The 72,089-nt window shown below is 28.8% G+C and overlaps 1 protein-coding gene across 1 annotated transcript; it reads right to left on the reverse strand.

Annotated features, from left to right (window-relative positions):
• Positions 1–1,905: 1,905 nt before the first annotated feature.
• Positions 1,906–29,759, reverse strand: LOC129956505 (uncharacterized). The gene is made up of 9 exons (XM_056068425.1): positions 29,468–29,759; positions 26,612–26,722; positions 26,333–26,487; positions 20,700–20,852; positions 19,182–19,249; positions 16,359–16,556; positions 13,911–13,980; positions 5,300–5,377; positions 1,906–2,899 (listed from the first exon to the last, which is right to left on the reverse strand). Exons 1-9 carry the CDS (start codon positions 29,757–29,759, stop codon positions 2,813–2,815), a joined length of 1,212 nt encoding a protein of 403 aa, XP_055924400.1. The 3' UTR covers positions 1,906–2,812.
• Positions 29,760–72,089: the final 42,330 nt, after the last annotated feature.

Raw genomic sequence — 72,089 nt, forward strand, 5'->3', positions numbered from 1 at the left:
AAATATGAAAATATAAAGCATTTTGCACATTCAACAGAGCTTAAATAAATATTTTTTCAAACATGAATAAAAATCCATTTTTGTTTTAACATTGGAAGGCCAAAATTTTGTTAGCTCATCATTTCAAAATGAAGAGATCTACACTAATGAAATTTGGTTTCCAGGATGATATAGCTTTGATACTTGATAAAAAAAATGGTTGTTGTCAATGGAAATGTTGAATTTTGTTCTTATTTTATTTAGATGAAAATTTTAATTTTTTTTTTTTTTTTTTTATGATTGTACGATAAACGATGCCAGAATAAAACTGGATGGTTCGTTTTTTTCTCTTACTTTCTTTATTATTAGTTTTTATACTAAAATGGGTCTACTTTCAATACAAACGAATCACCCAAACTTAGCCTTCCACGGTTCCTTCAAAGATGTTTTTAAAATTCATTAATACATATTATCTAAGGAGCCTTATACATGTTCATTATGCCTAATGGTAGGCGTCGGACTGGGTTGCAAATGTGACTATTTTAACGAAAAAGTGAATAAAAATTCAATTCCAACAGCATGCTCATTAAGCAGAATTACACATATATAAAATTATAATCAATCGTTCAGGAATTCATATATGTGTTCAGGTTTCATAATTTACTTATCTTATAGGGCGGCTTAAGGTAATAGATTACTTGAAAAATTATGTAGCAAATAAAATAAGAAAATAAAATTTCAAGCCAAATGAATAATGAAAGATTTTTAAATATTAAAATGTTATGTACATTCCAAAACATAACTAAGGTGTCACTTGACAGTACAGAAAAGGCTGTACCATGGACGTGATGAATAATTTATTCATATTTCTACGCATCATAGTATCACTCGTCTAGTCAATCACAAAAAGCATTAAAAAGAGAGAGAGAGAGAAAAAAAAAAAAAACCTTTAGGTATGTCTTATCTTTGTTGCAATGTCTCATTTTCAAAAAAAAAAATCTATTGTATTAATATTTTTTCATGTTATAGTTAAATCATAATATGCGTATTATTCGTTAAAAAGAAGTATATTTCAATATGTTAGAAAAACATTTTTAAGGTGGTATAAAAATAATTTTTGTTCACTGATAAATCTGATGTGACAGCAGAGAAACATAAAAAGATTCTACACCCATATCATAACCCTTTAAAGGCAGACGATTTATTTATTAAATAGGGCAGTTATTATTTCTAGCTGCTAAGAAGCATGTATATCAAAGTTTGTTCGATTCCCTCAAGGGTTGAGAAATATACAAGATTTAAACAAAAACACATTCCATTTTATATGCAAATTACTATTTAATACACATGTATATATTAACACAATATATAATAAAATTACATAACTTACTATTGATATACATGTACATATTTACATACAATATATAATGAAATTACATAATAACTTACTATTGATATACATGTACATATTTACATACAATATTCACATATTTGGACACAATATACACAATCAATATTCATATGGAAAAGTGTGTTTAAATCTTAAATTGGAAAAAAGACTGAATTTGTAAAATGAGTTTCCAACTGCATTAAACGATCCTATTTATTATGATCCAAACGCACCTCAGGGTTCGATTTTTAAAATTTAAATGGACAAAACTGTTTATGTATGTTAGTTAAGTTTTAGTATGATTTTTCACATCTAATTATTGCCTATACTATTACTTCCATTGAGTGAGGAGAAAAATAGTAAACTATCAAAGAGAACAAACAGTTGTTCCAACTAAATTTGTTTTGCGACTAAAATTCAATAAATTCTGTAAAATTTTTAAAAGTTTTTGAAATTTATTATTTTTAAGTTAAAATTAAAAATTCCTACTTTGGACATTTTGCTTCCATTTATACTATTTAATACATATGCCCATATTTACACAATATACAATTATATATATCATTTTTACAAAATTGAAACGCAGACTTCAAAGATCTCATTTCAAAAGAAGGAAATTAAAAGCGATTGACTAGGAGAAATTTAATGCAATCTACACTCACGTTCATAAATTAAGGATAATGCAAGTTCAGGAAAAGAAAGTCAGAAGCAAAACAAATGTGACTTATTTGTAAAGCCTATTTATTAAACAAAAGATAAAGAGCAAAAAAGATGCTATATGTTTGATATCATTAATAAAAATTGCGATTTTTTGCTCCTTGGAGCAAATTACAAAAAACCTATTTACAAAAACCAATATTTCATGGTTGGTATGATGGTTAAAACATAGTATATCTCCCAGACGATACAATACAGTCCTACAACGCCTACGCATGGTGAGTATCAAATTATCGATCTGATCTTGGGGATTATTACACCATTCATCAAGCAATGCTCTCCGAAGTAAGAGGTGGTTGACGGGCTGCAACGCGTCGGCCAAGCATGTCCCACACATGCTCTACTGGATTCAAGTCCGGTGGGAATGCTGGCCAGTCCATACGGGTGATATCCTCCGATCAAAGGCATTCGTTTACGATGTCTGGAAGGCGAGGACGGGCGTTGTCATCCATAAACACGAATTTTGAGCCCATGGCGCCCCGAAACAACCCGTAGTCCTTTTTTTTTATGTATTTTAGAGTTCGATTTCCGCGTGACTCTGAATTATCCTTAATTTATGGACATGAGTGCATGTAAAAAATAGAGATATATGATAAAATTTTGATTTTAAACAGCACCGGGTTAGCAGCTAATACAATTATACAGAACAGAATTTTATACATTATAGTTATTTCATATATACGTACATATTTACAAGTACACATAAACACATATTTACACAGATATTTACAAAATTTGAAAGCCAGGTAAAACAGCTATACCAGAGCCAATTGGCCCATTCTTGGAACACATATCCTTCAGAAACTGAAAAACGTGTAAAAAATATAAATATTATGATAAAATACTTAAATCAAAAGTTTCATTTAAAGAACTTACAATGAAAAGAATATAGACACGCTAAAATATTAGGAACACGTTGCTACGTCATATTAATATCATATTGGACATTTTGATGGATTTGATGACAGATATTTTAGGTATAGATTATAAAATGTATTGAAGCTATTGGAAGAAGGTTATAAAATGCCGGCTCTTAATTCCCTATGACTAATCGACAGTTTTTTGTTTTTTTTTAAATCTATGCACACATTTTTCTTACTTTTTCTAAAAATTTTAGAATTATGATACGGTAGCAAATGGAGTCATTGAAGCAAATGAAAATCGAAACCAGGCGAAGATAATACATCCAATATCGAATATTCACTGCAATATCTAGAACGTTAAAAAGTAAAAACATTTATGTCCAACAGATGGCGCGTGGTATTTGTGTATTGCATTACCGGGAGTTATTATCCATTCTACAATTTGAGATGTAACGCTAAAGATCAAATACATCAATCGTAGTTGTCTAAGAATACACTAATTTGAAGAAATCTATGCTACACGAGAACAACGAATTCGTGACTCTGTTCAAGTAGTCCACCGAGAAAAAATGCTTTCAAAATTTAGGTGAACTTTTTTTTTTCAATAATTGTTTGATATTGAAATAAGTAAAGTAATTCATAATATACATATTAAGAACAAAAAGAGGATTCTTAAAGCTGCATTAAAGAGGTACTGAAATAAAACTGCACCTTCAATACATGATACAAATAAAACTGTACCATGAATATATGACGCAGATTCCACCGCCTCGTAATTATTTGATTCTAAAACCAACAATTTATGAAATAACGAAGTTACTATTTTATCCAATGTTTGAAACATACAAACCAGAAGAGATACTTTTATAAAAGAGAAAGAAACCATAAAAGATTCACAGACGAAACGACATTAAACATTATTCAAAAACTCATTCTAAACATTCTTTCATATGTGTCTCGAACTACAAAATATTATTAAACTACGACGTAATATTACGGACACTAGACGTATCAACATTTAATGGTGAAATTAAGAACTGAATCATGTTTAATTATATGTTCGTCGCAAGTGTAACTGAAGATAAATCCTTTTCAAACACTATGAAATTACAGTATTGTAAAGACAGTCGTAGGAACGAAGCTTTGAGAGTCACAATGCAATCCGAAAGCACATAGATCCAAAGCTCAATATATTTTTTCGTTAATTTGATCAATGACTCAATTATTTGAATTTCAACTACAAAAACACTTAAGATTCATTCTCTTCCAATTCTCCTAAACATTCAATTTCTTTTTTGTTGAACCTCCTTTTACTAAATTTGCTTTCAATCCCTGCAACAACTCCCACACAGACAGTCTTGCAAATCTCACTCATGAGCATATCCAGACACATTTCGCAATAAAAAAAAAAAAAAAAGCTTCCTATCAATCACATACGAGAACAGACAGATGTACAGATTCATCCAAAATCGGTTCACTCCTGCCATCCACAAATCGAACAAATTCAAGTACACTCCGTTTGCTCTCTGAGAACCAGTTATCCTTTCAGACAGACCTTGCAATATAAATTACTACATTTTCTGCATACTCAATTGAAACTACCATTTGTAGAGGACATTTCAGTCAAAACCATTTTCTCTTCGCATTTAAGAAAACATGAATTTATAATCAAACTTTCATTCATGCGAAATTTAATTCATTTTAGATCCACTTTTCAATTTTAAAAAAAATCTGGGTTTGGCTGTGGGTTCAAATTTAGCATGAGAATACGTGTCACACCCTTTTAGAAGAACCTGAGAACAAGATCCAGAAAAGAGACACGAACGTTTTCTGTAACGTTTCAGAGGTGTAAAGGAGCGAAAAATTCAAATATATCGTTTATATAGAGTTGCAGCGAAGTTTCATTTTACTTTTATTTGGTATGACTGAGGAGTTAACGCTCAGAAACAGGAATTTTTGGAGAATTTTAGTATTGCAATAAAAAAAAAACTGTCAACACGTAATTAAATAAAAATTAAAATTAATTGGATTGCCAAACTTGGCGAATGATCACCATCGAAAATACCAATTTGGCTATTGCGAATTATTCTTTAATCCAAACGCTGTGAATTTCGATTTATTTAATGAACTGGAATATATTTTCTGGAACAGTGGTAAGTGAGAGTGGATTGAGATCAACGAAAACGGCGATTTTTCCTGCAGCGAATATTTTAGCTCGGGATTGTTTAATTAACTTAAAATCAATATTAACGTTTTTAGATTTCGGACATTGACAATGCTTCTTTACAATTAAGGCTAGCTGAAAGAGATGCAGAACTTTTTTTTTCAAAGGATATAGAAAAATACTTATCAGGTTTATAGATTCAGCTGTGTTTTCTTCGAAGTAAGATCTAGTGCATTTCCCCTTTTGGCAACCAATAAAACACACCTGAAAAGATCCTATGATAAGTATCCGACTATGACAGAATGTTTAGATCGATCATTTTATGCTGATGACTTTATTCTTGACACAGGTAGCTTGTAAGACGCCCTCGAAGTTTCCACGCAAATTGTATCCATAATAGAATACCATTAAATGCGGTAATGTAGTGTTCAGTACGTAGCCTACCAATCAACAAAAATACAAAAACTTACCATCAGTGAGCAACAGAAAAGAGTTTTGATCCACTTCATCTACTTATTTCCTTTATTATTTGTGTGAAGTGTATCTGTGAGCGGGTATTTCCCTCTACGTAACAATCGGGATGCCTTAATAAAAGGCTTACGGCGTCATGTAATCGTGAAACGTTGCAACGTCACAATGACTCATTTAGCGACACAAGTCCGAATTACAAACCTCTAGTCCAACACAATACCGCCTTGCCTTGTCTCGAAAATCATAATGCATTCATTGCTACCCGGTTAACAAGCAAACCGAAAACAATAACCAACCTTTAAAAGTCTTCAACAATGTTCTTCTGGAAAATAAAACCACATATTAGAAAGTGGAACACATTTATATTTAAACGAGCGATCCAAGTTCAACGTTTATGCGATACAAGCGCCTGGGGTTACTTCTCAGAAACAAAACCCAACTGATTTCCTAAAAAGGGTTGTTGCAAATGCTGAGATTATAATAAATAGCGACATTCGTGGAATGAGATACCAGTTTTTCCAAAGAAGTTGACTTCCTAATAAATATAGGTAATGAAGATATTTCAATTTCATTACTACATTAAGTATATTTAATGAAAATAAACTATTTCACTACTAAATAAATTATTTAAATGAACTAAAATAACTGACTAATTTCCACTTACCTTTATAATATTTAATCATACTTTAACTGATATATCTAAAATTAATAATGATAATATAATTAATTCATATTATATTATGAATTTTATGTTTATTCATAAATGTCAAATACTGATATGCTTACAGTAATCTTTACATCAAAGATCTGCAACAAGCCAAAATTTAGTTCAGTTCAGTTGGTGCATCAAGATGAATGAAAAAAAATTAAGAAACTCAGAAAGAGCGCCATTGCCCACCGCAATAATTTATGTGGAGAATCTATAAACTGTTTTAAATCTTCAAACTATTTAAATTAAAATACTTAAACTGTTTTATAGATGATAGCAATTTAAGTGCTAGGACTGTTTATTTTAAATAGGGGTGAGTCTAGATAAAAAGAATCCAATAGATCTCCTTGTTATTAATCATTGTAAGGAATTGCTGTTTCAAATATTTACAGATAAGTTTTAATGTTTTATTATAAAATATATTAAATGTAAGGTTTGGATCATAAATGGCAGAAATGCATACCAAAAAGACATTCTTCAATGCTCTTTTTTTAGATAGTCAAATAAGAAATTACCCAAAGAATAATTGATACTCCCCCCCCTTTTCTTTTTGTAATGTTGGACTAGATTTTTGCAGCCCCCCCTTCCCACCCATTTACTATAAAATTCAGAAATCAACAAATGGAAATACTAATTTAACTTTGAAAATTTTGAAACTTTAATAAAGTATTTTCTCACTCATATATATATATATATATAATTATTGAGCATCATTTCCTTAACATTAAGACTTTCTATTAATAAGGGGTGGGGTGGAAAGCAGAATATAAACAACAAATATAGGTATCATAGTATTTAAAACCTTACAGTAAAGTAGTAAATAGTTTTTTTCAAAAATAAATTACAATTAGGTGTACTTGTGTTAATTAAAGATGAAAACATATCCAGAGAAATGGGGATAAATGGGAGAGTATTGAGAATAATTTTCAGTAAGGATTTTAAAAAACGATAATGTTGTTTACCTACTAGTAACCAATTTTATTATTATTAGTAACCAATATTTTTCCCATAACAATTTTTTTTGTATGCGAAATACATCATTGGAATGTGAAACTGGAATTATGCAATTCTTTTATTTATTCCATAAACATCATCATGTCTTTACAACAATTTTTCTTCATTATTTCACGGATATACGTTGAAACCTTTTAATGTTTTACAATTGACAGTATTAAAAATTTAAAAAATACTGTTGTCCATTAGGAGGCATGCATGACCTGTGAACTCCATAATTATTTTTTTTTACTACTTCAAGATTTAACAATCAGGGTCAATTAAATGGGTTATAATTAAGGGAATATTCTATTTTGTAGTAACTATACCACCTGAGAACTAACAATTTTATGAAATTCTAAGCTTAATTGGACCTTTTGTTTATTCATTTTATAAGGAATATTGTCCATTAAAAGGAATAAGATTTGAAAAACGATGGAATTTCGAGGATAAGATTTAAAAATTCAAATTAAAAATATAAAAATTGCTAGTTATAAAGTATAAATTTATGAACACAGAATTTTTGTGTCATTAAGAAAATAAAGAACTAAGAAACTTTCATATTTAAAATAGATATAAAATCAGAATATACATATGTTAAATAACAAAAAAAAAAACAAAAGAAATCAGTTAAAAAATATTAAATTAGGAAAAAAAAAAAACCCACTAAAAGCTCTACTTCTGTAAAAATACTTACATAGCATTCTTCATTGACTACACTTAATTCTATTTTATTTCTTTTTTTTTACCTAGTTTTTTACTTACCTAAAACAGTAGCAAATTCAAAAGAAAAATGAATAAAAATATGCATTTGCAATAAAAAAACAGCAAAAATTTATGTACATAAACTAAAACAAACAAACAAAAAAAAATCTGAAAAGCACTACTACACTTTTTCAATAAGGGAAAGAACATTGATAATGTATTTCAACCACAATCACTGTAGTTAATTATTAATATTTATCATATGAAAATTCATTATCTCTGAACATATCAATGGTTGCTATTTTTGAGAGACATTGCAAAATTCAATAATTTAATAACTACAGCAAATAAAATAACTATAATAAATTACTAAAATAATAACAATAGAATTAAAAAATATTTTGACAGAGCCCCTGTCCTCAAAAATTTGATATTACTATTTGAGAACATATAATGAACTAGTTAGAATGCCCTGTTTATTTTGAATTATGAATTAAAATGACATTTTTATTTAATGCAATAAGATGGAATTTCTCAAAGTTGGACATGACTAAATTAATGCAATTAATTTGATGGATAAACGCTTTTAGCCGGTGGCTCCCAATTGAAATAGATTTAAACTATTAGCTTTTTGGTTCCAGAACTACAGAAAGGAAATGCTCTGACTGCAAACAAATCAAATATATATATATATATATATATAAATAAAAAAAATTGTATATATATATATATATTAAAAAAAATTGTATAAATATATATATTAAAAAAAATTGTATAAATATATATATTAAAAAAAATTGTATAAATATATATATTAAAAAAAATTGTATAAATATATATATTAAAAAAAATTGTATAAATATATATATTAAAAAAAATTGTATAAATATATATATTAAAAAAAATTGTATAAATATATATATTAAAAAAAATTGTATAAATATATATATTAAAAAAAATTGTATAAATATATATATATTAAAAAAAATTGTATAAATATATATATATTAAAAAAAATTGTATAAATATATATATATTAAAAAAAATTGTATAAATATATATATATTAAAAAAAATTGTATAAATATATATTAAAAAAATTGTATAAATATATATTAAAAAAATTGTATAAATATATATTAAAAAAATTGTATAAATATATATTAAAAAAATTGTATAAATATATATTAAAAAAATTGTATAAATATATATTAAAAAAATTGTATAAATATATATTAAAAAAATTGTATAAATATATATTAAAAAATTGTATAAATATATATTAAAAAATTGTATTGTAAAAAAAATATTAAATATTAAAAAAATGCATGAACCTCCATCTCCATCATTTAATTTTGAAACTTTAACCAAATATTTCCTCATATCTAAAAAAAATTTAATTTCAGTTGTTAAGCATCACTTCCTTAATATTAGAAAATAGGCTTTCTATTAATAAGGGGTAGGGGTGGAAAGCATAATATGAACAACAAATATAGGTATAATGGCATTTAGAAACCTTACAGTAATGTAGTAAATAGTTTTTTTTTTTTTTTTTCAAAAATAAATTACAAAAGGTGTATTTGTGTTAATTAAAGATGAAAACATATCCAGAGTAATATGGATAAATGGGAGAATATTGAGAATAATTTTCAGTAAGGATTTTTAAAAAATGGTTTTTTACCTACTAGTTACTAATTTTATTATTATTAGTTACCCATATTTTTCCCATAATTTTTTTTGCATGTAAAATATATCATTGGAATGTGCAATTGGAATTATGCAATTTTTTATTTATTCCATTAGTGTCATCATGCCTTTACAATAATAATTTTTATTATTTCATGGATATACGTTGAAACCTTTTAATGTTTTAAGATTGACAGTATTAAAAATTTTAAAAATACTGTTGTCCATTAGGTGGCATGCATGACTTGTGACTCCACAATTACTCTTTTTACAACTACAAGATTTAACAGTCAGGGTCAATTAAATGGGTTATAATTAAGGGAATATTCTATTTTGTAGTAATTATACCACCCGAGAACTATCCATTTTATGAAATTCAAAATTAATTGGACCTTTTGTTTATCCATTTTATAAGGAATATTGTCCATTAAAAGGAATAATATTTGAAAAACGATAGAATTTGGGGGATAAAATTGAAAAATTCAACACATTAAAAACATAAAATTTGCCAGTTATGAAGTATAAATTTATGAACACAGAATTTTTGTGTCATTAAGAAAATAAAGAATTAAGAAACTCTCATATTTAAAATAGATATAAAATCAGAATATACATGTGTTAAATAACAAAAAACAATAACAAATCAGTTAAAATATCAAATTAGGAAAAAAAAAAACCCACCAGAAGCTCTACCTGTAAAAATACTTACTAGAATTCTTCATTGACTACACCTAATTCTATTTTATTTCTTTTTTTTACCTACTTTTTTACTTACCTAAAACAGTAGCAAATGCAAAAGAAAAATGAATAAAAATATGCATTTGCAATAAAAAAACAGCAAAAATCTATGTACATATAAACTAAAAAACAAAAAAAAAAAAAAATCAAAAGCACAACTACACTTTTTTAATAAGGGAAAGAACATTGATAATGTATTTCAGCCATAATCCCTGTATTTATTTATTAATATTTGTCATATGAAAATTCATTATCTCTAAACACATCAGTGGTTGCTATTTATGAGAGACATTGCAAAATTCAATAAAAATATAATTAAATAACTACAGCAAATAAAATAACTATAATAAATAACTAAAATAATAACTACAATAGAATAATTAAAAATATATTGACAGTGCCCCCGTCCTCAAAAATGTGATATCACTATTTGAGAACATAATGAACTAGTTAGAATGCCCCGTTTATTTTAAATTATGAATTAAAATGACATTTTTATTTAATGCGATAAGATGGAATTTATCACAGATGGACACGACTAAATTAATGCAATTAATTTGATGGATAAAAGCTTTTAGCTGATGGTTCCTAATTGAAATGGATTTAAACTATTAGCTCTTTGGTTCCAGATCTACATAAACCAAATGATCTGACTGCAAACAAATCAGATAAAAAATATATTAAAAAAATTGGTGGAAGGAATAAAATTTGTAGAATCGATTCTATAAATGTCATTATTTTAAGAAGAATAAAAGAAAACTGGATAATAAAATGCTATATGGAATAACAGTGAACTAATGATAATTTTTGAGGATAGATTTTCTAAAGTCTTAGAAGTTCTTTTCTGTCAGTATTTGAATATTTGAAAAATAAGACACCTTTTATTAATTCAAAAATTATTTTAATTATTTACATATTGTACTTCAAATAATAAATAAAATATTTTAATCAATTCATTTTAATGAATATTTTAAATAAAACAATTCTCATTGTAAAATTAAACTAAAATTGAAATGTTGAATAATGTAATTTTTCATTCAAAATATTTTAATTTTGGACATTTCCTTATATTTTAATTTTATAAATTTGACCTTACGTACAATTTAATGTGAAATACACTATTTGAGACCTAACAGAATAATTTGAATTAAAGTGTCTGTAAAATCGATAATGATAATGAAAAATATCTGAAAGAAATTATAATGCATTAAATACATTATATGCATTATTATATATTTACATTTTAAAAATAAGTTTCACGTTTATGTACTATGCAATAGCCAATATATTTAATGGAAATGCCATATCATTTTTTTTAAAGTGACTGTATATTAAAAGAACAGGGAGGAGGGGGGGGATACTGTTTGTAGCAACTTGAAAAAAACACAAAACTAAATTTTCACAACAATTGAAGGTAGACGTTTTAAATGTTATATTTGCTTTCTTTACTAAAATATTTCATATATCCTCTAAGCTATAATAAGACTGAGAAAAAAAGATCGAAGTGAAATATATAATCTCACAAAACTTGTTTCATTTCTATTTTAATTTATATTTCTCTTAAATGAACAATATACAGATTATGTAATTAACTTGAAGTTGGAAAGGCATTTGATCCACTTGGCAGCTCTATTTTGAAAATGAGATGCCTTAAGAAAGTTGCAAAACTGAATAAAAAAATTCTTAGAATAGGTAATGTTTAATAGAGAATAACTCTACGATACAAAGGAACACGCATATTTAATTCATCAGTGGAGTATCCTAGTATAGTCTTTCCAGTACTTTCTTTCCCCCGCAGAATATCCCTGAACTTGAAATCTCTAGGATCAGTTGAATGGATATAAGGGGGGGGGGGGTTAAGATTATATTCAGTAAACAAAAATACACAATACAACAATGAAAAAAGTATTTGGTATGGGAATACGATTTAAAGCATTTTGATAAAGTTAATATTGCTTGAAGAAGACTTGACTGAAGGAGACAAAAACTATTCTGGGCTTGGGTATAATAAAATAAAATCTTCATTATCTTGCAGAAACTATACAAGATTTCTAGTTTTCATTTCATACATTTTGTTTGTCGCATTGATTCACCAAATTTGTTCAAGGTCATGAATGGGTTTGCTAAGATGAAAAGATAGTGAAAGGACAGCTAATGGAATAATGAAATGGATCATCCCCTCCTCTATAGCAACGGTGATATGATTCTTCAATGTAGAATTGTTTGAAAAGAAAAGGGGAAAAAAAAAAAAAAAAAAAAGGAATGGTCCATGGCAGTTACAAAGATTATATCTTCTGTTCCATGATATTGGGTTAAGGGAGATTTTGGGTATAATTTTAAAGTATTTCTACCAGTTGAGCCAACAATCCTGTTCTTGGCATCATTGTAAGTATGAATTATATTCCATTCTAATTGAACAAAAGATTGGTTAAGTAGAATCGTTTGTATATTCTCAAATTAATCTATTTTAAAACTAGATTTAAATCCATTCTTTCACAAGCACAGAAAATGTTTTCTGTCACAAAAAGTAATTGCAGTCTATACTCTTTGGTTTTTATCTTCACTAATTATATTCTTTTAGTAAATTATCTTGTAAAAAGAAAAATCAGTAATTGCGCATTTCCAAATGGAATATGATATCAATAACTGTGTTTACGTGTAAATTACGAAAATCTTTCTCCACCAGGCTGAAAAAAAAATCTATAAGATAAATATACTGATATTATTAAAAGTAAAGAATTTCTTGGTAGACTATCTGTAATTATAGAAATCATAACAAATACACAATTATCTGAAGTCTACTTCTCAAAGAAGAGGAGCTTTGTTATATTGAGTTTAGTATTTCACAATCAAGAGTCCAGAAAATGTTACTTTGCTAACCAAAAAGGGGGGGGGGGATGAGGTGTATATAACTAGACTGTTCATATACTTGATATTGGGAAGAATGCAGCTTAGCAAGGTGAGACCTTTTCTAAGATAAAAAATGTCATTCAGATGCAGTATTTAGCTAAAAATCAAAGCTACATTCAACATCTCCATGTCAAGTCTAGGATATATTGGCTTGTTAAGAAGGAGGAGGTACCACACAATCAGAAATCTATTAAAATATTTTGGTCACATGTGAAGTAGTAGAGAACATGCCTAGATACACAAGACAGGCATCCTAGAATGTTGTGAATACGTAATTTGCAAAACACATACATAATCAAATTATGATAGATTATAAAACGGAAGGTGTTTATGCAAGAAATGCATAGTGGCCACATTATAAATAAGGATACAAAACAAAATATCAATTTTGTAAATATTAAGACATGCAAATATATATTCAGTATTATCTCACACTAAGCTCCATACAACAATTGAAATTAATCAAAGTATTTAAAATTGTAAAGATGAAAATAAGAGCCCAATGATTATTTAGTATAGTCAAATATAAATTTAAAAAAAATTGCAATAAAATAATAATAATAAAATAAAAAATTTCATAACATACATTTCTTGGTGCATTATTTCCATGAGAATGCAAATAAACCATTACGAAGCCAGGATTATCATCTGAAAAACTAAGAAAGAAAAATTGTGTGCATTAGATAATTAATGGGGGGGGGGAGGGTAATTTTAGGATTTACATCAAGTGCTTAGTTCAATAAAATTTAAAATATGCAATGACACACAACCCGTTAAAAGAATGCTTCATTAACTATACAGAAGTAAATAAGAGAAAATTTACAGATCATTTTATAAGTTGTAAGTCCAGAAGTAAAATAATAATAAGTTATGTTATATCAAATATGAATAGAAAAATCTTAAGTCAATGCTCAAATAACATTTTAACACAGTATGTATATTGTCTCAAGATTATGATTAAATTATATTAAGAAATATTACGAGACAGAAAATAAATGTCACAAAAAAATATTTTGAAACAATTTTTAGCAATATGGTATTTTTTTGTACTCTTCTTTTTCTTCATTATTATCCCTGCAATTAATACATTTCTTTCATAGAGCATTCAAGCTTTAACGATCTATTAATATATACACGGTTAGTGGAATGAGGGATCAAGATTTATTTATATTCACAAAGAACTATTTTTAGCATATACATATTGTTTTATATATTTGAACATATCGAATATAACAATTTAACTCAAAAATCAATTTATATATTTATTGATAATGATTATGAATAAAAATTCGCTTATGTTAAATGTCCACTTTGTGGTAGACCAAGTGTTAAAATTACAACTATCAGATGAAAAATCATAGCTGAGAATTACTACATTTATATTATGGATAACTTGGAAAATCAATAATGCTTATTTTTTAACATTTCATTAATAGAAAAAGTACTAATATGCCACCGGCTACATAATTATACCTCAAATGACAATATTAGCAAAATATAAGTAAATTAGGTACTTTTCCATTAGCCGTGCACAGATGAAAACTTTTGAAGTGTGCCGCAGTACAGCATTGGGGGAGATACCCTTTCACTAATGAGCAGCTCTTTACCGTCCAACAAGATCATAACTCCCAGAACAATAGGATTTGAACTGAAGACGTTCAAAGCATCTCGGTAATTGTTGCACATATCCAACATCCAAAATCGATCATGGACTAGAGCTGAATTTGCACAAATGGCAAAACAACTCTGGTTTTTATGAATGAGGAAGCTAAAATAAATCGAAAAGTGTACCACAGGAACATTCTAGAAGCCGTTTTTCTGTAGGCCAAAGAAGCAGTTCGGCAATGAAAGATACCGCAGCTGCTCACAAGGCCAAAAAGGAACAAGAGTAGTGCAAGTGCATTTTCCCGAATGTGGTATCATTTAGAGAGGGGGCACTATATTCGCCGAATCTCGATTCCATGGATTACAATGCATAGTCCATTTTGGAGTCGAGGGCTTGCACGAAATCGCACAAAAGTCTGGAATCGCTAAATTAATCACTTCTTTAGGAATGGGATAGATTAAAACTAGAAGACTTGCGGCCCATTGTTGAAAATTTCATTACGTTATTTGAGCCTCCATATCGCTGCAAATGGTAGCCATTTCGGAAGAGATAATTTATTAGTAAAAGTCTACTTGTATTTTTTATATTTTGTTATAAAATTGCATTAAAAACTGTTCGGATTTTTCTGCCGCACCCTGTAAACTACACAGACGGGGGGGGGGGGGGTAAAGAGGCAAATAAGTTTGATTTATATTAAACAATCATCCTTCCTTTGATTTGCTTTTAACAATGAAAGAATAATCAGGATCAAACATCATATGGAACAATGAAAACAGCAGGAATTTCTAAGCAAGTAATGCAATCTATTGGTGAAAATTACGAAAAAATAAAAAATACCAAGTAATAATTTGCTCAATTATTACCATGGTATCATTAGAAAGATTTTTAAAAAATTTGAAACAGCAAAAATTATTTTTGTGCAATACCGAAAATTATCGTGGTAAACATTAAAACCCTTAATCAAAATTGTAATTAAAATTCGTACCTTTGTAATAAAAAATCGTACCTTTAAGAAATTTATCGCAATTTCATCAATAATTATTTTTATTACCAATCATATTTCCACCCTTCAAGGTATACGAGCCAAATTTGAGAGGGTGCATGTCAAAAAAGTCTTGTCATAGAGTACCAGCACACACTTTCATCTTTTATTATTAGCAGAGATAGGGATTAGTACCATTGTAAGTGGTAAGGAATTACTTACATTATACCATAATGGACATTTTTATTAATATTCATTGATGCTCATAGATTGAATTTTATATTCGGGGAGAGAATGGGGGTGGGAGAGATTACAAAGGTGAAACATTAGCGCATCAGATAATTAAATACGATTCAATGACAGTTCTAAAAATTTGTATTAGTAAATATATAGAAAACAAAACAAAAAAAAATTAAAGATAATAGAAATCTCATCATAATACTTACTTATAATTATTATTTTTCAAAAAGTTTATTACAGCAGGACGAATTTTTGGTCCATCCAGGCTGTGATGTCCTTGACCAGTGATGATTTTACAACGTTTAGAATTCTGTTTTGCATCAAGGAATTTTGATACTGCTGTTACAGCTTCGCCAGTAAACAATCCATGTAGGTCTAGATCATTGCAATCTAGACCTTTATTGCTAATGAAATAATAATTAATGAAAAGTCTAGTAAGCTAGTTTGGAAAGATTTCAAGGTATAGTTGGAGCAGATTTCACCATGAAATCTTTCAGCTTATGCATATATTATGATAAACATTTTATAAAAAATAAAATTCTATCATGATGCATGAAATCAATGCTGACTTAATTTAGGTTATTTCTGCATCAATTCTAAATTGCCAATGGTAGTTTTACATAATTGTCATATTGTAATAATTATAATTGTCAATTATCATCTAATGATTTACTAGAAAACCTTCAGAATAGAAAACAAATTGTACTAATGATAATGAAAATTTTCAACTAAAAATAGCAAATGTAAATCAAATCAAAAGAAAACTTATACAATTAATATCTCAGGATAAGAACTGCAAAAATTATTAAAGATAATTTTAATAATTGTTCCAAGTTAGTCTAGATTTTATATGTAAATTAGAATAAGAGAATATATGAATTCCAAAAGATTCTTGATTACAAGGCACACTAGAGGCTCTATCATTTAAGCTTATTCACAAAAAATATAAAAAAATCCAGTTCTTGTTTGTTTAAAGAACTTTCAGAATATTGGTATTTTAAGTCCCCCGAACACCTCATATTTAAGAAACCATGTGACTTTATATATTAAAAGAACTGGCAGAATGTTAGCAGAAGAAAATAGAAATTAATAAATAATTATAATTGTCAAATAGTTGGACAATGATTACCATAAAAAGCAGTCCTTAAAAATTTACTCGTGAACGAGCTATTTATACTGGCAATTGGTGAGAAGTGAAAAATATTGGCGAGTTTACCAAAAAATAAATTCCCAATTTCATTTAATATCTTTCTTATAGACAAAATTTGAATATATTTTTATTACATTTCTTTAATGCATAAATATATTAGTGGTATTTAAATAATATAAGAGCTTGAATTATATTACATGTAATTCCTAATTAATTTTAAACAAGCCAAACATAAAAATACATTTTCGGAAAACACTTTTTTTTTCTTTCTAATAACAATAATTGCTTCTATTTAATATTCTATGAATCAAGCAAAATGCAAGGTTTGCACTTGATAAATAAGAATAACACGGAATTCAGCACTAAAAATTAATGTGTGTAATAATGTAAATAACTTAAAAACTACACTATGTATCTGAAGCATTATATCAGCTTATTTAAATTAAACATTTTTTTTTAAAATTTTAAATGCCGATTTAATAATTTGCAATTTTAACGAAATGATTTTGTCTGCATGAAATGAGAAATATAAAATCAAAATTAATCAGAACATGAATCTTTTTTTTTTATTTAAAAAATGAATCATTTTTATAAATCTTTATGTGAACAAACAATTCCTTTTGAAATATCAGTAATGGAAGAGATTATTTCCTCGATTTTAAATTTTTTCAAAGAGAGACAAAATGCAAAATTTAAGAACACAGTAATAAATCAACATATGCAAAGTCAAATTTATGCATTTGAGCCCTTCCACCCCCTTTAGAAAAATTGTTGTCTACCATCTTAAATATTAAGTCAACTAAGAATTTCTTCACTGGTCTTGCAGAATGACAGTCAATCGATCTTACATGGTCAATTGCATTTGCTGCAAAATTCATTACACAGATTATGATATTACTAAAGTTAAGATAAAATTATACCATTTCTAAATCCTTAAAAAATATTCATTCAAATAAAACAAGATCGATCTTGCACCTAGCAAGGGGGAAAAAAAGATATTTATAATGTAATTATTATGGGAATGAGAATTTAGAAATAAGCTAAGAATTTAAAGTTACTGAAATCCACCGTACGAATAATCATAACGGAAAGAATTCTCAATGCAGAGAAAAACGCCCTATCTTTGAATTCATTCATAATTTGTAGACATTAGACATCAAGAAATTATCATAGAGATGGAAGTAATGCTGAAAATACAGTGCGATAATCAACCGACGATTGCCCAGTCATTTAGAAGCCCTTGTTCTATCGGACAAAGTAGCTTTAAGGTTTCAATGACACGCCTGACAGCAATGGTTAATGCGAGTGCAACTGCTAATTGCAAACTAAAACCTCTTTCAATTTATCACTACTAAAGCTGAAAAGGCTCTAAAAAATATATCTAACATTGGATTAACAGTTATCAAGAAAATATATTACAAAAGTTGGGCAACTTCCATTTTTGAAGACCGATTTGGTTACTACTTCATGACAAATTTAATGTTACTACAGATCCAAACAGATTCTATTTAAAATGTTTCTTAACGAAAATGTATCTAGTCATCCTCATTACACTCAAGAGGAAGAATTTGGATTTTACTACCAATTTAAGCAGCAGATAAAGATTTTTGAAAACATTTTGGTTTTTTTATATGCTGCAAGAATTGATGTAAAATATTTGAAATTAATGGGGGGAAAATAAAGAATAATATTTAATAAAATAATTTTTTCTGGACAAGTTTTTTAATATAGAATAAGCAAGTGTTACTTATTATTTAATCTTGTAAACTTTGAAAAATTTTCTATTTTTAAAATACTCTGAAATATGTGACAACAAAATAGGAATTTTAAAGTACAAATTAAATTAATAATGTTAAGGTATAGGAAAAAACATGCTTACTTATGCCGCAAAATCAAATCAGATGCAACTTTGTTTGCAGCATCCATCTTCAATCGATGTTCACAAGCCTATAAAGAAAGCATTCAAAATCAAATTGTATTCATGAAGAATAAATGTAGAATATGCCCCCTCCTTGTGAAAAAAAAAAAAAAAAAGCCTATATGAATCTTATTTAACAGATAAAATACCTGAAATTATTTTTTTTTTAAAATACGTAACTTATTCTCAGACAAAACATCAAAATATATCCATTGTCAATATTTTTTTATGTACTTAGCAAAGAGGTAAAATATTAGTAAAATATGAAAAACAACTATTTTAAATTTACATTAAAAGCAGAAGTATGAAAAAATGTATAGCTAATATTATTTGAAAATCCTTAATTTATGATATAATACTGAAATGAAATAACAAAACTTGTTTAATAAAAATTATATATTAGGCATCTAATAATGAATTATTATTAAATATCTATTTTATAAATGCATTTTTTTTTGTCATACTTGCTTTCATAAGGATTTATCTAAATAATGGAAACTATACAAGTGTTTGTTAGAAAATCGAACATTCTTTTTATGAATTCCCTTAGAAAGTATTCTATCCGGACACGAGATGGGGCAAGACATGCCTGTGTCTTCTGCCTTTTTACCATAACCTAAAGAAAAAAAACTGCTACATTTCGAAACATGAATATTATCTATCTAGTCTATTTGTGAAACTAAGCATCAACCATATTTCGTCAGTAAGACTAAATAAAGGTAATTTGATTGAAAAAATTACTGACATCCCTAATTAAAGATAATCCGAAAGTTCCTCATACTAACTGTAGAAAAAGCAAATCAAATTTGTAGCCCATAAAGAGCATTTGAGTAGCTCAAAATAAATACTATGTAGAAAAAAATTAATCGATTGTCTATACACTGATTTTTAATATTTCTAAACACAACTAATTATTAAAAATCAGCCATAATATTACTAATTACAAATTACTAGTCATGCTATATTGATGCATTACTGTAACCACCAAGAACTGCTAATATTTTAGCAATCCTTTAAGGAAAAGGATAGGTGATAAAAGATTAGAAGAAACAAAGAAAAGAATCTTACTATCATTATTTTGTGATCTTTCAACTATTTTAATAATAGAAGTTTATTTCGAAGATCCTGCCTTTCTTTTTTTTTTTTTTTAGCACAAAATTAGTATCAATAATTGATACTGTTTACATACTTGGCTCAAACAAATATTAATGTTTGACATAAATGATATGACAGAATATGAAAGCATTGTTTGATTAATTGTTCTTAAGTTATGAAAGGGAAATTAAATTGCTAATTAAACACTTAAAGAAATGATACACAGAAAATGTTCTTAGAAAAACACATTTTTAGAAAACAAAAATTAGCATATGGAAAAATGTAGAATATTCTTTCTGATGTAATTGAGTCTTGATTAAAATAAAACCTTTTTACAACAATAACAAAGATCACAATGTTAAAAAAAAAGATTTCTGAACTTACATCAGCAGCATACGCATCAGCAGCAATATCTATTTTCATATCACGGAACTTCTGTAAATTATCTTTGCACAGACGTTCCAGTTCGTAATGCTCTGCTGCTTTTTGTCGAAATATTTGAGCTTCTGGAGTTATTCGGTCCCAATCACCGATTGCCTTATGAAAATAAGTAAATAATTACACTAACAGATTTAAAATATTATAAATAAATGACACACAGGATAATTTTATTATCTATCAAAAATATCAGTAAATATCAATAATTTGTCAATTTGTAAGTTTTGGCAAATATAATATTATGAAATATAGGGCGATTATAGGGAAAGAAAAAAACTATCCCAATATACGAGACCGTAACTATCAGACTGTTCAAAGGAACAGAATTTTTTTTTTTTACCTAAAAGGTATTTTGAGGCATGTACTCAAGAATCATGAAGAACAGTTAAACTCTAACGGTTACTGTTACAAAACTTCAAATGTTTCAAATGAGTAACACCAACTTTTTTTTTTTTTTTTTTGGAATGTGCTCTATAGCAAAGACATAGTAATGGAACGTTATCTGTAGCATGAAAATCACTAGTGCTAGATAAAGAAAAGAGAAAATAACCAAGAGCAGCAGAAAAACAAGGAAAAAAACCCATTTTATTATACATTTTCTATTTAACTTATTTCAACCACAATGACACGAAATTTTTCTAAATCCGTATGCACTGTAATTGCAAAAATGGTTTAGCAATATTTAACTCTTTCATTTTTATTTAGAGAAATTAAATTACAAAAAAGAAGCCATTAAAAGCATCTTTTCAAAATGATTATAACATGTATATGCAATATAGTATTTTAATCTAATTTTGAGGCCATTTGAAAGATTGTATATAAATATTATACTCGTGGAAACAATTATAAAATTAATAGTGATATAAAAAGCCTTATTTAAAATAATTTTTTTACAATACACTGTATTGAATGAACAATTATGAAATAAAGGAAATAGAGTGTTTGCAATTGTATGTTACACTGCTCTTCTTAAATACGTTTTGATTTAATTCCTTAAAGTGCCAATTCGAAATCATGTTTTGAAAAATGAAATAAAACAATGAAATATGGTCAAAATTTATATTTTTTTAATCAAATACAATAATTTCATTTTATGACAAATAGATAGAGCAATGAAATAACTTTGTAAGGAAATTGCATAGACTCATTAAAAACCTGAAAAATAAAACTGCAAGTTTATTTGCCATTTGATGAATAAATTTTACAACTGAACAAACTTTTGATGCAGATCAAAATTTCAAAGTTTCGAAACAGAACCAAATTATATCTTAAGTTTTTCTCTCTCTCTTTTTTTCATTTATTTTCTTAATCAAGTGTGGGCTTTTACATTCTCAAAAATATATAAAGTTTGATAAATTATACCGCTAAAAACACTCTTGTCTCAAAATTAATTATTCAATAAATTTTTTTATTTTTTTATTTATACTAAAGATGATTTTTTGTGGCATATCAGTTCACCCATCATTTGATGATTACCTACATTCTGCTGCTCATCAATATTAAAGGAACATTTGAAGCTGATCTAACTTCTGATATATCGAATTTTAACGATACTACGATGCTATCGAGAACAATTCTGATAATATATACTTAAAGTTGCCATTTAAATTTGGGGGGAAAAAATTCCCGGCGTTTTCTCAATGAAATATAAGAGCAAATGTGTGAACAGCATTCTTGCGCGAGTAAAAATGGAATAACAATACTCCAAAGTTTAATGAACAGGAAAAGAAAAGCCCTTCAATAAATGTGGATTTAATGAAGATTCAATTTTTAAAATAATACAATTTTTGGACATACGTTCAAATATTTTTTTTCTATAAAATTCTTTCGAAGTATAAAATATTACTGAAAAGCCACTTTTTCAGTTTCTATAGTTTTATGTAATTAAGTAACTTGAAATCATTCCAACTCGATATTTTTTAGCTGCCTCAGCTGTTTTTAGAACCATCAAGCTCTATCAAAAATAAGCATCCTAATAATTTTGCTTCTTCGATCATACTTCTGTTGACAATATTTTCATTACTGAATAACAAGAATACTGTAAAAATCCGTAACAAATAATGTATGACATTTCCGTGAAACGTAAAGTATTTTTTTGGGGGGGGAGCTATTTTACTCTCGGTGAACGTAAGCGAAAATATTTCCGATATATCACAGAAGATATTAAATAGTGAAGGTGATGCAACAAGTTTTAATGCCCATAAATGATTGTTCTTGAACCAAAAAATTCGAAATCAGCTAAATTTCGGACATCAAATTGGACGCTTTCAGAATCTGCATATCATTTTCTGTATTCATTTTCGATACAAAATCTAATATCAATTATGATTTTTTTTTTTTTTGAACTACCACGAAATTATGTATGCTTTCCTCTTTTAGCCAGACTAGCATCTGCCTATTTTCGCACATTACTTAAGCTTTTATCTTCTTAAAAAGTAGTAAGCAATAAACGGATTTTCGAAGTTTCTTTAACCCATTTAGCAATATCAGGATTTATATTTTTTATCCTTCCAATCTATATTAAATGTAGATTTTAAAAACGCTCACTTTTTTTTTTAAATTCTCTTGTCTAGTCTGAATAAGATCACAATTTCTCAAATAATAAACCATTCACGAAATTAACGCGCGAGTTACTCCGCAAACTGAATGTTGCTATTCCCAACAAGGAAATTTATTCTCTCACTCAGTTATAACAGTCTCACGCATTCTCAATAGCTGCAATCCAGGAATCTCATAGAAAGAGAAAAATTGTCTCCGAGATCGAAATTAGATTGATCTATACAGCAAAAAAGAACGAGTAGAAAAGGTGAATTTCCGCGATTACTCAGTTGCTTCGTTTTTGGTGCTATGGCTACAATCTTTTATTCTTGCAATATTCAAATAATAGCCTTTTTTTAGACGAAAAGAAGAAGTAACTAACAAACTTAAAATTTCTTGGAATTTCCCCGTTTATAGAAAATTTCCCTTCGTTTTTCTTTTTTTAGAGTATTTTAAATTCCCTGTATTTTTCCGGTGCCGTGGCAACCCTGCAATCGATTTGGATTTTGGCAATATTTACTACTCTGGAAGCACTTCAACAGAAGGCGATATATAGTATTCTATTGATAGATGTTATTTCAGCCTATATACGAGTAGAATATATTTTTGATCGGAAGGAGGTTTTTCTTTCACTTTTTAATTCGTACGTTGTTTTTTCCATTACTGCTTTTGATAGTTTAAAAAATATGCAGTATTTTGATTATTTTTTTTTAAATCTTTAAAATATACTTCGATACTAAACGAACATTCGTACTGTCGATTCTATTCGGAAATATCGCTTTGGAAGAACTTCGGTAAAATGTATTACGTTCATTGATAGAATTGATTGATAGAATTTTATTATTCGGATTTACTTCCTGATTGAATGTGATGGAATGTTTATATTGTTATCTTCCATCTTATATCTTTCTAATGCATTTTCTAAAGTACAATTTTTTGTAATTTAAATATACTTCTAAAAATATTATTTCATAATATATTTATTAAATTTTACTCTACATTTACGATAAAGATTCTTAGTGATAGATAAGTTAATCTGTCATCTGATTGTTATTTTTTTGATTGAGCAATTGAATTTGTTCGAGCATTCAAGATCATAGAGATGATAATTTGTATAAACTTGGAAATATTTTCATTTCAGTAGCATAGCATTGGAATTACTTCTATGCTGATAAAATATGCAATGCTAATGAGAATATATATTAGTAGAAAGATAAAAGCTTTTCTAAAAATAATTTTCAAATTATATGATTAAATAATATGTTGCATGTCTTTTACACTTTTAATTTAAAAATATTTATTCTTTAATAAATATATTTTATTAAACAAAGATTTAATCGCCTCAAAATTGAAAGCCTTATCTAAAACTTAACATACTGCAAATATTCTTTCATAAATTCACTCACTCCTTGATATTTTATATCCATTCACATTCTGAAATTATTTTTAATTTCCTTTTAATATCTGAAAATTTCAGTTATGGTCAAGTTTCTTTAATTGTAATAATTTTATCTACAAATTGAGTAAAATTCTAGTTACATATTTAACTTAAGTCTGCTAGTAATACATACTTTTTAAATAAAACTTCATATTATTCATATACCAAATTAATTTTTCATGACATTAGATTTCCAATTTATCAAAACTATTGAATTTAGTGTCTGAAAAGCAAATAATATGTGTGTTGGGAAAGGGACTGAAATTTTATAAATTGTCTTTAAGGAAGGTAAAATTTTAAAAATGACTACATTATTGAAAAATAAAATTGCATTATATATTGTGAAATGCAGACATAGTTACAAAAAAATGTTATTGCAACATTTGTTTTAATGACATTTTAATTATTTTATTGGGGGAAAAATGTAAATAAATGTATCAAAATGAAAATTAACAAAGTAACTGAAAATTCCTTTTTATAGGAGAAGTTCTGATAAAGCAGTGCGTATGTTAATAGATGTTATTCATAGATTACTTTTGAAGTAGATAAATAAATTCACGATATATTAAAAAATATAAATTTTTCTTGGCTTATATATTGTGATGATTAAGTTTGATTATCACCCAGCCTTGCTTTTCATCCTGAATTTATTTTTTCACTCTCCGTTGTTGATTATCAAGATAAAGATTTGGCTTAATTTTTCTTACCGACTACCTTTAAGACATAGTTCTAGCAAAATTTCATATATACTTACAGTTTAGGTTTAACTTCAAAATCAAGCAATACTGAAAAAATTTCAGCTCATCCATTTTTAAGCACAATCATCCTTTTTTTTTATGATATAATTATAAGTATAAAGATACAAAAAAAAAATATAGCATAAAGAACAATCCAAGGCTTTTAAACAATACGAGTTGGATGACTATCAAAACTGAACAGAAATATTTTGACATTTTTTTTTTTTTATAACTGACAGTATCATTAAGACCAAATTGTCAATCAATAATTCCAGTAAACAAACTGGTCACCAAATACTGCTAGTGAAAGATGTAGGCAACAAGATTTTATATGTGAAAATTTTCATATAAAAGTTCTGTAAAGTTAGATCACAAATATTTAAAAAGAAAAAAAGAAAAAAATTCATCTAAAACAACCCAAGGCATATATTAGCTAGTTTTAAATAAATGTGCTTAAAATATCTAAAATATCCTACAGACCTTTTAACAATGCATTTGCTTAAGAACAAATTGCGATTCATGTGAATGCTAGCAATAAATATATTTGCTTTCTTGCACTTGAGAAATTACATAGCAATCAAGAGATAATTTGATATGTGATAAGTATTCCTTTTGAATCATTAATATTTCAAATTTTATTCACAAACATTAATTCTTAAGAGGTTTTAGTAGGTTGTATTAATTTTTTTATTGACAAAGACATTAAAAAGTTTTAACCCAAACAATTACAAATACTTTAGCTAATAAAAGAAATATTACTGTAAATCCATTATAAATACTTACAAAGGATAATTATTTAAATAATTTTTTATATATTTATCACATTATGCTAAGTAATATTTAATGTATACTTGCAAAATTTTTACCTTGTCTTTTTTAGAAAGTTCAGCTGATGCTTCTTTTTTCATTATTTTAGACAAACTTATAGGTTCTTCTATATCTCCAATGGCATCAGAATTTTCTTGATCCATCTTCTTTTCACCAGATGAATTATTTAGTACGAGCTTTCTTTTAGAGCCCGCTATTAAAAAACAAAAGAAATTTTTTTATAGTTTGAAAGAATTCGTACTTAAAATAAAATACAGAATGAGAGAACACGTATCTTTATTTGATTAACTATATTAATACAATTTTAATTTTCTTACCTTTTTTTAAATCTACTTGTTTTTCAGTGTGTATGCAGCTTCCTAAAATATCATAAATTGATTTAGCTGCTGCTAGATTTATTTCAATTTTTGGTCCAGTCGATAAATTATCTAAAAGAAAAATTTGGAACAAATTTTACTATGATTCATCAATAAGTAAGTTGACAAAACAGCACATGGTAACACAGCAGGAATAAAGTAAGATATAAATAGAGTTTTATATAGAAAATTTACATAAAGTAGAAGATGCCAAAAGAAGAGCTTCCACTTAATATAAAGGGCATCAAATTTTTAATTTTCAAAATATATTCTTCAAAAGAAAAAACATGCATTATTTTTGTTTTCTCCTTTAATAACATATTAACTGCCTCCAGCAACCAGTTGGTTCAACAGAATATTGCTATGTTTAAGTTCCATTAAATTTCAATGAAGTTTATCTAATCCTCTCCCCCTCCCTCAAGAACATAGTTATTTTAAATCAGAAATCGTGAAAGACATTAAACCTGTAATAGAATCCCTTTAATCAAGTAGAATGAGTTTCACTTAATATCAAAAATCAAGTTGAACTGGACGCATGTATATATAAACTGTTCTGTATTGTAACATATCTTCTCCCCCCCCTCATCTTCTCTTATTTTGCAACTGGTATTTCCTAAGTGTTTACTTCAGAAGCTATGATAATTTAACTACTCAATAACATGATTTAAAAAAATATAAGGAATTAAGATCATTTACTGTTTATGTTTACTGTAAGATCCTTTACTTATACCACTGATTTCATAGATAACTGCTTAAAATCAAAGATTAAATAAAGTGTTTTTATTACATTTCAAAGCAAAAGCATAGTTTCATACTAACAAAGAAATAATTATTTTACATAATAAGTTACACAATTGCAGAAATAGACAAATTCCTAAATTTTAGTGATTCAACATGTTAATTCATGTGCAAATTGTTCCTTGAACTAAAAATTTAGAATGAAATTCATTCAACATATATAAATTTAATATTTTCATACCTTAATAATGGGGAAGGAGAAGGAAAATATAATTTATAGAATGAAAAAAATCATTCTGGATTTCATTACAACAATGTAAAGTATGAATGCAAATTATATTAATAGGGTTGCCACTCGAATCTTGAAGGGAAAAAATCCCAGCGTTTTTACTGCATGCATATTCAAGATACTGGGAAAGGTGCGAATAACTCGTGTGCTAAATATAATGCATGGTTTTAAGGAATGGAAATGCAAGAAAAGGAAGCCATATTTAACATTACTCAAAATACCATATTAAAAGAATGTTTATATTTATATATAGAAAAAAAATCTATTCATTACCAAGAATTTTACAGCATAAAATCTATATATTAAGGGGAAAGGGGGATATAATACCTCTTTCATGTCTTTTTAAGACAAATGTGATACAAGTTATAATGCCCATAAAAATTCAGCATTAAATTGTTCTTGAATTAAAATTTCAAAGTCAATTACTTTTCGCACATAAACGATGTTTTCGGATTTTACAAGTCATCTTTTTCCATATTTGTTTTAGATATTAAGTCCAACATCAATGATGACTTTTTTGAACTGGCATCCAGTCTTGTTTGCTTACCTCTTTTGGGAAACAAAGTGCCTATTTTCCCTAATTTCTTAGATTTATTATTTTCTTACAAAATGAGCAGTACACAACAAGTACATTTTGCTGAACTTCTGGAACCCATTTAGTAAAATCAGAATCAATTTCTTTTTTATACATCTAATTCATATTAAATATGGATTTTTAGCAGCTCATTGTCTTAAAAGAAATTCTTATCTACTTTGAATAAGCTTATAGTTTCTTAAATAATAAACCATTCAATAAAATTGCATATGATACTTAAATCACCGCACTGCTTCCACAGATGGAATGGTCCCACCAAAGAAATGCATTCTATTCTTTCATGCCGTTACAGAAGTCTCGTGCATTTTTACTAGCCACAAATTCCGAAATCTTGCGGGAAAAAGAACAACTGTCTCACACATTGAAACTGGATTGATCTATACCGAAAAAAAGGGAGAGTAAGTAGAAAAGGGATGAGTTTCCAGATAACACAATCGGGAATATCATTGCTCCGGTTTCGAAGTCTATGACCGATTTTTTATTCTTGCAATCTTTACACATTGGCATTTGTCAAATGGGAAAAAATAACAAAAAATTTTAAACCCCCCTTTTTTTGTGATCTTTAAAGTTTCTGCATTTTCCCTGTTCTCATGGTGGCATGGCAACACTGATTAAATATTTTTAGAGATTATTAAAATCAGAGCAAAGAACTAGTCAAAACCTAATTTGGTATAGTAAAAAGTTGATTTTCTGAATTTTAAAAATGCAATTATTTTAATGTTTCAATATTTTCTGAAGTTAATAATGAAAAGAACTAAATTTCATTGAGAATAAACATTAGCAAAATTTGGCTTTGAATCAATTTTTAAGATTTAATTATATAAAGAATGCTATAGATATATTATCAAACACTTTAAAAATCACTTTATAGGACCATGCAAATCATTTACTCTTAGTGTACAAAAATGATTATCAGAAAAAAAGTTATCCAAAGTTCATATATATTTTTTAAAATTATAAAACACTTTTTATTACGAGAAAAGATCAATGTAGTAGAATTTAAAATAATGGGGAAATTGATATAAAGCAATACATCCAAATATATGTGCTCAATCTTTTTACTAAAATAATAAGCAGAAATGCATTCAGAAGCATTAAGGAGAGTATTACATAATCTCTGCCATTTTAAAAAATAAAACTGCATAAATACAATAAAGATAATTTTTTTTTTTTTTTTTTAATTTAGCATCCTTACCATTAGGCATCAATGGACCAAATACGTCCTCCAGCTGCTTAACGAAATCTTTTGGGACAGAGAGCAATAAAGATCCTGGTCTTGCAGGATTGTCACTCCCACTTCCACTAGATGCTGAAATGCTTTCAAAAGTCTTTTTATTTGCAGATTCTTCTACAATCTTGGTAGTTTTAAAAATAACACCATTTTTGGCATTATATGAAGAATCGACAGATGACGCAGCATTAGAATCATTATTTAAATTTTTTTTCTTGGCTTTTAGCATTTCAACTTCACGTTGCAGTGCTTCCATACAGCGAGGCTCTAACAAAAATGAAATCAAAATAAGTTTTAACAAAAATATATAGCACATAATTACGAATCTTAAAATCAAGATACATAAACCTTTGTTCAAGCAACATTTAGCATTTAAAAAAACCCAGCAAAATTGAAATTACAAACTGGCAAAAGAGTAAGTTTTAACAAAAAGGAAATGATAAATAATAAGCCCCCTTTTCAAATCTTTAACATAACACACAATGCATAGATTTTCAAAGCATATATAATCTTTCGATTCTATATTTACAATGCTTTTACAGCAATTATTATAATTTTTAATTTATCAGACGTTTTAAAGGACAGAATTCACATATTTTGACTAAGAAGCTCATTAGCTTGTTAAACAATATGCCTAAAAAATGAAAAAAAGAAAAGTTCATGGCCATTTTTTTTTACATGATTATACAAAAGAAAGTAATTTCCTTCCTTTCTGTGCATGTCTATATTCACAAAGAAAATTCATCTTTCGCGTATTCAAATATTACGAGTTAAATTAACTTAACAGCCTAAGCACATTTTGTGCATAATTTTTCATTTTATTCATAAGCAATATTTTATGGTTTTGGGGGGATCACATTAAAGAGTTGCAATAAAATTTGAATCTGGTTAAATATTGCCTATACATTTACTTCATTTCTTGAAATGTTAACATGCAAATTTTGTATTATTAAATGACAGATGAATTATTACAATTTTTTTAAATCTTTGTAAAAATATATGAAATTAATCCTTATTCGATGTATTTTCAATAAATATATGAAGCCAATATGTATATAATACATCGGAACTGAGAAAAGATTCTTAATATTAAAAAAACAAAAATAATATCCAAGCTGAATGCAAGGTTACATCAAATAATTATTTTAAACCAGAGATAACAAAAGGCAAATTCTAAATTATAGAAAACAGTAGAAGGAAACAACATTCTAATTCAGCATACAATGATTCTGTTCAACAAGCAAAAAGATAACTCACTGGAAGAAAGTTTAATAAATGTTTTCATTTCAAATAATAAATCCAATAAAAGTTAAGTGAATTTACAACAAAAATTTAAATAACCAAGAAAAGTCAATGTATCAGATATTTTGATCTACTTATTAAATTAATAGATTCATACATACTTATTAATTATATTAATATAAGTATACTTAAGTTTAAGTTTTTATTTACTGATAATATTATTAAGCTTTCAAGATAACTCATTATTTGATTTTCAAATCAGGATAACCATCATTTGTGTTATTTTATTTTCCCTGACATTTCCAAGTTTGATATTTTTTCTTCTCTTTGGATGAATCTAATATCCTTAGAATGATGTTTTGTTTATTACACAACATGTTCTGATCTGTATATGAAAATCTATTCTACTGTTTTAACTAAAATAAACATAAAATAAAATTAAATACTCAGATTTTTTTTTTTAATTTTTATTTTAAATAAGCTTTAGTTATGTAAACACTTTACTTCCCCCCCCCATTATATTAACCAGATGCAGACAGATTTTTAGCCAACCAGTCAATCTCAGAACGGTTTATTAAATTTACTCATGGAAGATGCAATAAATATATATATATACAATTTATAAGTCTATCTTAAGCAACTGATTTCAAATTATAAAGAAATTTAGAATTAAGAAATTCCTTTCCGTTTGTGATCTTTATCCCTTCACTTAAATTGTTTTATATAGTTTTATTTTTAAAATATTTTTTTAATTTAGTATACAATAAACAGGCAATGAAACTTGTCTATTTAAAACTAAAAAAAAAAAAAAATGTTTTTAAAAATCAAAATATTTAAAGTCATCATGAACAAAGAAAAAAAAAATCAACTCGGAAATAATAAAAACAGCAATTATATCATGTATTTAAAAAGAGAAAAATGAACTCATTTTAGTATTGTTCTTTCACCGTACCTCTAAGTTTTAATGCGTTATATAAAGATCTCTAGTAAATGGATAAAGTTATTTCAATGAAATAACGTAAATAAGACTTAATATTTTCAGTTGAGATGAATCAAAATGAAAATTAAATTTGGAAACTCCACAATCAAATTCCCTTGCCTAAAAGACTTAATCAAATACCTAAAGTATATGAAGAATAAATATACTAAAAACGATTAAGTGGGATGAAGTTATTTACGAGAGTGAATGGATAACACGGGTCATGTCAAAATATATTTGAGCAGTAATATGCAAATGGATTGATATGGAAGCAAGCCAAATGGATTGGTATTTCAAATAAGTATTTGCAGACCAACAATTCTTTCAAGCAAGATGATTTCTTGAAAAATTATATCAAAATATTTAATACATGGTAGTTTAAATTTTAACCTACTTTATGAAGAAAATAAATTTTCCCTTAAATTAAAATTAAATTTCAATTAAAAATATTTTTTTACCTACAAAGATTTAAAGACTAAACTATCATGCATTATACTTTTATATGAACGTTCAGGAAACAAATCTTCCTGCCCGAAAGATTTATTGCCAAAGATTGCACACAAATAGGCTCTTCACAAAATGAATATTCTTTATTAGCATATAATTGATACTAAAGTTCATTAATGGTAAGAAATATACTAGAACCTCCAACTATTTTGCTTAATTATTATGGTTAAATCAAACAAAAAGTAAAATCCTGAAATGTCCCAGATTTTATGCATCATGGACTTCCTCATTTTACAGTAAAAATGCAAAAATAAACAGATCGGAAAAATAAATTTTCTATTTTCATGGAAAAAAAAAATCTAGCATTACTTTCACTGTTACAAAAGTATATATTTAAATGTCTTACCATCTGAAAAATATTTTGCATATATCTTAAATATGACAGCCTCTGGCAACTTATGTTTGTATAAGTTGAGAAACAATTCTAATGTCTCTACTTTAGGATTTGAAGGAATCACCATAGTGGTCTAAAAAAAGAAAAATATTGAAAATACATTATTTAAAAAATCTAATTAGCACAAGTTATTATACAATATATCTATGATATTCCGAATGTTGAAATATCATGGAGGTATATAAACAGTATTATTAGAGACCTTGTGCTGATTGGGACAAAATAAGGAAATATAAATTAAAATGAATTTTAAATCAAAGACAAACTTTATAATTAAAAACTTTCGTAAAAAAATAGCATATTGAAAATGAATATTTTTATAGCTATTTTCGGCTTTTCAACTTAGATTCCATACAAAATAAAAGAGGGGGGAAAAAAAGGTGCTATTTTTTTTAAAAATTCATATCAATGTGCTTTTAATCGTTATACATTTTAAGTAAACTATTTTGATATATCAAAAATATATTACAGATCTTCTTACAGATACATAATACAACAGATTAAGATTTCTAAATTTACACAAAATAAAAAATTGCAGAAAATATATGAACTATAATGAAAGAACTATCAGACATGTAATAAAGCTTCAGAAAATAACAAAACATTTTTAATAGGATCTTTTAATCATAATAAATTAATACCTCATTTTATGTAAATGGTATTGAAGAAAATAAGATTTTTTACAGAGAATGACAATTGAAGGAATTCAAATGAAAAGATTATTTCCCATTTCCCACATGCAATCTTTTATTTTACTAGGCCTTTTTTTAATTAATTTTTTTTACTTCATATTCATTATTTAAAGCTTTTTATAATTAATACTTTGACACTGATGTATGAAGAAAGAAAAACTTCCGATACAGCAGTTAAATCGTCAATAAGTAAAAGATAATAAAAAACAAATGACGGTATTAATATATCAATTTATACCACTTACCAAAAGAATTAAAATTTCATCTATATAAGCTAAAAGCAAAGATGTGTTGATGTTATATACAAATATAACATTTTTAGGGTTACCTTACTTATCTAGATCAACTCTGCTCATAAGAGAACATTAAATAAATTTTTTTTTTATCATCACTGAATTTCAGAAAAAGATATTGAATACAGTATTTGAACTAATTTTTACAATACAATGACTTAAAAACTTCATATTGATCCAACACTTTTGGGAGTAAAGCCTACAATAGAAAGCCTTGTAAAATGTTATTAAGAAGTGACCTTTGGTACCTCAAAAGGTTATATCTAAATAAGAATGGAAAACACAATCCCATTCAAAAGTACTTCATTAGAGACATCAGCAAATTCTAAGCATTCTCATTAAAAGCATGAATATTATGAAGTTTTATATTAAGAAGGAAAAAGAATTTAAGAATATGCATAACTGATCACTGAAAAATACAAAGGAAGCTGCAAACATCAACAACATTCAAGAATCTTATTAAAAAAATAAAAATTTCAAGTGAAAATTTATAATAAAAGAATTTATTAAGTTGTTAATACTTTTGAGTTAGTACATGTGCACATCCAAATTTTTACAATTCCAAAAAAACAGTATTGATACACCTTATAGGGGGGGGAAATCCAAAATTTAAAATTCAATCTTTATTAAACCAGATTTCCATTATTTGAGATGATTTCGATTCTAATCAACTTGCATAATTAAAATTCAACTTTACAGCTTCTAAATGAACTATATAATTGAAGTAATTGCTTATATAGATCCACTTTATTCCTAATGAGAGTTTACTGAAAAGTGAAGTTTTAAAAAGTGAATCGCATGCCCATTTCCTAATTCATTCTCCACATGGTTAAATTTGATACAAATCTGCAGCTAAACTAAAAGAAATGTGTTAAAAGGACATCCTTCATTTGTTAATTATTAATTCAATTTCTATACATTCCACATTAAACACTCATCCATAAAATTAGAATGTTATAGAAGTACATAACACGTCCTTTACAATGCCCAACAGATACTTAAAATATGATTTTATAATAGACAATAATCCTAAATAGTATTTTGGATAATGTTCTTTCTGAGAAAACATCGTGACTAATTCACATGTTAAAACAATAATTGGAAAACTTTTTTCCGATGTTACATAAAAGAGGCTTATGTGAAAAAAATCTGACAATACTTGATAATAAAAAAAAAAGAAAACTTAGTGAAAAACTACCTTACCTTCTGTGAAATGATGGATTAAATTAATAATAACCAAGATAATTTGTAAACTTTATAAAAAAAATATCCACAGGTACAAATAGCATACAAGTAACGAGCAGTAAATCATGCACTCAAGCACACCTTCCAACAAACTCACGTGGTTAATGATTATTTTGACTGATCGGGCTTGAAATTGGCGGCGTGGATTTGCAGTTGCAGTTGCAGTTAACGATTGTAATCGATTAAGCAGGAACTGTTAAGAGCAAAATGTTTTGAAATAAATAATTTTAAAAAAGTAGAATTTCACAATTCCATTCAATTAATTCACTTTCTATAGTTTGCGTTTTTAATGTCATGGCCATTCCGAAAGGATTAATTTTGGTGAAAGCGAGAATAAATTAAAAGGATACAAGAAATCACGTGTGTTCCGTATTCAATCGTCTAATTTGTAGAGATGCATAATCCACGATTTATTGAATAACAAATAATTTTGCTATTGTTATTTTTAAATATTTATTCCAAATATCTGTTATCTCAATCATATTATTAAATTTAAAAAGTATTACTTAATATTATATATAAAATTTATTAATTGTAATTAATATTTAATTTACTAATTTAAGTAACGTGTGATTGAATTAATTTATCTATTTCAGCTTACTTGATTTACAATTTGATTTTTTTCAAAACTATTTAATTTCTTTATTGGAATAAACCATTTTCTGAAAAAGTTGAATTAAATATATGTCATTTCTTTAAATTGTTACTTTAGTCCTATATTCTACCAATAGATGACGCCAAAAGTAAGCGGAATATATGCAAAGTCAAGTCACAATCAATAAAAAAGGATTTGTATAGAATACTGCATCATCAAATGCGGAAAATCAAGAAAGTCATATTGGAAAGTCAAGATTACTCTCAAGAAGTGGAGCGGCGATTTCACACTTTTCAGTGAAGTCACCGCTCCGATAAATTTCACGATACGATAATTCCAATAACCGGTCTGTTCACTTTTCAATCCATTCACAGATTTCTCGTATTATATTTTGTTCGAGAGCTTCCATTGGATAGATCGTATCGATTGTTACATTCCTGTGAAGTCACCGCTCTGGTTAATTTCAGTGATATCGTATCGATTGTTATTTTCTATCGTGATTCAAAACCTGTAATCGAAATATCAGCAGTATGATCGTGCAGTGATTGTAGAGCCACCTTTCATTGATGTCATTCTAAAGCGCTACCTATCTACTTTCCTCAATACAATTCATGTTAATACTTCGCCCGACTAGCGTCTCAATCGCAACGTCTATCCCTATGGGATGGGCGAATCCATCCCAAACCATACTTTCGACAGGTAGGGACGTTTGACCGAGAGGGGCAGCAGGGATAAATGTTGTCTTTTAAATGTTGAGTTGTAGCTCAACGCTTATCCCGGTTCATTTGAATCGTTTTCCGAGTAAGGTCTCGACATATTAGCTTAAAACATATTTTTCAGTGATCTTTCATCTTATTTAATTGATATTTAATACAAATAGTTGTTTTTACAGTAAGCACTTTATAAAATTATTTTTCTAAATTTATGTAAAAGTTGTTTTACTTATTTTTTTTTAAAAAATAAAGGTGATCTAGATCATTAAGTTTTGATTATATGTCTTCTATTCACAAAACGTGTTATTTAAATTCAATGTTATTTCATTCCTGTTAGTTTATTACCTTTACAAGAATTTAACATGCATTTAGTTAAAACTACAAAGCACAAGAGTAATATAATGACAAAAAAAATCAACAAGTATGAAAATGAAATGGTTAATGATTTGTTTTATTTCCATATTACATACTATGAAACTTAAATATCAATATCACATTAACTCTTCATTCACAATGTAATTTTATACATTTCTAAAAATTATATATGATCCGTTTACGAAATGCAACACAAGAACAAATTTGTAAACTGCAAAACAACATTTTCAAAGATAAGAAATAGTGATTTAAAAACAGACATTAATAGAGGGGAAAACTATATCCACATTCACATGCTAAAGTAATGACAACGTATTCCCTCGTGATCAACGAAAAACGATTCAACTGAAGCGGGATAAGCGTTGAGCTACAACTCAACATTTGAAAGTCAACGTTTATCCCTGCTGCCCCTCTCGGGCAAACGTACCTACCTGTGAAAAGTACGGTTCATGATGGATTCGCCTATCCCATAGGGATTACGTTGCGATTGAGACGCTAGTCTTCGCCCGGGAAAATCTCCGTTCTATGTATACGTGCGCTAAGCAGTCATGTTCCGATGGTTGTAAGTGAAATAAGAGTTAATTTCCTAATAGCGATAAAATGCTTTATACAACACTCTACATGAACAACATCACAATCGTATCAAGGATTGGAATCACACCCCTCTTTGAAAAGTATCGATGACTGGTATTTGTGACTTTATGATATTGGTTACGTAATAACCGCTCGTAAAATATTCGTTATCCCGACTAATTTGGAATACATAGTCGAATTCTTTTCATATGGAAAATTGCGATATGTTCAACATCTTGCATAGTTTTTATAATTTTGACTAAAATACGTAATCAACTGTTAGTCTACTACACAATAGTTAAGAAAAGTCTCACCTCTTCACCTCTCTCTCCTGCCTTTAAAGTTATCGTGCATTGTATTAAAAGTTGTTCCATTTATATAAAGGGTTATAATTTTTTTTAACTACATTCTCTATTCTGGACAAGCTTTACTACACTTTTTCAGCATCTCTGTTCTTCGCTCATGAAAGAAATGTTAATTTGTTGATGTCATCGATTGAGAAGTCGGGTAGATTAGTTCTTTCTTTAGTTAGGGTATTTCTCTTTAATAAGTGTATTATATTACTAGGAATATTTTTATAGAAAGGGAGTGAAAATATTATGCACCGGCATCTTGTTGACACTTTTACAAGAGTTGTTGATTGCACCATCTGGCTCGTCACCCTTTTTCAGAATTTTTAGTACAAAAGCGCCGCTAAAGCAAATATATAATATTTTCTCCCTTGCCCGATTCAGCAAAGATAAATATAAATATCAAAATATCATCTTTGAAACATCTAGTAAACACACTAAAAGCGAAAAGTTGCAGTCTTGTTGACTGATTTTTTAAAAATTATTTTGTTGTGTTATTTTACCTCGAACCCAAAAAGCTGTTGTAAAGTAAAATTGCTGGTTAAGAATACGAAACCGGTCGAGTAAATCGTCGTTATTACCAGTCTATAATTTTATTTTTTATGTAAAGCACGAAGTGAAGTACGTTGAAGAAGTTTTCTGCGGAATATTCCAGGAAAGTACATCTTTCTTTGTAACCCCGTACTTCAGCTCTGCTTCTTAGTCTGTTAAAGATGGAGAGGCGAACGAGGGATACTTCTTCCCGCGGAAGAAGGAATGATCAAGAGTGTTCCGCTGAAATATGCTGGGAGATTTGGGCTGCTGGGAAAACTCGCTGATAATATCTCATCAACTAGTGAAAAAGAAAGAATGAGAAATCTCAAATTGGGTTTATTAAATCACAACATAAATGAAATATAAACGTGGAAATTATACGTAGGCATTAATTGTGCCACACATGCACTGTAGATGTATTGTAATGAATAAAATCGGACTAATAATAATGAATACTTAGAGTCTTGCATATTGGCTCACTTTTAAATTTACATGCAATATTGTTGCAAATAGACTAACTATCTCAAGCAACGCATAAAAATAATAGAAACCTATTGTTTGCCATTCAAATCTTATTTATAAGTATCCTATTCTATTCTCTATTTAAAAAAAATTTAAAAATTGCATTTTAGTATTATTGAACCTCAAAGTGCGTTGAAGGATTACTTTACATTCTTATTTATGCAGCATGTGTTGGTAAATAAACACTCATTTTGCTTTCAATTTCGAATGTAATCCTCACAGATTGTAACAAGAAGCAATTAAGTTAAAAAGTGACAATGGATCGTATATCCAAATATATGGCAAGTATCATTCCCTTTTTTTCAGTTTCTCAAACTATCCCACTGAAAATTAAATGGGGGAATATGAACATTTATTCTGAAAACAAAATTGTAGAGCTAATTTTATAAGTTATATACACTCAGCTATTCATTTGTTTTCCCATTAGACAAAATTTCTTATTTCATAAGCACATTCGCCTGAGAAAAGAAGGAGCACATTAATTCTTCATTCAGAGTTGAATAACAAAATTATGGATCAATTCTGCTTCACACGTTCGTTTCTATGAATCATGCCTGTGATACGACCCACTATCTAACATAATTACCTTTTTACTACGTTCATTGGCAAACTGAAAATTGCAATTTCGTTTGGGGAGAAACTCGCATCACGAAATATCGAGTGATTGGCAATTAACTTGTTAAGGCTGTCAATAGAAATATTTCTTATATTATCACTAATTCTCATTGGCATGTCAAGATGAAAGAACAATGCCATACATTTGAAAATATAGCCGAAGAAAGACCAATTTTTTTAAAAGAACATTGATACAAGTACTTTAATTGCTACATTATTGTTAATAAGACCGACCAAAATGGCATATTTGTCTCCTATAAAAATGATACTCTCGTTTTCGCGTGGTCGATTCTTTAAAAAATTCAGTAAGACAACGAGAATGACGGAGGAATTTTTTCTAACGCTGAACTGATAGGTTTGATATGAGGGGAAAAAAAAAAAAAAGACTACACTATTTTAGCAATCACAGTTTGGGGAAGTCCGATAGAAACCATTTTCTATTAAAGAATTACTATTTGACGGCTGGTACTTGGGCTGACGTCGAAAAACAATATCAAAATTCCATTAAGAACATGTAATTCGTCAGAATATATAATTTGTTCAGAAAGAGCAATTAAAGTGGATTGAACTTCAAGGAATGTTGCCATCACTGAGCAAGATATAACAGGACGGTTCCTATTAAATTTAACAAACTACAATTAAATTTTCAAAAAAGGAAGAAAGTCCATTCAGGGCTTCCTAAAAAGAGCAATGAATCGACTTTCCCTCCAACATTATCAAGCGAAAGTTTAAAATAACCAGTCAATTTACATTAGTTGGACTTTTCTGGCGCTAGAGCAATAGTTTTTGATAATGCTGCACCAATTTATATTAGTACAGTGCAGCATTTGTCGGTAATCAGAAGTTTGTTTAGACTTGTAAGAAATCGAAGATTCGTTTTTGGAAGGGGGAGAAAATCGATTTTCAGCATTACAGTTATTAGTCGAAGCAATAAAATCAGCCATTAGCAGTAAATTATGCATCTAATTACTTTCCGAAGTGAGAAAGGTCAAAATATTTTTGAAATTCGAATCGTGTCCGGATATAAGCGATACTGTAATAAACGTTGGAGATAAACTGAAATCATTATACTATCTTCATATTTCTTATTTTAAAGACAAATTTATAATACCATAACAATGCAATTCTTAAAATACAGAAGAAAACATTTCCAATAAATCGCAATGTCCTGAGAAACATACACGCTCTTACCTTTTCGAGGTTATCATACATGTATTAAAAAACAAAGTAAGCATCCTAAAGTTTTTTTTAAGCAATAAACAAAAGGCGATACCATCTTTTGAGGTATTCATACATATATTAACCCTTTGGATACATTTGACGTATCGGAACGTCTTGTGTTTGTTTAAAATGATGTTTCAATTTTTTTTTTGTAATGCTAATTAGCTTAAATTATTTCAAAATCATGCAACAGTATATAATCTGAATAATATCTGATTAATATGAAGTATATTAACTCTTACATAAAATCTACTGCATTTTCATGTTCAAAAAGTAAATGAACTCCAAATATAAATGACAACTCCTAATAAACGTGTAGTCAAAAGGTTAAAAAACGAAATACACATCCCAAAGTTTTTTTTTTTTAAAAAACAATGAACAAAAAGTAAGACTACCTTTGCAATGAAAAAGAAAAATGCAAATCCAAAAATAGAAATTGGAAGAATTTCGAATCCTTTTCCGAAACATCGTGACGCGATTATGTCTTGGTCAATATTTGTTTTATTTATTTATTTATTTTGGAATTTACAAGTAATTGCTTAAGACTAAACATTTTGTGCCAAATGGAAGTATTGTGCTCATGCCAGGGATAACTAATCACTTTTGACGAGTTTTCCAAATTTTATGGAAAAGCGCAGAAAAGAATTAGAAAGAGGTTTACGGAAATTGAGGAGGGCATTAAGGAATAATTTCAATAATTGTTGAAACGCCGCCAAGCACTTGTCAATAATCCTCGATGCATTTGTGTAAATATTGCGAATGATGATACAACATTCGACACTAAAAAGGTTAATATCGGGGAAACGCACATGAGTAAAGGATTTCAGTAGACGAAACAATAAAGAAAACATTAAGTACATAAAAAAGTATTTGTTAAAAATTTATTGCAATTGGAATATGAAATTAAGGTAATGTAAAAGCAATTACTTATACTCTAATTTCACCTGTTATTTTAAAAAGTTCGCATATGGATTTTCTGCTAAGATATGCCTCAGATTCGCAAAGGAAAATATTAGAATCTGTTTGCCTTTTAATTAAAATTCTATGTTAATTTTGAAGGTTTTAATTGACTAATCAAGAAATGGTATGCGAAAACAGGTCCAACTGCCTTCCTTTTGAAAAATCTCGTTATTTCATTAATATTATACATGTCACCAATGTTATCCTATATACATTATGTTAAAAACATGAAGCCCATTCAAATCTGAAACAAAAGAGTTCATTTGCTGCGAAAAACTGATGTTCACTTTTTGAAACTCTTGCAATCTTGAACGATATAAATAGAAGAATTATACTGCATTTGTTTTATTTCGAATTTTGGTCAATTTTCCAGTGCAAATATTCCTATTAATAATACTGCATAATAAAAAAATTTAAACATTCTTTAAGAAAATAAACTTACAGAATAAAATTGCTGAAAAATGGGACAGATCAATCGATTCAAAAACGCACAAATGACAAAGAAAGAACAAAATCTTTTCCAAACTGTTCTAGCTTTCGAATACATATTTCACACCTTATAAAGAATAATGGGAAGCGACGGCGTATTTAAGTGAGATTATACGTCAAATTTTAATGCGCATGTGTGAGAAGAGCATATCATGAAGAATTGCCACAAATTATCGCTCCTGTTTGAAGAGTTCCCTGGAAAATATAAACATTCGAATATGTTTCCTTTTTCGTGTTTTCTTGCTTACAACTGCTTTGTCTTTAATTGGGAGGAAGGGCATTAAAAGTTCACGTAATTCTTAAGAAACTGTTATTTAACACACGGATAAGAAATATTTTTGTTAAACATTTAATGATTGTGATTGATTTCTTCTTTGATTACGCCACAGGATCGAAATCCATAAGGAGGACGGTGGGACATCACCCCCCCCCTCTTGGAGTTGATCTTGTATTGACTCATATACTTCGGGGAAATCAACATGTGCTTCAATTTTCTTAAGAGATAACAACTGAATACCTATTCTTTGGTGAGGAAAGTTAAGGTTCGAAAATGGAGAAAGAAATCTTCCACTCTACAGTTCAAAGGACACACAGGACAAATTTATCTGAAAGTAGATTTAAATGAGGAATTTTCTTTTCCTTTATGGCGTTTATCTCACTCCAATAATTCTTTATCAGGTGCTTATTTAGTGTTTAAATCGATTATATTTTAGAATGAAATCCAAGGAAAAACTGGAGAAATAAACAATGAAAACCATCAATAATTTTGATTCATGGATTGCATGATAGAAACACAACACTTTACAAGTTATGACTTAAAAAACCTTCGCATAAGGCCAATTACTGCGCGCAGTAAAAGGTCACATCTACCTCAGCATTATCACGTGATCCGAATGGGACAATGGTAAATGGTTGTCTAATTGTGAACACTATTTACCCACAGAGAAGGAGAAGAAATCCTTATTATTAATGAGGGCTAATTTGAGACACTAATTTTATTGAATAGATTTAAATAAACACTTCACTTCGCTTTACCCATACACTTCAAAGACCAATTACTTTTTTTTTTTTTTTTTTTTTTTTTTTTTGTTAGGGCAATATGAAGTGAACCGATATTTCTTTGACAAATTTCATAATGTTTCCATACAAAAAAAATTTTTTCTCATAAGAATGTGAAAATTTTAATGCCGTAATGATGTAACATTTTTTGAACATCATAACTGATAATAGAAATCCTCTTTGTTTTAATTGACTCATGCGAACAGTCTCATTACATGTTTATAAGGGGTATTTCTGTAGAAGTATATGCAATATATATATATAGCACATATTTCAATCGAAATTGTAAGAAGTATTAAGACAAAATTGTCTTTTGGAATAATTCCTTTTACTTAGTATCTATCTTTACTTTCACTGAAAAACATTAAAATTTCTTTATTGTCCGATTCAGGATATTACCTTGGAATAAACTTTTTTGTACGATGAATATCTTAGAATTATAACCATCATAGCAATTCATTGAGCTTCTATTTTAGAATTGAAAATTAGACTACATAATATTTCTAAAATATATTTGCTTCGCTAAACAACATCGCCTTTCTACCAAATATCTGACAACAAAACATGCTTGCGAGACTGCGAAATTATATATTTCATTTTAGAAATATCTGTTTGCAATTATTAATGATACTCATACACTGAAATCGAAATAATTTTAAATATATCTACATTCCATAACATTCTACATCAGCAGTATAAGATAGCCATGAATATGAGAAATAGTTATATTAAATTAAATTATTTATGCATAATTTCTTAATGAAAACTTCTTTCACAACCTTTATCGAACGAGAAATTGTAATTGAAGGTTCGAAAGAAGACACGAAGGATCAATTTCTTAAAATTTAAGGAAAACAAAGGGAAAAACGTCGACATCCTTGTAGCTTGCAAACAGACATTAACAGGCGTTGTCATATGGCGCTCTACGCTGAAAAATCAAAATAATTTTAATAGACATTGCCCTGAAATTGTTCTGTTTATATAAAAGTTCCTTCTAAATTATTGATTCTATTCCCTTTTCTTAACATCTTCCATAATTTTTATTTCAATAAATTTCGAATCATGAAGCTCTAACTGAGGGTTGTACTTTGTTGAACGATCTAAGTAGGTCACAGTATATCATACAAAGTTTGTTAGGATATTTATATTTAACAAATGCATGTCTTTTAAGTGAAACTGATTATTAGAATATTTCTTATTAAAAAAAGAATATAATAAAATATTTTTTATTAAAAAAGAATATAATAACGATTGCACTGCCTAGCATTGATAGGCATACAATGCATTTAATGTTGTTTCTTTCGCAGCGCCCTCTGGACACGGCGCGTTTGAAATTTTTTAAATTATTTTACCGTATAGAAAATGCTTGTTACAGTCAAATTGTTCATGCAATTAACGAATTAATCACACCATCAAACTACAGCAATTTCGCTAAAAGCGAAATGATGAAGGCTTGTTAACTGATATTATATATATATATATATATATATATATATATATATATATATATATATATATATATATATATATATATATATATATATATATATATATTATATAACTGATATTATATATATATATAATATATATGAAAATATATAACAATATATATATAACAATGAAAAAAAAGTATATATATATATATACTTTTTTTTCATTGTTTTCTTGTAGTGTATAGGTCGCTAGATGAACGTGATTATATACAAATCAATTGCCAGTTGCGAAGCAGTAACCGGTCTAATAACCAGTGCCGTTCTGTACGGTCTACACTCAGCTCATCAGGTACATCATAACCATCAGGTACATCATAACCAATTCATGAACAGGAGCATTGAAACTCATTCTGAATTTCAATTCTTTAACGCGATATCTACCATCCTTAGTACATAAATATAAAAAATGTTTCAATATTTAAATTTTTACTGGCCTACAGTTTTTTCATTTTAAATTTTTTGGGAAAATAGAAAGAAAAATTTAATTTGAAAAACAGGGTCTTGGGTTGAAAAAAATTATCTTGAATGGAATTAAAAATATAATAATCACATTCTTGAACTTTCATCTAACCTTTTTTTAATCTCTTAGACATTTGCAATTGGCTTGAAAAGCTTGACCCATTCATGATGAATGTTTCTATTTTCTGTGCTCATATTTGTAAACAACATATTTGTCTTCCACAACATCAACAAAAAAAGGTTTTTGTGTTAGTTTTAAAATTTATCATTTTTATTGGAAACTGAAATTCGAATTTCAAGGAAGATGACAGGCAATGGAATGTGTGGGAGAATGTTTCATGCAATTTTCTGGATTCGGTGTTCTTTCATCTTCTGCTTCCTCTGATAGGTAACGCTTAGTAACAAAGAAATCGAATTGCACCTAAAATTTAAAAAAAACTTCAAAACAGATTCATTAACAATTTATAGGCATTTATTTTTCAAGAAAAATTTTTAGTTTTAATCATAATATTGGTACTGAAAAATCCTAAATAATCATCCGTGCGTTGAAAGGTTAAAAAGTCCAATATGCTCAGAAATGCATAACGACGCTTTGTTCTACACGAAATTCATCTAAACATTTTTAAGCAGGTAAATGAACCACAAAATTTAAAATTCGTTTAACCCTTTCAATGCCCATTTTTTTTCTAGTCATATTATATTAAAATACTTTTAGGCTTAAAATTAGAATAAGAAAAGGGATTTATTTAGCTTATTAGATAAATTTAATTTGATTAATTAATTAATTTGGTTATTTAATAATTAACTAACAAATCAAGACACATTATTTTGTGTGAGATAAAGAACTGAAGCATCTAAGTTTCTGTTTTTCTAAAAAAATTTATCAGAATTTATACCAACCTATATAATTTCATAAAAAGATTGATAAATTTGGTGGGAAGCATACTTCCCACGGCTCTAGAAAGAGTTAAAACGACATTTTTAACATTTATTTAAAAATAATTTGAATTGACATTAATATGTTACTTAAATGCATATTGCATAAATATTACTTAATTACATTATTAATTGCTTATTGCATATATTACTTAATTATATTATTAATTGCTTATTGCATATATTACTTAATTATATTATTAATTGCTTATTGCATATATTACTTAATTTCATTAATATATTAATTAATTACTTATTGACATTAATAGTTTGAATTGACATTAATATATTACTTTTTTATTTTTAACTTTCACTATAAAGTATTGCCGCTGATTTATAATTGTTCGCAAAATTAGTACAATAAAAGATTAATGAGGTCTATAAAATATGAGCATAATTTATTTTCTTTTTTTATAATAACACATTAATTGAATAAAGTTTGGTTAAAATCTGTTAGTAAAGGACGAATTCTAAAACAATATAATCAAGAGACCTTTAAAAAAGAACTTCAGATGTTAAAATATCGTTTATGTGTTTTCAATTTCTTGTATGTGATTTCATACTCTCTTCTTATCGTAAAACACCAGGAAGTTTTATTTGTGGAAGAACCCTCTTTCAGATCTACCCTTTATTTTGACATGAAAACACTCAATATGATTTCAATATTTCGCTCGACATAAAAATTCAGCAAAATGTGCGAAAGAATTTTTGTTTCAATTGACAAACAATACCAACCTAATTATTCAGGTAGCTCTAAAAACTATTTAGAATCGTCCATTAGGGTGGAACGAAAATGGCCTTAATTTTTTTTTCTTTTTTAGATTTTAATTTGGTATTAGTGCAGAAAAGTTGCCTTTTAGGTTCAAAAACAATATTTAATTTTATATATTCAAATATTTAAAAATTTGGTTGCAATATTATATTACCTTGAGATACCACAAAAAGCTTGAAATTTGTAAAAAAATTGTAAAAAATGGAAATTTTTCAAAAGGGCCATTAAAAATTTTTTTTAGATTTTACTTTGGTAACAGTGCTTAAAAGTTGCCTTTTAGGTTCAAAAACAATGTATAAAATTTGGTTGCAAAATTGAATAATCTTGAAGTGTCGCAAAAAGCTTGAAATTTGTAAAAAAATTGAATACATGAAAATTTTTAAAAAGGGAATTTTAAAAAATTTCGTAGATTTTAGTTGGAAATAGTGGTGAAAAGTTAGATTTTAGGTTCAAAAAGAATTTTTAAAAATTCTGGTTGCAATATGATAATATTTCAAGGTGCCGAAAAGAGCTTAAAATTTGTAAAAAAAATTGAAAAATTATAAACTTTGATAAAATATTTTTATAAATTTTTCGTTTATATAATATTACAAAAGAGGATTTTAAATACATATATAAGCATTATGATTGGAAAAAATTATTAATTAGAAAGTAATGTAATAAAAAAGTATTTTTATTTCCAATTTCTTACTTCTGTATCCTTAATGATTACAAATGTTACAGCTGCAAAATTGTTTCTACTTCATTGCCACATTAAACAAGTTTCTTTTTAATTAAATTTTGGCATATTTACATGCTCTTATGTATCCTTCTCATGCGATTGAACGACAGACGTTTTTAGCCGATTTGGCCATCAGTTTCACAGCTCTTTCCACAGCTTGCATGTGACAACCGAGGCCCTAAACTATTTGGTTCAGTTTCAGAGGCCTTCTGTATAAAGTTTTAATATTAATCCGCACCGGTACTTGGTAGTTTTATCACTTCTTGTCTATTTCATGGATCTGGTTGGCTTGCCTCTTTTTGTAAAGAACACTATTGTTCTTCAACGTTATCATTGTCGCCAGTAATCGTTTTTGATACACTAGTATTTTTTGTCCGTTCTTGATTAAACTTAACTATTCATTGTAGTTCTTTACTCTTTCTTGCTTCTTATATGGTTTGCAATATTGTTCAAAATTAACACTATCAATAAACTATTTCAAGCAAAAACAATTGTTCTTGACTCGGTTTTCGATTTACTAAATAAAATTAAGACTGAAATCAAAAATTTAAAAAGAAAATTTAACGCATTTTTAGAGGAAGCAAAAGTGCTAACAAGTAATTTGAATATTTCAGAACATTTTCCTATAAAAGGAATTCGGAAAAGGAAGAGATTATATTTTTGAATTAGCAGAAGAAGAAGTTATAAAATACTCAATAAGTGTTATTTTTTTTAACTCTGTAACTGATACTGTAATTGTATTAATAGAAGATAGATTTAAAAGTATACCAAAAATTATTTCTGATTTCACTGATGTAAAAACTTTAAAAAAACATAAATTAGAGAAATGTTGCAAAAACTTTGTAAAATTTTATAACAGAGATGTAGATGAAAACCTAATCCAGGAAATTTATTTGCTACTGGATTTGATTTTGAATGAAAAAGATTAAATAACGCACAAGACATATTGCAATGCATACTAAATAATAATTATAATAAGTTATTTCTATATGTATTAACTGTGTTAAAACTTTTCTTTACATTGCCAGTTACTACAGCAAGTGCTGAGCGCTCTTTCAGCAAATTAAAATTAATAATTATTTTCGATCAAGCATGTGTTCAGAACGCTTGAATGCACTTGCTATATTAAACATTAAAAAAAATTACAAAAAAAATGCAATTTTTCTGAAGTAATTGATATATTAGCAAAAACAAAAGCATTCACTAAATAAACATTCATTAATAATGTATGTTTTTGTTTGTATTTTTTTTTCTTTTGCTTCACAAAAAATTAGGGCCCCAAATCGCTTCTTGCACCCGGACCCTTTCATAGAGAAGGCCGGCCCTGGGCCATATAATCAAATATAAAGGAACTACCGACAAAGAACTACAGTGGTGAAGCCTATGCATAAAAGCAATCCAGTTTGTGAGGGAAAATCTCAATGTCCCTTCTGATTATCAAGCTGAAATATATAGCCGGAGATGCTATATTTGTAAGAGTAGACAGGACATCAAATGAAGTTACCTCATTTCTGTCGTGCACAATTTCGAAATAAAAAGCACATGAATCACTTATTGTCACATGAACATGAATTGGATGCAAGTGACATCATGTGACATTTTGGAATCCATTTTACATTATGTAGGGTTGTATGTGTTTATGTGCATGAATTTCCAATTATTTCAACCCAATTTCCCTTGAATTTTATAAAAAGGAATTTCTGGCAAAATCGTTTGAAAGGCGAGAAACTGGTGAAGTGAAAAATGAAAAGGGCAGTGAAGGTGAAACTGGCTAGAAAGTGAAAAATGTTAAGATTGTGCATATATGAATATCTATGTAGCCTCTTATGAGAATTCAATTGATATATTTACTAAAGGGGACATTCTTTTTAAATTTAGTCGAATTATCTAATAACGTAATAAGAAACGGGCGCTTATTTTTTTAATGGATTGTAGAAGTGTCATATGAATTGCATTCTAGAAACAGTCTCCTTTACGAATATCAAAATTTTAATTTTAATTCTATTTTGGAGAGAGAAATGCTTGACCTCTAAAATTCATAGTTTATAATAGAATTTCTCTCTCTCTCTCGTAACTCGGTTTTAATTCACAAAAGTAAACATTACGAATGTATTAGCGGTATTTCTGAATAAATGCATTCAGATTTTGTGTTGTTAAAAAGACAGTTACCTTTTGAATTACTCATTTGGATTGATATCTAACTTTTCATTATCACTGAATAATATTTAATTTTTTCATCCCCATGACTCAGGAGAATCCGTCCAATTAGACTTTTTTTCTATAAGGAATATCACCCAACTATAATATGCGAACTTCAATAAAACTAACTTGACTGTATTACTTGAATTGAATTGAACAATGTTTCTTTAATTTATTCATTATACAATACCACGTTTCTATCATATTTCTGCTAGTGAAGACATGGATGGGAAGCTATGAAAAAATAATATTATTTCGTTTCAGAAATATCTGTCAGTCATTATCAACAGTGTTTTAATCAATTAGAGTTCATTTCTAAATTAGTTGTTTACGAACTGCAATATAAAATTTAGAAAATATGAAAACAGTGTAAGGTATTATAAATTTAAAACTAATAATAAATGAATAACTTTCATACCAAATTTTTTGTTTTTCTCCTCTTAAATTAGTAACTACAGTACACTCCCGATTATCCGCGGAATTGGGTGGCGCGGCCGCCGCGGATAATCCGAAAAAAGCTAAACACGGGTATAGCAAAAACGAAAACAGTCATTCCAACTTTGATAAATCATTTTCTGTACAATAAAACGTAAAATAAACAGCAGGAAATGTTTAACTAACGCTTAATATTTTAGTATATCATTCAAAACTAACCTAAAATGCATTTTGTTAATGAAAACAGAAAATTGCTTTGTACTTATGAGAGGCGTCAAGGATACACAGAAAAATTAATACATATGTACTGTTTTAATACTGTAATGTATTATGTATTACAAAAGCATAACTGTAAAACTACACCTTTTTGAAGAAATCAGTCATTTGTGTTTGCTTCTTGCTTTGGAAGCATTTTCTCTTTGCTTGGAAGAAAAAAAAAAAAAAAAAAAAAAAAAACTTAGTACGGCAGGCGCGGATAACCCGCTCGCGGATAATCGAGAGTCTACTGTATATTTAAAGGATCTTCTTGTTTATAGCCGATCACCGCGCCACCATTGAACAAAGCAGTATCCACAGATATTTAAAAGATCTAATGATGATGTGGGTACACGTTCTTGAAATTCACAAGGAAAGAATCATAAGGTGTCCAATTGTCTCTTTTACCCGAAATGCCCAATATTTTAAACTTGTAATTTTGATGGAATGTTAATATTCTCCACACTCACTTCGATTCATCAACCTGATAGATGGCGCTAAAACCATAAAAAAATTAAAAAGCTTTATCGCTCCCAAATAGCTATATTTAATGTTTTTATATATTGTGAAAGAGCCTTGTCCTAAAATATAGTTTATATATAAAAGTTTTAATTAAAAGCTAGAATTCTATTTTCTTTGGAATCTCAAAACAAACAACTGATGAAGATTGTTAATACGCCGAAACATGAAAGAAGGAACAGCAAGGAAACAAACAACATGAAAGAGGAATAGAACTAATACATACTATTACAGTCATCTCTGTAGATTGACAACAGATGTCATTTTTAGCTGCAAAACCAATTTTCTCCGTCTTCAAAACATTAAAAAAAAATGGTTTTTAATTGGGTTTTGTTTAACAGCGCCATCTATCTTTAAGAGTTTGATGAAATTTTAAATACAACATTGCTGAAAAATTTCGTTGTCTATCTACACATTTCTGCAACTGAAATACAAAAGCGAAAGGCAGAAGGCTTTTAAACTGAAATAATATTCTTCTCTTTTTTTTGTAATTTTCTATTGTTATTTAACGTTAACAATAACTCAGCTATTGGATTCCATTAACAATTGCCAGCTTCGCATTTGAAACCGGACAAGTATAATTGCCGTTTAAAGCGGTCTACACTCAGCTAAGCAAGCACTTCTAACCTTACGCTATATGTAAACATTAGAGGGCCGATATATAATTTACAAAAACAATGTACTTATCTTCTAGTGGTGCATTAATGGATACTAATTTTTTTCTTGCATTTGATTTCGTAACTAGAAAGTTAATATCGGATTTAAAAAAATGATATAATTTTATAGAAATTTCAACAAAAATAAACTTTAGGCAAACTTTTTTCCCAATTTGTATTGGGACATTTCTCATGCTTCGTATTGCTAAAAGTTGAAAATATAGAAATATTGAATTTTTTTATGCACGTCGTATTTTAATATTCTATTCGTCTTTGATGACCGGTTGGTTTCTCGAGAATATCGTTGTGTACATTGTTTTAATCAAATCTCTAATGCAAAAATTATTATTTCCCCTGAAAGTAGTTTTAAATAACTATACGACAAATATTAAAGCCATGTTAGTTTTATAGACAAATACCTGTTTTATTTGAACCATCCTAAAAGAATGTTGTACCGTGACGTGAAAACGTTTAAATTCATTATCGCCGCTTAAAATCATAATAACATGGCATCACTCTTCTAACTTTCGGAGCATTATATCTTCAATTTTTGCCAATTAAATTACACAAATGTTTGAGACTCACCCTCCCCAAGTTTAAACAAATAGAATATAATCATGAAATTTGACATTTTTTGAGTTTCTGAGCAACGTTTAAAACAAATATGAAATTTAAAAAAAAATTCAGAAAATTCACGAAGTGTGGGAAAATTTAACGCGAATATTAGATACAATTATTCAGATGCGTTATAGCAACTGATAATTCATATTTGCATACTTCTATAATATCAGATTGTAACTGATAATATGATTACCACTTGATTCAAATATGGGAAAAATCATTCAGATTTGCATATTTCCACCCTGAAAATTATATATAAGCCAAATTTTAAAGAGATTAACGACTCTCAAAGCAATTTATAAAAAAAAGTAATGAATTAAAAAAAATGGGAATATATATATATATTCCCATTTTTATATCTATATATAATAGTCAATCTATATATAATAGATTGACATCCTAACATATTGTTTAAAATTTTCACAGTTCCACTTTCTATGAAAATAAATGATTCAGTTGCAAATGATGGTTTTTGCTTAAAATTATTTGTAACAGTTGAAAAACTATCTAAAGAATCAACCTAAGCTTAGTGCTTGTTGTATCACCATTTTATCGATTTGGATAACACAAAATCCCTCACGTGACAAGGTTGCTCTTTTAACAAATTCGGACGAAAGCCTGAAGGCTTAGCATCCCTGTAGGCGTATTCAAATTACTGCTCTATAAGAAATTTAGCATTAATTCAACGCAATAGCATTTTTTTTCGGATTTATTTCTTAATATTAAAAAAATATACTTTTTTGTTATTTATAAATAATTCTATTCATAAGTCAGAGATTTGAAAAAGTATAAAACAGATTGATATGTATTTATACAACTAGAAGATTCAGAAAGGAAACCACTGTTATATAAATTAATGAAATAACTAAAAGCAGTTCATAGGAATATTTATTTATCTTGGATCAGTGATAATCTTCATTTCAGTATATAAAATGTAAATGCTTTCTATCTTATAAAGTAATTCATGCAAGATTAAAACGGAATCGACCTGTTTGATTATACAAAAATTATAAACAAAAAATATCAATACAAGAAGTACTATTCCATATGACGAAAATTGTAGTAATAATGATCTGCCATAAAAATGCCACAATTTTTCCATATCTCAAATGAAAACTATATAATTTCTGTGCAAAATTGTGATACATTTTTTAAATTGGCTTTTTCGAATGTATCTTTCATCCAAATTAATACTTATGCATGTGCCCGATTTCAAATAGAAAATTCTTAAACACTGGCTGCGCAAGTTTGCTTCAGTTTAATATTAGAATTGATGTTGATTTACAATTCCGAATTCTAAGATAGAGGCGCTGCGATCGCTTAGAAATCACAGAGATTGCCCAACTCCTACTTTACTTCTGTCGCATTATTTCACTGGCCTTTCCTTTCATATTAGCTTTTATTTCAAAAGCTGTAATGATATATTGATGATCTTTCATTGAACAAAGGTGTTGCTATATTATGGTTTATATTTTATAAAATAATTTTATTTAATAAAAGTGGTGCATAAAGAAATGCCGAAACGGAGGAACCATTTTCGATTTATAACCAATGCCTTGCAACATTTCGCTTTCGTTATTTTGGTTGATCTCAATATATAAAATCGAACCCAATAATTAATTCTTAAGCATTTTGATTAAACAAATATGGGTGAAATGGAAATCGACTGATCGGACATGAAAAATTCAGGTAGTAATCAGCACATTAAATTCAAAGGTCATACATAAATATATTTCTTTTTTCCGAATATAAGCATTTACTCATTCTCCAGCCCCTAGCCAGAAACGTTTGTCTTTCCTTTGATATTAGCTTCTATTTCTAAAGGTTAAATGACATATTGACCTTTTAAATATTTATACAGTTGAAAGACGGTCATGTGATATTTTTATAAATCTTTTTACTTAATAAAAGTGGTAAATAAAGAAAGCTGAAATGGAGGAGCTATTTTCGATTAGTGATCATATGTTTAAAACACTTAAAAAAAAGATTAAAAATCCCAAGTTTTTTTTCCCCCAGTGTTGGCGTTAAACCATAAGACTGACAGCTCTCAAATTTCCTGAAACAATCTATGATTTAAATATTGTAAAAATTAACGCGTCATGCATAACACAAACTTGTTATAAACAACATGCATTTGATTACAACGCATTTAAAGAGTAAAGATTAGTTAATACGTCAAAATTTCCAGAATTAATATGTAATACGGTAGATTTAAATACATGTGAAGTTCCTCCTCCCCAAATCTAAATAGCATTTGTGGGAGAAAAAAAAAAAAAACATTTCATAGTCTTGTATGAGAGAAAAAAAAATTAACAATTTAAAAAAAAAAAGCACAGCAGAGAAAATGTTAAATCAGAAACTTTAATTGTCAACTCTTTGGCTTTAACAAATGTTAGCATTGGCTTCACTGAGATCACTTTAATAAAAACTCCAGCATTTATCTAACAGTAATTTTTCTTCTATTGAATAATAAATACCATTCCCGTGATTTTTGTACCAAAATGATAAAATTTTGCAAACTTTTTCCGTAATGTAAATTTGATGAAAGCTATTGCATGAAGTGTTTTTTTTTAATTGCTTTTTTTTTCTATGTTGGAAGTAAATCCTAAAAATAATGTCTCAAGTTTTTGTTTAAATATGTTTTCAGAAAATTTTAACTGGGAGAATTCAAATAGATATGTATTCCTTATTTATTATGGAAAATTCATAAAAGCTTCCTTTTATTTAAAAATATTAAATTAATAAAAAAATGGAAAGCCACAAAAGTAAACTATCATTTCATTTTTTATTATTTTTTTTATCAAATACGTTAAATTTTTTTTAAAAAAATTAACACATATAGAAAACTATAGAATGAATTCTATTTATCATCCACTGTTGTTTTACTAGGGCGGCTACTACTGACCTTTCTAACAACTATACCTATGGTTTGGAAGGCTTTCCAACCGCGCAAAACGACACTTTTGTTGATTCCGAACTCTTCAGCTAGACTGGTCAGACTTCGCTCCTCCTCCAGTTTCCCGATCATTCTTCCATATGGTGATGCCACCCAGGGGATTTCTTCTAGCCATATTTCACGAAAAAAACTAACTTTCACTTGCAGCGAATGTCTTTAATTGCGCCTCCGTCCTTCCTTTCCTTGTAGTCTTGAGTTGAGCGCCCCGAATGTACGCGTTTTGCATGCCCTCATGTCGCCTATGATGTTTTGCTCCTGACATTTGCATACGCATCACCTTTCTACTGAATTATGTGTTCATAATTCATAATTATGTACTGATCGCAATAACCTTTTTTACAATTTCATGGCTACCAGCTTAAAATTTACATTGTTGCTTTTTGTACACCAGTGTAGATCACATAAACATATTCCCACCCAGGATGAAGTAATTCATGATGCACAAGTAATAGATCACAAATCACAATAGACCTTTTGAAACGCACGTTTAAAGTCTTTTGAGTAACTATCTGTATTATTCCATCATTATAAGGAGGAGTAAATACGAATTTATCATACAAGCCATTACCTGGAGGAATATGATTGAAACATCATCAATTTATATATTATAATTGCAACTTTTCCATTTATTCTTACCCAAATACTACATGTGCCATTTTTTACAAGCAAAATTTTTTCCGGACTATTAATTACATATATTATAAAATAACATGTTACTCAATTGTAAAAGTTGACTACCTTCAGGAATTTAATGACACCTTTATTTCTGTATATATATAAAGTACAAAGCTCTTCCAATAATAAATTAAAATCCCAGGTATCTTAGAAAATTTTAATTTTCTTGGATACTTTTAAGAATCCATCTTCAGTCATGGGCGATGCGCGTTCTACAAGCATCGATATTGCTCGTCCTTGTGTCGTTAGTTTTTATTATTCTATTCAATATTTTCAATGATCTGCATGTATTCAGTCGGAAATTAGTTTTTATTATTCTATTCAGTGTTTTCAACGATCTGTATGTTTTCAGTCGGAAATTAGTTTTTATTATTCTATTCAGTTTTCAATGATATGTATGTTTTCAGTCGTAAATTCCCGATCCTCTACAAAGAATATTTCAATGAATGTCTTTCATTAGAAAAATTCCCAGATCCTTTTAAAATAAGCAATATCATCCTATTTCAAAAACTAGAAGGGACCCTAAATTAGCAACACCGTACAAACCAATAGCTCTCTTGCCTACTATAGGAAAAGTTCTATAAAAATCACTGACAGAGCATCTTACTTATTTTCTAGAGTTAAATAAACACATCAACAATAGCCAGTTCGGATTCCGTGAAGGAAAATCCATAGATGCTGCTCTTAAAAAGCTTGTAGAAGAAATTTATGAAGGAAAAAAAGAAAATATTCTGGTTCTTTCAGTGAACATTAAAGGAGCATTTGATAATATCCAACACCATTCAATAGTCAAATATCTGAATAAACTCCAATGTCCTTAAAACTTAAAAAATATCTTCGAAAACTTGCTACATGAAAGAAAGATAATCCTAAAACATAAGAAGGCTGGGCAATAAGAGAACAGATGCAGGGCTACCCCCAAGGATCATGCAGTGGCCCAGCTCTATGGAACTTGCTGGCGAACGATCTGCTTAGTAAAATTTGGCCTGCCCAACAACTATCCAAGTCTTTACCGATGATTTTATTCTGGTCATTAAAGCCAATTCTAAAAATAAATACCCAAGAATAAATAGCACAATTCCTATCCTGGGCTGACATAGACAATTTAGAAGTGTCCAACGGAAAATCCAACTTTATTATGTTTAGTAAATGGGCAACAGGACCCAGAATCTATAGGTAGGGAGAAAAAATAAAGCAAACATACGCCATTAATTACCTACATATCCATATTGATGGCAAATTGAAGTGGAATATACAGCTCAAGCATTTAGCAATTTAAGCGCAACAACAACAATTCAATTTTCTCAAAATAGCTGGCAAATGCTGGGGAATAACACTTCGACACAGAAAAATCTGATACAAGACGGTTATTGAAAGGATGCTTGTACATGGAGCATTAATTTGGTGCCTCCATACAACTGTTAGACTAGCAAGAAAGCTCTCTTCCATCCCAAGAGGCTTTCTGTTAGCAATTACGGAAGCTACAAGACAACGTCTGCAGTAGCACTTCAGGTTATCCTTGGCTTGCATCCACTTCACGTGCAGCTCCAGATGATGGCAAGAATGACTGAACTGTACAGACTCCGTGGAATCGTAGATGATATGCCAAACATCAACCCATACGAGTATAAATACAGAGCTACGGGCTGGACGTCACATCCCTCCAAACATCTCCAAGCACATCAAATTTCGTTGAAAGGCGGTACGTCTCAGAACTTAAGACTTGGGATCTTTACAGATGGATCAAAATCCTCAGGAGTTTGGATATATTTTTGTGTCATGCAGGATGCAGTCACTATACACCAGTGGTGAACCAGCCTGTTGAAAGAAAATACGGTCTTTCAAGCTCAACTACTAACACTCAATAGAGCAGTCAAATATGCAACCTTCCTCCCGTTATCAGATTCTATCACTATTTATGTCGACAATAAAGGAAGTATACAAACCTCAAGCTCTCCAAAATTGGCAAGGGATACCTTCTCCCTTCTTCTTATAAATCCCAACATTAAAATTTCATGGATCAAGGCACATGTAGGCTATGACGGGAATGAAGCGCCGGACAAACTAGCAGAAACAGCTGTTAGTGCTAATCAAGATCGGAATGTAATGAAGCTTCCAAGATGTCATCTAAAGAACATCCTCCAAACCGAGATGATGACAAGATGACAAAAGGAATGGAAAGAAGGCGAAACAGGCCGTCTACATTCATCAAAATACCAAGAGTTTCTTTCCAAGCTGCCAACTGGAACAGAGAAAATATCCTTTTCCTCACTGGACACGGCCTATTTCCGACATACCTACACAGATTCAGATTCTGGCCAACTCTCCTTGCTGTAGCTGTGGGGAGATAGGATCCCCAATTCACTATGCCACCGAGTGCTTACCGACTCTCTCATGGCACATGAGAAAGCCAGAAATAAGTATCGAGGAAGAAGGGTACAGGAGAGCTGCATCAAATACCCTTTCATCCGGCAAGATCCACTCCATAGTAAATCATATACATAAATACCACAACCTCTTCAAGACCACACAATAGCTAAAAGCAAAATGCCACTTGTCAAAATCAACCAAAGTTATTCCCTCAAAAGTGCAATACCTTACAAATACACGTTGTCACGAAGAAAATCAAAATCACAGGACCCAGACAGAAGCTACAGATTTCTTACTCTACAATGTTTATTTATAGGCTTATACATGTCATAAGTAATTTACAAGTGCTTATGACATGTCACAATCATAAGTAATTATGACAATGTAATTGTAATTTATCAATTTTTTCCCCTTTTTCCTTTTTAATCAGTAATCTCTTTTCTCTAAGTTCAACCCATTGTCACTATTTATTTTTAAGTATTCTTATTGCCTCCATTTAGTTATTACTTCGGCAAAACATGAAATACAGTTGTGTAGGATTTGACACCGATGGATTTCTCTCTGAAGATCCCTGGATTATTTGCCGTCTCTTTCTTTCTTTTATTCTCTTTTATTTCATCTATCTATTTATTTATTTATTACTTTTTTCCCCTTCCATCTTCTGCTCATTCAACTGGTTAGATAACTTATTGTTATAGGTACTTGGGGCACAGGATGGCGTTATGTTATGTTCCATTTATATATACAAGTTAAATATTATAAATAAAATCCTGTTAAGTTGTATTATGCCCGAAAACTTTTTTATAAATTGTAAGTCATTTAGATTATTTTTATTATGATACATTGATGTTTTGAAAACACAAATGGCTTATCTTTTGAGAATACAATGGATTTTCCGACATTACTTTCTGCTTTGCAATTTCATTCGTTTCAGAATTTTAATGAGAGTCAAATATATAAATGATTGACACTTTGATTACGTAATTTTTTGTTATTGCTGTTTCTTATAGCGCTTGTCATAGGCAAGCCCGCTGACGAAGGCAGCGATTTTAAGCCGAAAGAGCGTCTCTAGATTTCAGTAGCGCCATCTAGAACCAAGAGTGCGTCTAAGCTATTCATGTGTCACAACCTTTTTTACGGGGCATGCATTTCATTCACTCGTATGAATATGACGTAAGCATTCGCTTGCACAACTCCTTTTTACATGGGGGAGGGGCTCATTCACGCACCTCACAGAGAACAACCATGCCCGAACCAGGACTCGAAACCGAGACACCCAGATCACGGGAAAGATGCGCTACCCTTAAGCCTGGTCGCCGGCTCATAATCTTTTAAAATTACTATTTGGATGCGATGTTTTCAAATAAGTTCAAATGTTTTTCAAACAAAGTTAACTGATGCTATATGTTACATGATAATTATATGATATAATAAAAATCTGTAATCTTAACAATAAGTACTCTAAACTGCGAAAAACGTTGAATGCAATAAAAAAATGGATTGATTGCCAACTTGCAGAAATCGCGGGATAAGCAACGGGTGGGTTAAAGAACGACTCCGATTTCGGGAATAATTTAAAATGCTTCCAATGAACTCCCCAAGATTGGTGATGGATTTCCCCCAAAAAACTAACAAATAAACACAAAAGATTAAAGGTTTTGTTAAATTAGTAAGAATTGTTAAATGGTCGCGGCATTCTTGTAGTACAGTTTCCAAGCTTCAGAACTGACAGACTATGAAATTCATCCTTTACAATATTAAGTATTTGTATCATAATTTAGAAAAGAATGCTTAACTCTGTTGCCCGTCCGTTATACGTGTATCCAAATACAGCAAATTAAATTTAAATTATTCATATGCAGGGTGGTTATAATTAAACTTCCCCTATAAACAGCATCGTACAACGCAAACGGGTGATCGGACTGCAACGAAATTTGGTATATAGTCTAAACACGAAATGCGCTCACAGAATTTCAAAAAAAAAAAAAAAAAAAAAAAAAAAAAAATGTTCCAAAATGTCCACCAGATAGCGCCTTTTCAGGAAAAAGATTGAATTCAACACAATAAACGACCAAAACGGAGTTCAGAAACAATATTAACAATCCAGAACAAGAAACAAGAGTATTAAAATATATAATACTCTGTACTTTGTGATAATACTTGCATAAAATCTAAGGACATTTTAAGTAGTCCCCACAGTCTCTTTGTTGACCACATATTCACCTAATTAAATTCTCGAAAAAGGAGATATCATCTAACTAAACAGGGGAGGAAACAAAATATATAAAGGCTGGAGTAACGAATTAAAAACCGAAGTTGAACAACTTTTGTTTTATTTTGCCATTTACCGCTCAGGGACCGAATTATGTTTTATTGCCATATGCATGCTAACATAGAATGAATAAACTCCTTACTTACGTCCTTCAGAGGTTACTTCTAATTATTTATTTCTTTTCATTCTTCTCAAAATCTAATGCGAGCAGCGCCAAATCTCTCTTATTTTCATTCTTACTTTCTTGTTTACGAAGTATTAAGAAATTAATGTTATCGTGAAAATATTCGAACTCGAGATTTTGATAAATCTCCTCATTTTAGTCCTCCATGAATTCGAAAAACACATTTTGGGGACTATGTCTGTCTGTCTGAGATAAAAATAACTCAAAAAAGTTTTGAGCTAGAAAGATGAAATTCGGTACATCGTCTTCATACTATGTAGATTTCTAACAAACATTAAGTAAAATTCCTCAAAGGATGTCTGTCCGGCTGTTCGAATATAAGTGAACCCGATAATTACAAAACGAAGAAAGCTGGATGGATAAAATTCAGTACACATATTTAACATTTATAATATTGACAACTATTAAAATTTTGAACCAAATCCATTGACAGATTTATAGTTTGTCGGTCTCTACTTTCAAAAACATATAAATGCAATAATTCAAAAAACTGAACAACTTTGATGTTTCATATTTGGTATGTGACTTTGTAACTATAATTGTAGCTCCGTCACAAATTTTGGTTTGAATCGATCTATCTGTCCGGCTGTTCGAATATAAGTTACCATACTAACTAAAAAATGAAAAGATCTAGATAGATATAATTCGATACGCAGATTTAAAGTCTATAGTGTAGACACTTATCAAAGCTTGAGCCAAATCCGATTAGAAGCTCGGTTTGTACTTTCAGAAACAAAGAAACGCAATAGTTCAAAAACGCAATGTCTTAAATATATTAAATATGGTATGGGATTTTTTGACTGCCTGTGCAGATTTTTAATAAATTTTTGTGTCAATAGATTAGAAAAAAATGCTTTTTAGGTACAGTTCCATTTGGCGATTTTCCGCTAAATTTTTCTCGCCAAGCTTCGTGGACGCTGTAATCTTCAGAATTTTATATCTCAATATTATGACGATTTTCAAGAGACGCTGGCGACTTTATCTTTAATGTTTGGTGCCAAATTTGGCGGTACCAGTCCCTAGGATTTAGCCTGCGTTTTAAAACACACAATTCGATTTTCAAGCACTATAAACCGCAAGTCAGGGATTAATCGCCAAACAACTTGACAAGTATTGTATGATAGATTCAGTAAAAATGCTAAATTAACGCCAAATGTTAATATTTCGTAATTACTGCACGCCGCCAATACTATGCAAGGGATTCTCTTGGATAAGACCTTTATTAGAGATAATGCAAGAAAATTTTGGGAAGACTGCTCACGCTTTTCACCCAAAAATTCAAATGATTCTTTGCTATCCTAAAACTAATTAGATGCTTATAATACTATCCTGGTCACATTTACAGGATAAATTTTTTTAAAACAACTTTAATTCTTTAAATTTTTTGATTAGCAACTAAAATTAATAATTGAAATCTCACATTATTTTTTTGAATCAATAATTATGTTATGATTAATAAAATATAACTGCAATCCAATGTGGACGTAACAGCGTCAGTTTAATGCTAAAAGTTATAAAATATTTCACAAAGCACCAATAACGCCTATTATTCCAGAACAACAATTTGGCTGAAGGTTACATAAGCTAACAACTCAGTCGCCCCAGAAAATTTAACTTTTGCATTTGTGGAACAAACAAAGAATACGAAATCTAATAATAATAAAAAAGAGAGGTTTTGAAAAAATGCCCAAGAATCGAGATCGCTTCCAATTGGACAGCAGTTCTTTATGAATTACCTCCTTCAGTTCGTCATCCATCCGTCATTCATAGTTTGCATTTTCTGTGGCTAACATCGCGAAATATATATCATGCCCGCGCATGCGCTTTCATTTAGCTTTCTTTGTTCACTTTTAGTTCGGCACAACTTTTACGTAGTTATCGTCGAATTTGATATTCCGATTTCTTTATTGTTTTCAATATTAAAAAATCCATGTGGTAAATGAATTATATTCAATTGGGATATTATGGTCATTAAACATTTTACATTCAGAAAAAAAAGAAACGTATTTTCCAGTTATGTTAAGCTGCCTGTTTATCTAAACCTACCATCAATTAGGACGAGCATAAACTTATTCCTGTAAGACAGAATCTTCCGCTTGTGGTGATGAATGAATTCAGACACGAGATGATGCCAAGCTATGGTTATTATATTAAAGACAATTAATTCGGTAAGTTTGTTTTATAAAAAAAATTTAATATTTTCTTGAAAAAAATATGAATGAAGATATAATAATTGTTGATGCTAATCAGACGATATTTCAAGGAGCAGATTTCAGATTCCTTTTATTAATTTTCATTGTTATTATTAGTTCAAATTGTCACGTTTGAAAATGTAATTATATATATTATTTAATGTATTTTGTTAATGATAAAGAAAAAAATAAGTTAATTCATAATTTGAAGTGTAAAATTTGTATTTGAAATTTATTACTTTAATTAACAGTTTTATCAAGTGTATGAAATGTATTTAAAATCAATTGCCGATTTTAGAAAGTTTGCTTATTTATTTTGATTCTTCAGATCTCAATCCTAAAATTCGTTTTAATCTTTGTAGTAATAATTTAAAGTTATGAATTCTTTATAAAGTGATACATGTTTTTTAAAAAATTAACTTTTTTCAAGGTATTTTTTTTATTTGTTTTGAAATAATTTATATAATCGACTTGGAATATTCAGAAGACCCCCCCCCTTCCCCCTTCTCGGAATAATCGGTCATTAGAAAATTTTCTATTAACATAATGTAAAAATAACGTCTATAATAGGAATCCATTTTTTTTAAATTTCAAAGTAAAAATTATCGTGATCATTTCTCAATTGTAAACGATAATTAGATACATCTATATCGTGTGCACTCGTTGATAAAGAAAATAACATACATCTTAACTCCTTTAATCCCCCTGAATATTTGAATGCTATGTAATATCTCTTTAAATTATAAAGGTGAATATGTGTGTTGGTGCTCTACTGAATTGACCACTTGACTTATAGCTATTGAATTTGGCATAAATATATTTAGTAGGTTAAATATGCTCCGTGGAGTCATTTTTTTATTAATTTCAATTACCATTTTGGTTGAAGTGTAGTTTAGTGTGCCCCCGAGTTTGTCTCCAATATGGCAACCCAATGACACGATCTTATAGCAACCCTATTGCTGTTTTGTTTATTACTTTTTAAGTGGTTGAGTTGTACATAAACTACAACTATTTAAGGAAAAATGTTAAATTGAGAATAATAAAAAATAACGGTAAAAGTGAATTTTAGTGTGCACCCAGCTGCGCCAACAATGCCAAGTCGCCAATAAAGATGGCGGACAAAATAAACAAATACTTCCGCGAAACAGTTACGGTTACTATTTCCCGCCATCTAATTAGAACTTTTTACTGATAAGCATTTTTTTTTTTCATACTGCCCGGTGCCTTCTACAGATGCCGAAGGCATCTGTAGAAGGCACCGGGCAGAATTTTTTAACTTAAAAAAAACATCCTACGGCTTCGCTAGCAGCGGGAGCGGGAACCTAGTAGCTTCGCTAGCACATTGAACATAAAGACTGTGTGGAAAACAGAAACAGTACATAACCAAGAGAAAAGAAAAAACGGAGAAATAAGCAATCGGAACATTCTCCATACAAAATTTCAAACAAACATACTTTCCCCACCTTCATCAACTTGTAAAAAAATATATTCCACTCACCCTCCATCCATTCTGCCGGTTCGATATCAAACCATTCTCAATACAAAATTTCAAACAAGCATCCTTTCCTAATTTCATTAACTCGTAAAATATATATGTATGCATATTTAACTCGCCCTTCATCCATTCTATAGGTTCGGAATAATCCCGACATAACAAATTATGAAGGGAACCAACCGTTATAACACCAAAAGAATTACGAGAACTGCGAAGAATTCCATTTGCAGCTGTCTTTGAAAGTGAGAATGCAGACGATTTTTTTAAAGCGAATACTGACAATTAAAAATTGCAAAAGAATAAATATTTTCTGTTCGTATTCACATTAAAAAAAGAAAGAAGAAAATAACTTTTAATTATAAGCTTAAATTTCTTTATTTAATAAATTTTAATTATAATAAAGAACAAAAGTAAAATCTTGAATCGATATTTTTTAATATTTTTAATTTAACATTTTTCATAATTTAATTGTAGTTTAAGTACAACTTAACCATTGCAAAAAGTAGTAAATAAAACAGCAGTACGGTTGCTATAAGAGGGATCCGATGGGTTGCAATATTGGCGACAATCGGCTGGTGCACACTAATCTTCACTTAGGCCAAAATAACAGTTAAAAATATCAGTTGAAGGTTAAAAAATTAAAAAAAAAATCTGAAATAAAACAACACTTATCACTAAAGGTCATAATTTTAATGCAGAAAGAGGTAGCCTTAAATGTGTTGCAGAAGTGTTAATTTTGTCCGCCATCTTTATTGGCGACACGGTATCCTTGGCGCAGCAAGGGACGCACTAAACTACACTTTTAGCACAATTTTTATTCATTAAGCATGATTTTAGTATTTTTCTGGGATGACTCTCCAAAATATTATGGCGCGAAACTAATTTTTTTGTACTATTTGAAAAGTTAGAAAATTTTGTTTTAAATGAAACAAATTTAATTATCCTTCTATTTTTTCTTTAATTGCGTAACTAAAGATTTCATTGTTGAAATGAAAGTCAAACTGTTTGTATTGTTTCGTCAAATATGTAATTGCGCGACCATTTCTGAAAGCTAAGGAAGAAGGATTTGAAAGCGAAGATACACTACAGCAAAAGATTGGAATATAAGCAAACTGAGGAAAGTTCGTTTTTAATAGTATATATAATGCCACGGGGCTAATGTTTAAAAAATATTTTCTTGAAGGAATCGTGAATATAAAATTATGAATGAGAAATTGAAAATCAACACAGACCAGATCAATTAGTATGTAACCAAAAAATCAAACACATCTACTTTTTGTAACAAATTGTATAATAAGTGGTGAATTATATTGCTTATTTTGATTTTTTGCTGAGCAGCTGTTGAGTCCTGTTTATAATAGTTATTTATAGAAATTATTGCTAAAATCATATCTTAAACTATCCACATTTATATTAAAATATATTCTTTAGCTTTATATATTTATGTAAATGATGTTGTGATATAAATGAATTGTGTTGAATCACATTATAGCATTTTTTATATTGCAATATAGAAATTCGTTTTATGACTTTTGCATTAATTATCATTATTTCTAAATAGCAATTGCAAATAGCTGGCCGTTGCAGGGTTTTAACATGTTAAATGCCGTGTTACCCATACGTGGGTGACAGAAAAAGTTCTCATTAAGTGTAGAATTTGATACGAGTAGAACACACCTACAGTGGGTAAAAAAAGTTTCCGTAAGCAGCTGTGACTGTTAATAAAAGTTTAATTTTTGGCACAAAATATTTTGTTACGAAAATGAAAATTTTAAAATTGGTTTAACACAACTTCATTTATTATTTATGAATATTATAAAGGAAAAAATATGAAGAAAATTAAATAAAATTGAAAGAATAAAAAAATGCCACTAATAAGGAAAAAAAAAGTTTCCGTACGGTATTTACATATTACATGAAAAATCTTTTTTTTATGCTGACCAACTTGCATTTAATGATAGGTAGGCCTTACTTTGGCCTTTTTCTCTTCTCTCAAATGTTGTGGCATAACCCTCATCAGTTTTTTTTGTTGTTGTTGTTTCTGGAGAAATACTACTCCAAATGTCTTGTATGACCCTTTTGAGTTCAGCCTTGTTCTTTATGTCATATATTTTTAGTTCACGACAGATTTCTTCCAATAAATGTCCTATAAGGATTAAATCGGGAGACTGGGGAGGGCTATGAAGCTGTTTTTTAACATGATAGAGACATTACTCTTGACAAATCTTGGAGATGTGCCTAGGATCGTTGTCCTGTTGAAAAGTAAAGTCCACATAAAGGGACAGTTTTTCTGTATTGGTTAAAACATTTTGTTTTAGAATGTCAAGATGCATGTACCTATCCATATTTCCATCTATAAAACATAAATTTCCGACACCAGCAGTACTTATATACCCTTCAACCATCACCGTGCTTTACAGTTCCACATAAGTTCTTAAGTAATATATGCTGTTTTGATTCCCTCCAGATCATAACTCTACCATCTGACCCACAGATATTAAATTTCGATTCATTACTGAAAAGGACCGATTCTCAAAAAGATAGAGGCTTGCTTATATGCTTCTTTCTAACTCGAGACTCTTTATCTGTAGCAGAGACTTATAACAAGCTTCTTACGGACCCCACATCCATTATAACCTTTTTTAAAATGATATTTCTCACAATTTAAGATGCGAATTTAATATTGTAATTAACCATTAAATCAGTTGCAAGTTGAAATGCACTAATCCGAGGGATTATTTTGCACCTTACACATGATATTTCTTTTATGCAAGATATTTAACTTCGGAGTTCTTCCGGATCGATCTCTATCCTCAAATTTTTACACAACACTGTATCTTTCAATAATATACTGAACTGTTGACTTTGGTTTGTAAGTCATTTCACTTATTTTTTTCATAAATAATCCATTTTTTCGCAACCGAATGACTAACTCTCGAATGGATTTCTGAATTTCCATTTTAAGACGATCAGCGAAACATTGGAATTAAACAATTGTTGTTATGTCGTATTCTTCACTCTTACAAACCATCAAACTTCGAATATTTACTGTAGATTAGTTGTAGAGCACGTCAGGAGAAATTTGCATATTGCGTACGGAAACTATTTTTGCATGATACTTCGCCATTTATCTTAAAAATTGCAAACGGACTTGCCGAGTTTTGTAAAAAAGAGAAATTTATTATGAAACTCCCTTTTAAAGACTCATATTAACAATATATAAGTAGTTTATAAAGATAAAAAGCAAAGATTAGAAATTATGCTAGTTTATTTTTATTTTAGTCTTCCGTACGGAAACTTTTTTTACCCACTATATATTTAGTTTATATCTCCTTGTTTTATTCCGTTTTTCACCATGAGGATTGTCTGAGAATCACACCTATTATGTAATTAGATATCCTCTTTACTACAACTGAGATGTAGCGAAGAAATAGGCATCTTATTAGATAGTGGTCTGAATCACAGTCATGATTCACGTTAATCTAGCGTCAGCACTATCTGTCGATTACATCATTCTGCTCTGTCTCTCTCTCTCTGTCTCTGTCTGTCTCTGTCTCTCTCTCTCCTTTTTTGCTTAGAAAAAAAATTCTATTGGAAGAAGAAATGAACGACCGTTTTTCTCCGTGACTTTGAACTGATTAAATGATTAGCTATGGAAAGTACTATTTCAGTTTCTCTTCAGGTGCAAATTTTATCGTGATCGAATCATTCAACAAGATGTAAATTGATTCGATTGATTAAGGCATGTGAATTTAATAATCCATTTTCGCTCTTAAGATTTCATTAAATTAACTCTTCGTGTCGTTTACACTATTTAAGGACGTCAATTTGGTCAAACAATTTTTAAATTTTTTATGTTTTCGGAAAATTCCTCCACTTGACGATTTTTAAACCACTTTAATATTTTTCATAATATATTAATTTTAAAGAATACAAAATTAAATGAAATAGAGAACAAAAAAAAATTAAAATTTATTTTTATAGGGATGATAAAAGTAGATAGAAAAGTTTTATGTACATCGGAACATCGATTTTAATAAATAAAATGCTTTGAATTGGTCAGAATATGCAAGGTTATGGTTTAGGAAATTTAAGGTTAAAAAAAGTTTAAAAATGTTTTGTTAAAAATAAATAACTGTAAATAATTGTGAAATTGATTTAGCAAAAATTCAAAACATTGACAATGTGCAAAATTTTTTATTAGCATGTAGATCCTTATTGTTGTAGCTGTAAAAATGGAAAGAAAACTACTTAAAAGGGGGGGGGGGAGGATACAAATTGGAAATTTGAGTTCGAGATGAGATTTAGCATAATGGCAATATGCCTTTAGGAAGTCAATAATAAAAATATTAAAGCTTAACAGCCAGCCAATTGCTAGAAATTAGGTTTGAAACTTTTGATATGATTTATATAGCTTCATATCCGCTAGCTCAGGGTTTCGATCCTCTTGTTTTTCCTTTTCTCAAGATTATTTAAATTAACAATTTATCGAAAATTTTAATTTGTTCTATTTTTTTTATGTAAAAAATTATTTTTATTCATCACATACTTTAATTTTTGAAGAGTAAAATAATTTTAAATATAATTTTTATGGTGATAAATAATTTAAATTGCTGTTATCCTGATTTTTGGATTTTAAGAGTAACTTTGTATTTGTTTTAATCCTAGGAACATATGTTTCACTCGGAGCTTAGAGAGAGCAGCTGATAATTTTTTGATTTCAGTATTCGAAAGGAAATAATAGAAAGCAGGTGTTAAACGATTGAATGCGCAGACAGATGGGCCCCATATTTTAATGACTGTTGAAATCCGAAAAAAGGTTTAAGAAATAAAGCTTTTTTCACAAATATTTATTTTAACATCTAGATGACTAACATATGTATACGAAAATTATAAAACAATACGAGGATGATTCCAAATAATGGAACATTACAGAAAAACACTAGCGGAAATCTGTAAGAACAAAAGAGGAACCATCCAAGTTAACTCTTTCTTTACCAAATTTTTGACGTAATTTTTTTCATTTTTTTTAATCCTCAGATAAATTTTGTAGAGAATAAAGCCAGAAGAGAGAGAAAATAATTTTAAAGTTAATAAAAATAACTTGATCACTTTAATTGAAAAATTTCTTAATTTGTTCTTTCATTTGAATACCATCAGAATAAAAGTCGTATTCCGAATATAAGAATATGATTGAAATGATTTTTTTAATTGTAATCAGCATGCAACAACTTCAGCTTTATATTTTGCAATTCTTCAATCCTACAGCTCCTATTCTATTTGAAATTCTTAAAGGAGTTCATTCTTGAATTTTGCTATCATTGGACTGCCGTATATGGTTCTGAACTTCCTACATCATATCATTGTTAATAGATAAAATATCCAAATGCCTGTACTGTAAATGTTAAAGTCCAAATACCTATGCCTAGTAATCAATAACCTATTATTTGGAGTTATTTGTAAATTGTTACTTTAAATTAAATTTTGAAAAAAATCAAGCATTTATAATTTTTTGTTTAAATATTAAATTATAACAAATATCTGGAGAATAAATGTTTATTCGTATGTAAAAGAATGAGTAACATAGTAATTATGTATTCATTATAAATCGTTCATTTAAATAAATTTTTTGGGGGAAAACGCAACGAGGATCGAAACCTTGACCTTGTGGATAAAAAGGCACACTTTTGCCAAAGGCACTGATTGGTTGCTCAACGGCTTGGACAACTTACATATATGTAAAAGCTGTACCAAAAGCTTTAATGTCTATTTTCTCGGAATTGACTGGCTGTTACATCTTAATATTATTAGGATAAAACATTCTAAAGGCATATTAACATTAAGCAAAATCTCATTCCAAACTCAATTTTTCCAAGCCATGTCTTCTTCCTTTGTGAGTAGACTATTGATGTGAAGTGTTTAAAATAAAAATTGGTAAAATCAATAAAAAAAAGCTGGAATGTATGTTTTATTTAGACGAAATATTGTATATTATACAAAGAGATAAATAGTAATATTAAAAAAAAATTGAACTCGAGATTTGAACGAATCGCCATATTTTAGAACTTCCATAGTCCGAAAAGCACATTTTTGGTATTATATCTGTCTGTAGATTTGTTAAATTTTAATCGAAATCCATTCGCAAGAAATCTATTTGGCTGACAAGAACAATAAATACAAAATACAAAGAGCTAGATGTATAAAATTAAGTTTACAGGTTTAATATCTTAAGTACAGATACCATATGTATGAAATTTGGTATATGATCTTCTTACTAAAATTGTAATTGTGGGCCAAATTTTAATTTAATTCGATTGAAAATAAGGTGTTCAAAATGCTCGATTAATTGCTCATTTTCCGTTATTAAACTTCAGAACACTTATGCATTATTATGCAATGAAATGTCTTTCATTTGAGCAGTCGGTTATGACGGTGGGTAATTGCTAGTTTCCATTATTAATTAATGCAAAATGATTCAAACATGTTTTATGATAAAAACTACCTATAAATATTTAAAATTAAAAGGAAAAAATTATCCCCCAATCTACTACTGATCGCATTTTACAGTTCTTATTTTATATGAAAGCTCATAGCTCCTAGATACGTCATGAATGTTCATTTGTCTACCAGAGCGCTCCATTTTTCAGTGAATTCTCAGTATCACATTCTCTAAAGGACAGGAAGATGACTACAGTCAGACCCATTGCACCTATTTAGTTAATTTTTATTTATTTGAAAGCTCAATATCATAATCACCTGACTATTAAGTCATCCATTTTTGAGATAGATCGCCAAATGAAACTTTGGCATAATCCCCAGCTTCGATGATGTGATTTCGCAAATTTTTTTCTCCAACTTACTGGTATAATTAAATGATTATAAAGTTGATTTTTGTGGAAGTATAATGTAAAATTGTATACTTATATTTCGCTTTATAAGATATAGTTAATCAAAGTTCTTTACTAAATAAATGCTGTTCATATGATGGGTAGATATCGGGTAGTTGAAGTTACTAATTCCTGTTAAAAATGGGATAAAAGGAGAAATTAGCAATATCTAAAAAATGTCAAATCGAGTCGTCAGATTATTACCTCCTTAACTGTGGCTCCCGAATGTAACTCATGCATCGAATTATTTTTAATGTTATGATTCGATGCAAAAGTGCGGTTAAAACCTATTTATATCTTTAGTATTCTATGAAATCTTAAACTAATATGACATTTTTTGGAAAAATAAGGAGGACAATTGAGAAAAATACTAGGTAAAAGGATTAACAATAGGGACATTTAATAAGTAAACAGAAATCTGAGGTTATGGAAAAAAATAAAGACTGGAATCCATTGATGTGACTAGTTGAGTATTTTTCAGTTATTTCATATGTATATATTTAGAAGAACTTACAAATATGAATAGTGAAATTTTTCTGAACCCAAGGACGGTAAAATTATGCGATTGATCAGTTACATTTTTCAAAGATTACGATAATTATATGCATTATTTTGTGGACGAACAAGTGAAGTATTATAACTACTTCTTCCATTAAATCAGGCTTCTGTTTAAAATCAAATCTTAACCCATAGTCCTATGAATTTAATGATCTTCTAATTAGATTATCCATTCTATATGGAACATTCAGTGTTATTTTAAACCCTACAGTAACATAAAGGGCATCAAAAATATTGAAACTGTTCCAAGTGATTTTTTTTCGTTTTTAATGATTCAATACTTTCACTGAACTTGAAATATTAAAAATTCAGTAATTCGATGCATCTGTCAGACAGGTGTCATTGTATACAAAAGCATTAAACATCTGGCATATTTTTATCAAAAGCCCATATAGAGCAGATGGAATTTATTTCCCTGGATTTTGATTTTAAGGTAAAAGTGAATTATAGTGTGCCTCCTGCTGCGCCAACAATGCCAAGTCGCCAATAAAGATGGCGGACAAAATAAACAAATACTTCCGAGGAACAGCTATGGTTACAATTTCCCGCCATATAATTAGGACTTTTTACTGA

This window comes from Argiope bruennichi, chromosome 11 (assembly GCF_947563725.1).
Source record: "Argiope bruennichi chromosome 11, qqArgBrue1.1, whole genome shotgun sequence".
Taxonomy (NCBI): domain Eukaryota; kingdom Metazoa; phylum Arthropoda; class Arachnida; order Araneae; family Araneidae; genus Argiope; species Argiope bruennichi.

Bases quoted from the DNA above. Each gene is read 5' to 3' on its own strand.
- LOC129956505 (XM_056068425.1), bottom strand. From the start codon at position 29,759: ATGGAAGCACTGCAACGTGAAGTTGAAATGCTAAAAGCCAAGAAAAAA. The intron at 20,853-26,332 runs GTAAAAATTTTG...TATTTTCATAAG, and splicing joins AACTTTCTAAAAAAGACAAG to GCAATCGGTGATTGGGACCG. The intron at 5,378-13,910 runs GTATGTTATGAA...GGATCTTTTCAG, and splicing joins GAAATAATGCACCAAGAAAT to GTGTGTTTTATTGGTTGCCA.